The sequence below is a fragment of the Oenanthe melanoleuca genome, chromosome 5 (genome assembly GCF_029582105.1).
Source record: "Oenanthe melanoleuca isolate GR-GAL-2019-014 chromosome 5, OMel1.0, whole genome shotgun sequence".
NCBI classification, from domain to species: Eukaryota; Metazoa; Chordata; class Aves; order Passeriformes; family Muscicapidae; genus Oenanthe; species Oenanthe melanoleuca.
In genome coordinates, this window is record NC_079339.1 from 45,931,277 (window position 1) to 46,003,365 (window position 72,089).

The 72,089-nt window shown below is 42.4% G+C and overlaps 1 protein-coding gene across 2 annotated transcripts; it reads right to left on the bottom strand.

Annotated features, from left to right (window-relative positions):
* Positions 1–1,480: 1,480 nt before the first annotated feature.
* PRIMA1 (proline rich membrane anchor 1) lies at positions 1,481–49,037 on the bottom strand. 2 transcript variants are annotated; one of them, XM_056493290.1, is made up of 5 exons: positions 48,776–49,037; positions 42,541–42,691; positions 22,493–22,622; positions 8,213–8,426; positions 5,816–5,903 (listed from the first exon to the last, which is right to left on the bottom strand). In XM_056493290.1, exons 1-4 carry the CDS (start codon positions 48,866–48,868, stop codon positions 8,411–8,413), a joined length of 390 nt encoding a protein of 129 aa, XP_056349265.1. In that variant the 5' UTR covers positions 48,869–49,037; the 3' UTR covers positions 5,816–5,903; positions 8,213–8,410. The 2 variants fall into 2 exon arrangements, with proteins under 2 accessions (XP_056349264.1, XP_056349265.1); XM_056493289.1 differs by lacking the exon at positions 8,213–8,426 and having other exon boundaries at positions 1,481–5,903; positions 48,776–49,033.
* Between the last annotated feature and the right edge of the window lie 23,052 nt (positions 49,038–72,089).

The following is a 72,089-nucleotide window of genomic DNA, read 5'->3' on the forward strand; positions in this document are numbered from 1 at the left end:
TGTTATCAGTAGAAACTGATCTCCATTTTGCTAGAGCCTCCCTTCAGGTAGTTGTAGAGATAAGGTAGGGATAAGGTTTTCCCTGAGCCTCTCTTTCCCCAAACTAAACATTCTTAGCTTCTTCAGCTGCTCCCTTATAAGACTTGTGCTTCAGACCCTTCATGTTCCTACCATGCTGGATGATTATTGTTGATCTATTTTATTTAAGTTTTTTTTCCAAACTGAGACCTAGAATAATTCCTAAGGTATCAGCAAAAGCTGTTAGGGAACAATATCTTGGGAACTAAAGACAACCAAAGTGCTTCCCTATTTAAATAAATCCTCCCATCCCATGGGAGGTGTTAGCTGGCAGTCACTGGGGAGTTTTCAGCCTCCTGCTCTGGCAGGAGGAGTGCAGGCTGTGGCAGCCCCATGGCTGTGTGCTCTTCACCTCTTCACCCTTCTGCTAAAGGCACAGCACCCAGTACCAGTGTGTCAGTGTTGATCTGCTGAAGGACTGCTCATGAACTGCTTTTGTTCTTGAGTGGAAGAGGAAGCTGAAACCCATCCAGGAAGTTAGAATATAAATGGTGAACATTACCTTTTGCACCAAAATAAATAAGGATATGTAGTATTATGTGAAAGATGAAGAAATAACTCTAAAACTAGACTTTGAAACTTCCAGCCCCTCAGCATAAGATAAACGGTTTCATGAGCTATTTGGGTTAGCCCCAAATAGAAGTTCAGATGACCACAGCTTAAGGCTGTGGGAAAACCCTGCAGTAGTGGTGATTAAAAAATCACCCCCAGAATCCTCCAGTTGCGGTATGTTGATAATTGCCAGAAAGTTCTCAGCTTCCCTTGTTATCATTGGTTCCTTTTTGCTGCAATAATTTTAATATTCCTAATTGCCTTTCTTTATTGGACCTCCTCCCTAACTCCGCCCTAATTCCGCCCCTCCTCCAAGTTTATAAATACCCCTGCCATGTCCTAACACCTGCTTTTGTCCATTTGCCTTTGTGCATGGATCAAGCCTCCCAACCATCTTTCCTGGTTCATTCAGTACAAACTGTTTGGCTTGCTGTTTCTTGTTTCCTAGTATTAAAAATTTTTAGTACCCAAACAATAGGGTCAGATTTTCTTTCTGCATAAAATCGACGAGTTCAGTGAAGTCTCCAGCCCTAATAGCACGGCTAGGAAGAAAAATCAGAGGCTGCAGTGAGCTTTGGAGGGCTGCAGGAATGCATGAGTGTAATCCCTTTGTTTATGCAGCACCAGCAGTGCACATATCAGGGAGAAGAGCTGCAGGATTAGGTGAGACAGAGCCAGGAGCTGCCCAGACACACACACAAGCAGCAGCCATGAACTTCTCCAAAATCACAACAGAAAGTGCTCAAGCAAATCTGGGAAATTTGGGTAATTAGAGAAGTGCCTGAAGAGGCACTGCAGCCATTCTCCCATTCAGTGCTCTCAGCTACATGACCAACAGAACACAACAAAGTTTTTACAAGTACATTTTTATTTAAAATAAAAATTAATTATGGTGCCTTTTTAAAATAGGGTACTGCACAATCTGTATATGCAACACAGTTTTTGGTACAGAACATACTTATTGAGCAATATCCTTAAATACTAAATATACATTAATGGCTTGTTTGAGAAACATGACAACATTAATTCTGATATTTTTTTCTCTTTAGTCATTTAACCACCGATACAGATTTCCTAAAACAATATTCGTTTTCATCTGTACATGTGGTACACAGTCAAGAAGGCAGATCTTAGAATATTTACATTCATGCATTGATTTAAACACACTATTTTGCAGTTTAAAATAATATATTTTTGTTTGTACAGGTGCAGGGAGTATTGTAAATACATATCTACCACAGGCCTGATTCTCCATTGCTTGGCAGCATCTACGGTCATGACCTGGTTGGAGCAGGGTGCCCACACTTTCCCCACGTGCTGTGACCATATGGCATGCAAGACTGGACAATTAGGTCTCTGTATAGATATATATCAATATATCTATATTTTATACTTCGTAGAACTTTCCCCTTTCTTTCCATGTCTGTTTTTGCAGCATCTGTCCAAGGCAGAAATGATTCCCTGGGCACACTGCTGTGTCAGGTGAGGGACAGAAGGGCAGCAGGGTGGGGCTGCAGCTCTGCCTTCCTGTCTTGTGAGGAACGAGCAAACTCCACACTTCACAGCTCAGGCCCTTAAGGAGCATTCCCTGCTAGTGGTGATCCTTGAGAAGAGGTTTGGAGCTGCTGCTCTCCCTCAGACTGAGGGCAGCAGTCTGCTGAGTTTGTCTGGTGGTGGTCAGAGCACAGCAAGTACCTTCTGTGTAGGGACTGGCCACCTTCACATCTGCCATCTGGGCATCTGGCTGTTTTGTGAATGGAGCTAGGCAGGTTCCTTTCTACCCCTGATATTTCAGTGGCTAAAAAGGAACTCAAAATGCTTGTAAAGCTGCATTTTGGGTTGCCAGTTCCCCAGATCCAGGATCACTGCTTAGTGAAGTGCTTATGTATCTGACCTCTTCCTTTCCCTTTGTATTTAATTATAGAACAATAAGGAAGCACAGAAGCCTCTCTTATATAAGCTTTGCAAGTAGTCTGTAGAGTATTAAACACAACCTTAAACCCCATCAGCAAGCCCCAGAAATCACTCCTCAGTGATATCCCCTGTCTAGCCTCCCTTTTCTGAAGAGAAAACCTGGTTCCAATATACTTTTCCGAGGTCCTTTCTCAAGATCACTTTGGTGCAATGTAGTCAACCATACCTGGGCAGGAATCTAAAGGCAAAACTACCCCATGCAAGACTTCCCACCTGTCCCTGCCATGCTGAGATGTGAGGGCTGAGGGCAAAGGCTCTGGGCAAGCAGAAGAGCAGCTCTCAGCCTGCCTGCTGCTGCTTTTCTGTGGCCAATGCTTTATAAAAGCAGGTGAGGAATGTCTGCTCAAGAACTATAATGGTAATTATGTGCCCGATGCATTTATCAGCATGTTGCATATAAGGATAGTGTATATCCACCTAGCAAAGAAGCCACATGTATTTCTCTCAAAATACTGCCACAGAGCTGGTACCTACTTTTATCTTGATTATACTGATGGGTAAACTGAGGCACAGAGCAGCAAATTTACTTGCTAGTAAACAGCAGATCAGTGGTAGAGTTGGAAATAGATCCTAGGTGGCATGTGATGTGTCTTGGAATGCCTGCCTCTTCAGTCTCCATGAAGTTTTTGAAGTTTATGTTCTTCTGAAGAGTCCTCATGGGGCCTGGGCAGGGTTTGCTTGTGGGTTGTGTCATGTACCAGGGTCTTCTCTAGAGAGGACATTTTAACACTGATATTACTGAAAATCAGACAATGGTTGGTGACCATCTCTTTTTACTCTTTTTTAGCAAACACCAGACATATTTTGATGGACATAATGACCTACAAATCCTGTTTGTGATTTTGACCTTACAGAACATGCCTTTAAAGCTGTATAAGGAAACAAATAAAATCAACAACCTTTAGCAGAAAGTGCTAATCCTGAGCCCATATTATGCTAACCTTGTCTGCATTCATACTTTATGCTTTCAGATAAACATGCAACCAGTCTCAAACTATGCCACATTTCCACATTTAGGCTGAAACAACTGGAATAAAAAAAGGCAAACATAGATAACTACACCAAAATAAATGTTATAGCTTAAAAATACTCTAGAAATATACTTGCAATATTTTTATTATAGTATTTAGGGGCTAAGTGCTTTAGGCAATCAACATTTGGGATACTAGACTCAAATCATAAATGGTGTCATTTTAATCCCACTTTGGATCTAAGAACATATCACTGTCTTGCACAAGCACACAACATGAATGTGGCTGGGAATGATCATACTCCTGGGCAAAGGGCTACTTGCCTCCTTTCACTTTTGTAATTGCATTCACTTCCCAAGAAAGTCTAGCTTTAAAAAATAATTTTATGCAGTTAGGCTTCTACATAATGATGACAGACTAAAAAGCTAAATTAATAACTACATAAATTTCTCAAGAGCAATATATAGCAGCATTTCATTTTATAATTGAAATAGTACTTATATACATACACCCTATTTTTCGATAGGTAATAGAAAACTACAGATGGGCCTGAGCTGTGACTGCTGATTTGGACATTTCAGAGCTTTTTTTTGGGAAGATCTGCAGAACATTGTCTTCTTCTACCATCATGCCAAACTCTGCATTTTAGGAATTGATTACCCACAGGGTGGTATGCACTCAGAATCAAGGTCTGATTTCTGCAGTTCAGGCACATCCTTATTTAAAACTGAAGTATTGGTGTGTTGCAGTACCGAGGGACAGCACAGCTGGGGGCAGCCAGGTCCTGGGGTGAGACTGCACTGGGAGTTACCCACAGACATGGAGACTGAGTGGTACCAAAGTTTTATGTCCAGACAAGAAGCCAGGGTGTAAATTGTCTTTGACTGCATCACGACGTTCAGCACAGAGGTGAATGGAGACGTACACGTGGAGATGTGACACAAAGGAAAGTTTCCAGGAGGTAGGGAAAGACCAGCATGTCAACTAGTCTCATCACCTTTACCCTAAGGGCTACTTACAGAGTCTGACCTGAGATCCACGTGAAATGAATTTGGGTAGATTCAGCTTTGCTTTAAATAGTCTGCAATCCATGTCATGGAAAGGATACTGAACTGTATGCTGAACTTGGCACCACCTTCAGACTCAGCTCAGGAGAGGCAGAGATCAAGGTAATGTGGGCACAACCAGCTAGCAGACTCCCAAAAGTGGTCCCACAAGCCAGACCTGCAATGTCCTCAGTGCATCAGTTCAGGAGACTCAACACTTTCAGGGAGCAACATTAGCCAGTGAATGAAGAGAATTTTAAAGGGCTGCTAGTCCTTTCAATACAATCCTGCCCAAACACTAACACCAAGATGTAAACAGGATCTTTCCTGTAGGAGTTTCCCTGCGGAATCAGTGTGGTGCAAACACAGAGAAACATGGAATTTCGAAAGGGAACATTTTTAAAGATAAAATAAAAGCGTGGTGCAAAAAAAGGAGGCTGATTATGAAATAATAATAATGTTTAAAGCACACCTTAATAACATCTCTTTCGGTAGCAATGCTAACTGCTAAAATCTTACATTTTGATTTCTTCTGCCTGAAAAGCCTTCAGCCATGAAAACTGCATAGTCACTAGACCACAGATAAATTTCCTGGGATAAGTCACAAGTTCAGGCCAATTTTGGTTGATTGCTTAACAGAAACCTCTGTTCCCTTTTTAATAACAAAATAGTAAGAATTAAAAGGATGAAGAATCAGCGTATGAATCCTCACAGGCTGGAGAAGCACATAGGTGACACCTCTCACCATTTAGAGGGAAGTGTCATCCCATTTAGAGGGAGACACCTCCCTCTGACCCATCTGTGAAAAACTGCTGCCACTCTGGCAGATCACCCTCTCCTCAGAAGATCCTACTTCAGAAGCTTTTTGTGGACACTCAATTCAAACTTAAAAGTAGGGGCAGAGAGGGAGAAGAAGCGGAAGGCATGGCGACATCGCTTTCACGGGATGCAGCATGCAGTGCTTATGCCTTTGTGAGGCCTTTTCTCTGGGCAGCCCAGGTGGGTGAGTCTATCCTTCATTGGAGTAGTAGCAAGCCTGGAGAGCAGCCTGGTTTTCTCTTCTGGGTCACTGAAATGAAGTCCTTGGCCACAGAGCTCCCTTTGTTCCTCATTTCACCCACCTTGCATACTCCGTGTGTGTGCTTTAAAGTTTGCCACCTCCTGCGCTCGGGGCTCTGGGGATTATACAACCGCATTGTTATCAACGGTTTTGTTGTTCTGGGAGGAGGTCATTGCATATTCCGACCGACTGGTTCCGTTCTCTTCTTTCCTCATTGGTTTCCTTGGGTCATCCCGGGTGCGGTGATGTATGGGCAGGCAGGGAGAGAAGAAAGAACAGAGATCAACATCTTTGTCAATACAGATCATCAAAAGGACATGGAAGGTACATGATAATACTGAACTTCTCCTGTCTATTTTCCCCTTTCTGAACACAGGCCAAAGCAGCAGCTAATTTTGTCAAGCATCACAGTCCACCTGGAAGGTAACAGGTCTGATCCTGAGGTGTCACGATGTGCTATTGGTGTCCCCATGTTAGTCTGTTAGTGATGCATGAGATGAAGGCTGCTGGAAGGAATGTCCTCCTCTGCCACCTCCATCTCTGGAGTACAGGCTGGGATGCTGGGCTGGGTGCTGGATTGGGCTCTGCCTTGGGGCAGCCATGACCTTTCTCCTCAAAGTGTCATATCTTTCCAGCTGGGATGATGACCAGCCGTGTCCACCAAGGACCCAACCCCCTCAGCAGTCATCAGGACACCACTGTGTTCAGTCACTAGGTGCGGACTCATGTGACCAGAGCAGACTTGTGGTGACTACCCCATACAATGTCCACAGCCAGAGGAGAAAAACTTATAAAACATGGTTCAGAACAGCTGAAAGTGGATACCCAAAATGTGTCAGAGGCTTTGTGCCCAAGGCATTTGTGTCTGTGTTCTTGGTGTCTGAGTTAGTGACTGAAACATGGTGACTGCTGACCAGACTTCCAGCACCATCACCTTCTTGTTTTGTTTAGTGGCCACTCAGATTATTTGGTAACATAGCCCAGGATCATGTGTTAATTGTGAGACAATTCAGGAAATTCTCAACAAGTGCAGAAAGCTATCAACCATCTGTACATCACAGAGCCAAATAATTTATTTAGGATTTTATAGTTACTCTGAAAAGGGAGATCTGAGTGTAAGTCCTGTAACAGACCATGTTCCATTTTGTAACTTCCCCCCACAACTTCCTGTCTCAAAAGTGGCTTGAGGTTTTAAACATAGTAGGAGGAAAAAAGCTTTTTTTTATCTGTTTTCCATACAGATATTTCAGATGAGTGTCTTGAGTTTAAGGTGTTGCTGAGGGCAAAAAGAGGACCAGATACAAGTATTGCAACAGTCAGTCTATGCTATTGTTCTTGTCAATGTTTAACAAAACAAACATCAATTGATAAAAAATGGTTAATGGTATTTAATTTCAGCAAAGTATTAATGAAAGATTTATGGAGAGTGATTACAGGTAGGTAAATTTGCTTTTAGTCTCAAAGAAAATACTTCTGATTGTGATATTTTGAGCCTCTCTACCTGGTAAGAGTTAAAGCCTGTTAATATTAGTCACGATTCCAGCTATTAGAGAATGGAAATGGGAGACTAGGAGTTAAGGATACACTAAGGGGATTGATGAACTGTTTTTCAGTGCTCAACATGCAGTGCCTGTCTGCATCTGACACGAGGTCGTGTGGGTCTTTCTTCTGTGCCACTGAAAGCACACATCCACCTCGCCACATCCCTGACAGGAGGAGTGGAGAATCTGATGGCACTGCTTATTGTTTTTTCAGGGCAGAAAAAATGCTGTGGCTGTCTAAACATCTCTGCTGATTTCAAAAATTATTTCCTTTTTCTTTTCTCCCAGTTCCAAACCTATCAATAGTTAAAAAATGAAGACATTTTGGCCACTTTTACTTGATGTTTTTCTCCTATTTACCCCTTCTTTCTTTGGTCTCCTATGTTTCTGCACCTCTTCAGTTCCATTTTCTTTCCCTGTCTAGACTTCCTTCTCTTTCTTTATGACAAAAAAGTCTTCCTCTCATTTTTGTTTACCATGTTAACTCCTTCTCTCTGTTTGTTTTCAAATGCACAACAGGCAGGGATTTGGGGTCAGACTTGCCCCAGTTACACCATTTAGATCACAGGCTTGGCACACTGCTATGCACTAGTCACTGTGATTAAATTAGCCCATGCATTTAAATATACAAGGTCATTTTGGCTTGTTGTGATTTTTCAAGTGCCCTCTTGCATTAGGGATTGGCTCTCTGTGTGCCACTAGCTTTGTGCCACTAACTCTTTTTACTCTAAGTTTTGTTGACTGTTGAGATCCAAGTATGCAAATTTTCTTCTTGCACACCAAGGGGAACTCTTTTGTCCTATTTTCTGCCTAATAAGCCAAATTGTGCATGATTTTCCAAAGTGTAATACTCCAAGCCCCCTTTCAGATGATAAGTTATGGACACATATTTATACACTTCCATTCCTGGGTTGCTCTTCATTGGTTAAAGGGATGTTTCAATTAGTGAGGGAATGAGTGGGGAACTATTCATATCTGTGACATACTCACTTGGTGGCAGGCGAAACAGGCTTTTCACTAATAAGTGGTTTGCATTGTTTTACAGTGTGATTTGCTATACATTGTTTAGCAAACAAATTGGGTCTTCATGCCAAACATCTGTGAATGAAACTCTGGCCATGCAACTCTGTACAGCTTAGCCTGAAATGATGCCTCAGAGTCCATAATGACCTCTCCACCATGCATGCATTAACTTGTGCGGGTCCTAAAATCAAGAAAGCATCAAACAGCTGTTTAATAGTATATTTCACACATCAGCTAAAATTTCACATGAGATTCTGATCACATTATATATCTTATTTACCAAAGAATTTCATTTTGGCTCCTCATATTGGCTTGTATCAATCCTCTGCAGAGTCCTGGGTAAAGGTCAATGTACTGATGCACATTTAAACACAATTTTTGCGTTCTACATTTAGAATTTTTTTAAATGGAAACATAGTTTTGGCCCTTTATCATGTCTAGTCACAAAATGTAGTTGGCATATTTGACAAAACCCTCCTTGCCAGCTTTGGCTGTTGTGTAAATTTGGTGTAGACCTACTGTTTGTAAGGCAATTATGTGACAGAGAACTAGGAGAGTGCTTCACCTTGTGTCCCATTCGTACACACTTCAGAAAATCTTTGTCTGTGACTCTGGCAAAATAAAGTAAACCTAGAACAGACTATTCATTTATCCATGACATTGGTGTTATGACTTAATAAAGCTTTGAGAAGAGTAAGATTGCTTTGACACGGGAACAGAAGTTTTGTCCAAAACAGAAAGCTGCAAGAGAGTTTAAAACTCCCAGTGCAATCCACATCTCATACACATCCAGGTGCTTCATGCTTGAAAGGAATGAGAGTTTAGAATAAAACCTGATTTCATAAGACAGCCTGAGTGTTACAAACCTGTTTCTCCTAACTACCTCCACAGCAATGTCTCTGTTGAGTGCCAGTGCATCAAGTCCAGCATCTGGGAAGGCTGGGTTCCAAGGAAATCCAATCAAGCTAGGAAGGGGTGACCTTGAGCTGGCAGCAGAGACATGATAGGATCTCAAATTCACCTCTTTCTGGGGTTCCCATACCCGACTCAGCACTGCTAGGAGACACCTGTCTCCACCTGGGGGTTTGCTGCCCTGGATTATTCTCTGGGGAAATACATATCCTATTTCTTTCCAAACAGAAAGAGAGGGTCATTCTTCTTTTCAGGTATAGTTAGAGGACAAAACACTGTTTTTTTGGTATGCATTGTTGGAGGGGATGACCAGTACTCAGAAGTTCAAAGTGAAATTTCCTTCTTTGCTGAGCAGTGGTACAAAACTGTAAATTGTAAAAGCCAACTGCAAAATTCTCTTTTTATATACATACATATATACATGAAAGATTGCACTGTATGAGTATCAGTATCAACTGACAGAGATTTTACCAAAGGTGAAAGCTATGAGGCAATTGTGAGTACAATTGTGTACTTTGCACAATTGTATCTGTGCCAATGCACAGGGTCCCTATGCCAAAATTCCCTTTGGTTTTCAGATCCTCTCAGGAAGGTGCTCTTAGTAGCATGTAAAGAGCTTGTCTGTCTCCTCACTGCTGTTTCACCCCTGAACAAAGTTCTCTGGGCAGCTCCATTTGGCAGCCCCACTTCTGTGCTGGGTTGAGTGTGTGCCTGGTGGCCCCTGGGGCAAAGTGGCTGAAGCAGAAGGCAAGCCAGAGAGCTGTTTCACTTATTATATGTGCAGTGATCTCAAAGCTCTTCTCCATAACGATATTTCATTAGCTATCAACACATAATAGATAATGATTTTCAATAAAATTGAGTCTCATACAACACACCCATTTGCATCATAGGATTGGTCTATCCTCAGGGGTCATACCCAGAAATACAGACAGAAATATCCAAGCTACCTATATACCATTAGAGATCAAGCTGCAGAGGCATCTTTCTGGGTTACAAAATGTTCAGTAAGAATCAGGGTAGGTATCTCTGTCGTGTACTTTCACTCAGCTTCCTCTCCAGGGCTAGGATGCCAGCCATACCTGTAGCAGCTGTGCTGAGAGCCCTGGGCTAGACTTCACTGCTGGAAGCCCAGACAAGATGATGTGTGGGCTGCAGTCACACTTCAAATGCATCCTTATTTAGCAGATAGGAATGGAAGAATAAATTTTGTCGTGTTATTCAGTTACTAGACCATCACTCTGCATAATCTGAATGTTTATAGGAACATAAAGAACATGAATGGAGGGGTGAATGACTTTCCATGAGAGAACTGGTGGGACAAGAGAAGTTGCTTTCTAAGAGGGGTTTGTGAACAGGACTCCTGCTAGTGCATTGACAACAGCAGCTTTCAGGGACAAAGCCATTAAATCTGTGTGTGGCCACACACAACCAGCCTTGCTGGCCAATCTGGTGCTATGGCTCACACCTAAAGGGCTCGTGTTGGAGGAGGACACTTCTCTGGTGAAAAGCTTCAGGATCATGGAAGAAGTCACATTCTGACTTCTGCCTTTCACTGTCTCATAGAGACAAGAAAAAAATCAGTCTGACTATATTTTATTAGACAATGTAAAGACAGAAGTCAAAGAAGAAACCCTAATGATGAAAATTCTCTGGAACCTTAGTTTTTCTCTATTAAATTAGCTAATGGCCATATGTGGACCATCTATCTGTCCAGAAAACAGGCAGTACACTATTCATTACTCGTAGGAAGAGGTTACTGGCTCTACTACCTCCCACATACAAAGCAAATGTTTTACAGTTATAATAAAAAGCAGCTCCATCTGGACAACTTTTAGCAATACACTCACTACTGCTCAGTGTTTATCACCCAAGGCTTTTACATGTATCGCCCATATTTCCATCTCTACTCAGGTAAGTTAGAGTCCAGCATCTAAAAGACCAACAAACTGTCTTGTCACAGTGTTTATTACTTTTTATCACAATATATAATTTTTTTTTTTTTACTTACTCTTCCAAACTAGAAAGTGTTACAGGTATCTTGGACAATATTACCTGCAGCATTTGAAAGGACAATGTATATTGAGTTATTTTCAATTTTAGACATTTGATGGAATTCTCCTTCCTCAAGCTGCATTGCCCCTTTGCTCCTTGTGAAAACAAATAAAAAGTCTCTTGTGAATCTGAAAAGGCCATTCTTTCCCTAGAGACCTTCAAGTACTTCAGTCTTAGCCAAACTGAATCCATGGTCAGATAATAAATAATATTTACAAGAGCAAGTAATCATACAATTTTTACCATCTTCAAACCTTTTCTGTCTGTCTTGTGTGGAGAGGGAGAGAAGATCTGTACAAGTGCTCTGCATAGTGCCAGGATGATTATGCAAAAGGAGAAAGTCTCTTTCACAGCTCTGGAAATCATGTTGCAGGATAGCTTGACATAACTCCAAGATTCCAATTGCCAAGGAGAGGTTCTTCTTCTCTGACTGTTCACATGAGTGTTTCAAAGCCTGTGAGCTAACTCAGCTCTGCCTCACAGCCAATTTTAGCTGACCACTTTCTGGAGTATGTTTAAGCAAGCCCTGCTGGCATGTGGGCAATTTCTGTTTGGGATGGTTCACACTCAAACTCTCTCTGTGCACGGACTGAGCCTTTGCTGAGTGTTTCCCTCATGGAAAAAACAATCCATATTGCTTGGCAGCCATTCATCAGCACTCAAGAGGTTCCCTGAGCTGCAGAGGGTGGGGGGCAGATCTCCCTCTGCACAAGTGCACCTCTCTCAGCCTGCTGAACTCACTCTGGGTATCTCTAAAGGGAGGATTTGGGCTGTTCAGATTGCAAGTAATTACAGTAGACTGCTGAGCCACATGTGAAATTTAAGAAGTGGAATTTAGTCTCCATTTATTTTCAGCAATGCAAAGTCAGAGTAATTCCACAGACTTTGTTGGATTTGAAGAGGATTGGTTCTGATGTTACACAGGAAGAAGATCTGTCCCTGGGAGACAAAGGTGATAGATGCAATCCCATTTCCTACTAAGTCTTCAATTAAGCTAACTTCAGAATTAGGCTCCTGCATGAAACCAATCTTAATGAAGAGACGCATAATTAATGAAGAGAACCTTTATTATTAGGATACTGGACAATTAACTGTCATAATTGATAAAAGTACTTTCAGTGACCCCTCACATAATAACCCACTCTTTGCATTCCCTCTAATGATCTTTAAAAGGTTTTATTGACTGGAGGGATATTAAAGTTGATATTATCTGTCATGTGTTCACAGTGTAGAATATACTGTCAATATGTTTTGATTATAAAAGGAGAAAAATGAATGGGACTAATGTAAAAAAAAAAAAAGAACTCATAATGCCAACTTTTCAGACTGGCAAAAAGCTACCAAACAAGATAAAAATAAATTAAAAATGCATTTAAAAAATACATTAAATGCATGAAATGAAGGCACTTTGAACAAAGCCAAAATATGTCTGGAGGATGGTCATAGCAATGGCCATGCCTGGCAGTGGACTGTGCCTTTTGGGGATGAGCTGGGCACACTCCTGCTCCTCAAAGGCCTGTCCTGCTGCAGAGCAGTGCAGGCAGCTAAGGCACAGCCATGGAGCTCAGCTCATGGTGCACCATGCTCTGCTCAGCATTGCAGAAACAGCCTGCCATTGGAAACATGTATGCTCCACCCAGAAAAATGGGACTATTCTCTGTTAGTTCTTTAAAATTCTCTAGACCTTCTGGACAGATTGAACAACTATTCAATGCTTGCTATCTTCAAAGTGATTAATAAACATTAGCTAGGAAAACTGGAGAAACATTAGAAGGAGAAGGTGTTCTTACAAAAAGATGTCCATATTGGAAGGGAAAGTGGAGGAGGAAAGAGGAACAGGAATTCCCTACCATGTCTGCAAAATGAATGGCTTTTAATGCCTGTGCTCTGGGTCAGGGTGGGCATCAGCACTAGAACAATGTGGGGTTGAAATAAGAAGGAACAAAGAGCAAGGGCTGCTCTTCCCTGCTCTCTTGCTCTCTCTCAAGGACAGTATGCCCCTCATCAGCCAAGTGATTGTAGAGGCATTTTAGCCAATGGACTTTTCCATCCACCAAATTATGGTACTTTGTGTCCAGATATTTTGCTGAATGCAGATAGCTACCTTGCCATTTAATCACTGGTGAACACTGACAAAAACTTGAATGATAGACTTGATCCATACAAAAGAACAAAGCTACTGCTATTTCACAGAATCATTTAAATGTAATTTCAAACTTTATTTAAATAATATGATTAATTTGTGTGCAGATGAACAAAAATTCTCAGCAGATTTTCTGTTACAGAAATGTCTTTGAAAGAAGAGTGTCTGCAACAAAAATAAATGCAAGGAGCTGAGAAGAAAATTAAAACTCGTAAAATTAACTGACCTTTGCAGCTATCTAGATCACTTTGCATTTGAGGCAATCTGTCTCTGCCTTCAACCAGACTGAGACCACTGATTTTTATGCAGCTGCTTCTGGCTTTCTTCACTCAGAATGAAGAATCTGCACAGCCAGACCCTGCTCTTTGCAGGATAAATGCAAACATAATGTCCATGGACTGTACAGGGTGGCCCCAGCTTTCCCATGCTCCAGGTGTGCAGTGGGGCAAGTCCATGAAGAGGCAGAGAAACCAGCAAGTCCTGCTCACCTTGATGTCTATGCAAAGATTTGGTTTCCTGCAGACAATTACAATTTAGACAATTGTAACTGGGGACAATTTCTGAGGAAGAATTTGAGTTTCGCCAGTCTCCATACTGGCTTCTCAGGGCTTAGAGCAAGCGAAGGGAAGAAACTACAGTTCCAGCTGCTTGGGAGTATTAACATTTTTCATAAGGTTTCATGCCACTGCCTCAAAAAGCAGACATCAAAGGCAGCACGATTTCTCCACGTGGGTCCTCTTTTCATGGCTCATTCAAGGACTGGAATGAGGAATGACCCTATTTTCCCACTCCCACCTCGCACACAGCTGGGATCAGACCCTTTACATGCACCTGTTTACACACACATAACCCTCTGTTAGTGCCCCACTCCATCACCTGGCACTAGCCTGGGGAATGGGTACTGCGATGCTCATCCCCACTAATGCTGGCTAATTAGCCAACAGCTCTCCAGGATGGACAAACCAGCATCATTCTCCAGCCCAGCCTCAGCAGAGGGGGTGGCCACGTGCTGATGGAGGGGCTCAGGAGTGAGGGCAAGGCAAGGGTGCTGTGGAGAGGGCCCACCCCACAGACAGCATCCCGTCCTCCCCAGCTGTGCCCACGCTGCCTCCCTGGCAAGGCTGGAGCAGGAGCTGTGTGCTGCTTAGCAACCTGCAGCACACTCAGCACCAGCCCCAAGCACAGGGCTGGCACAGAAGGAGCACAGAGGCAGCAGAAATCAGACTGTGCAGCCCCTCAAGCAGGGGCACACAGGCCCAGGGGGCTCGGGTGTGGCTGAGATAGATGTGCACCCCATGAGTGTCACACATAGCCAGGGGGGACCTGCCTGTGCCTTTTCCCTCTGGACAGTGCAGCTGTAGGCAGCAAACAGCAGAACAAGCTGAGGGAGTGTGAGATGTGATCTCCCTTCATCTGGGACCCTCAAAACCAGCTCAGCTCACCAGGAGCTGCAGTTGTTCAGCCAGTGGAGAAGTCAGGCTTTACTGCTTTTACTCAAAATGCACTGCAAATCCTTTGTGGAAAGCAAAAAAGGGCAATAAAGCCATCAAGGAGGTTTCCATGGGATTCTTTTTTGTGCAGAGGGAATTTCTGGGTGGTAAGGAGCTGGAGTACAGATCTACACCCCCATCCAACTAGCATGGGGACAATTTTCTGTGAGTCATAAAAATATTGACCCAGGGACTGCAGGCTGCTGCTGCTACTGGATTCTTGCAGGTCCTAAACTCAGTCCTAAGCTCAGACACTCCAGATAATCAAGATAGAAAGTTTTTCCAAATGTCTCTGCACACTGTGCTGGGTATGCCTCAGCCACAGCTGTGGCTTTTCACCCACAAGGTCAGCCACAGGCACCCTCACATTACCCTGTGAAAAGTATGACTGCCTAAAAGATTAAATTAATGCCTAAGAAAATTTTATTTCTTTGTGTTTAGGAAAAAATGTAATAAAAACATCATGGTGAACCTGGCACCTCTCCTATATGTTTCAAAGCTCTAGTACAAGTATTATATACAGGTATTAACTTTATACACTTATACATATTATATACAAGTATTAACTTGTATCTTCTATTTGTGTTGGGGTAAATCAGAAATGCTGCCATCACTATAATTAGAGAGAGTAAATGCATGAGCATTATATTCTGTCACAAGTGTGTAAAATCCACCCATGGCTGTCAGAGTTGCACTGAGGCAGAAACTCCCAACAATTCCTGTCTGTATGGGTAGACTCCTGCCCATCCGATGTGGCACCCTCATCTGCAGTAGAAAACAGAAAAAGTGGCAACTTTGTTTCTGGTCACACTGAAAAATTAATTTATCACAGGACAGACCATAAGAAATCTCTACAGATTTCTGTTGGCACCTTTGTCAATATATCACAAATTAGGAGTGAACAAGTGCAAAATGATCCATAAGAGAGTATTCTGTGAAACAGCTGGACACTTGTTTTAGGCTAAAGACTAAAGCCTCTTGGAGGCTTTCTGTGTTCCTGGCTATGAGGAACAGTGGGGCATTTATGACCACAAACTTTCTCCCTAGCAGAATTTATGAGTTTGCCTAACTTAGAAGAGACAGAGAAATCCTGCCCTACAACAGTTACAAAAACATGTAGTACTTATAAAAATCTCAGACTGACAGCACTGGAGAGCAGATCCTTCTGCTTTTCTGACCAACACACTCTGCAAAGACAACAGCAAGACAAACTGTTCTGCACAGCAGTGCCCATGTGGCATTCCAAGTAAAAGGCTATTTTATCCTTCACTCATCAGCCCTTGAACTGAGCCTAACAAATGGTTGCAATACTTTTACTATTCTACCTAAAAAATGACACTAATCCTTCTTCATCTTTATACATCCAAAAAACATCAGGCAGCACACACAATTAGTCCCCTGCCCAAAATCCCCACTGATGCCACTGAATCAGCAGAATAAATACAGCAGAGCTCTGGTATCTCCACTGGCCTTGGGTCAAGCTGTAAAACTCTTCAACAGTCTTGTCTCATAAACACTACCCTCAACACTGTTGCTCTGCCAACATCCAGACTTCAATACTGTTTGGTAAAACAACTGATTGTCCTGGTATTAGCACTCAATTTTCACCAAGCAGGGCTACATTCAGTTTAGTAAATAGTAATAAATTTGAAAGAACACAAGAAAACCAATAAAAACTCCCTATCCATGGAGACATTCAAAACCCAGCAGGACACAGACATAAACAAGCTGCTCTAGCTGACTCTGTTAGGGCAAAAGTTTGGATTAGATGCTTTCAAGCTGTCCCTGCCAACCTCAATCATTCCTGATTCTACAAATTCATTACTTGTTGATTAAAAAATGGGATGTCTCACAGAAAGATTGGTTGTTCAGGGTATTTAAATTGTCTTTAATAGATCATCTGCAGCCTCATTCCAAGGATGGGAGTCAATTCACCTCTGGGAGATGATCAGGCATAGAGGGTAAGCCACCCAGGGGGATGTTGGGCTTCTGGGCACTATCCAGGAGACCTGGATAGCAGTGTTCAGTGGTAGATACTAATCCTGTTGTTGATAACATCAACATTCAGACAGTGGAATCAGGCCACAATGCAAAGATCTTTTCCCTACTTTTCCAAAATATTAAAGTCTGCCTTTTTCTCAGCTGCTCTCAGTAACATTCCCAGGGTCTTTCTATGAAGACTATTCCCCTTTGAATAGCACTTCTTAGGGATTGATCCCTTTTGCAGAGCTGAACTGACATCAATGAATTGAATCAAAGGCATAGAGATCTGCCCCCACAGACCTTCCTTTTCCCTTTGGGTGTCTCCCACTCAAACAGTATTTCTAAACCTATCTTTCCCACCAACTGTCTCACTCCATCTTCAGAGTAATTACTGTCTTTCCCTTCACCTGCTTGGAATTAAGGCACCGTTTCAGTACAGACTCCTCTAATGTGTCAGGGAGAATAGGAGAGATTAATAATTTCAATTCACCTTGACCATCTGCCATCAGTCATGCTGAGAATTGCTCTTCAAAGCAATCAAGTACATTTAGGATTCTGCCTTCTCTGCTCAGGCTAAACAGCACTGTTTTGCTGCAATTAATACTGATTTTGGACTAGATCATTCTTAGCCTCAGTGGCTCATAGGAGATGACCGTGTAGAGGACTACATAGTTCTTGCTCTTTGGGGGAGTGAGTGGTACAAAATTGGCTGGGGAAAAAGTGCAGGATTATGGCCTTTTTAGTGGGACACCCTCACCACAGCCCACCATGCCAGTTCTTGGCCTCCTTAAGAAAGTCTCAGTGTCTTCTCCTTGCAAATACCTTGTTAAACAAAGCCAAATTTCAGAACCTTGCTCCCACTTCTGAAACTAGACTTTGCAGCATACAGGGGTCATAAATCATACATGAATGCTAAGCACCCTAAAAATACCTGAGCAATGAATTTTAAGACAGTTTAAATATGACCTGTCATTTTATTTCAGTACAATATTTTCTTCCATTTAATTATTATTTGAAGGTGAACTCAGCACCTATTTAAGGAAGTGCCTATGCAGGCATTTATGGTACCTTTCTCTCAGGCTATGAGACACTTATAAAACAGTGGCTTCACAAAGTTAGAACAGTGAATAAAAGGTATATCATATAAAACCTGGCTATCATCAGCCCACTTTCCCTGCTGATTTAGCAGGAGAGCTCTTTGGCAGAAAACCCTGTGGCACATCTGAGAACAGACAGATCCATCCTACCTGAAATCCAGCAGAACCAAGGAGCCACATCACCAGGCACAGCAACCTGCCCATGGGTCACCTCAGACTGCAGGGATGTCCCAGAGATACTGAGCATGTATTTTTCACATGTTTGAAAACCATCTGAAACACTCCCTGCCAGGCTGAATATCACTTGTCATAAAGAGCAGGATGCTCAGCTTTGCTTTCCCCTTCGAGGTTTGAAAGATGGCTCTGTTATCTTAATTTTATACAGGGAGCCAGGGATTTATTTTTCCCTTTTATGTAAATATCTTACTCTCCTCACAGACACTGACTCACCAGTGAGCTGCAGAAATAGGATTACACACTGCATGTCCCACTCTCCCCATCTCAGTTGCTTATTTACCAAACAACCCTTGTTAATCCTCTTTACTCTGTTACTTCCCTCTAGTCTTAGTGTCTTACTATTATTCAGGTACTTGCAGATGTTAAGAAAAGCTTAAGAGACAGTCACCTCCAGAGCTGATTAAAATAAATTGAATTCCACTGATTTTTTTGGAATCTGCATTGATTTACACCAGATGAAGGTTTGTTAGAGCTGCTGGCATTCTTGGTGCACTTGCCCAAACCCAAAAATCACATAAAACTGAAATGATCTGTTTTTCTCCACTCTATCTTAGTTTTTGAATTGTCTTTAGACCTCCTGCTTTTACTTCTTGATTACAGTCTTTTGGGGAAAGAGTGAGAATGGCAGGTTTTTACAGACAAAGACATGGTAGAGAATTACTTGGAAGTATTCTAGATATTGAAGCTGTTATTCATCTGCTCTTTCTATGTGTTACAGAAATCACTGGTTGTGAGCTCACTTTTTTATCCATGAAATGTATGGAAAAGTTCCACTGCTTACACTGAGGCTGAGCCCCAGACAGTGATTAAGCCTGTCCTAGTAATCTACAAACATCAGTGATGGTGCTGACTATTACTAATTCTTTTCTGTTGTGCTATGGAAAAGATTCTTACAAGAAAACCTACATTTTTTTTAAAAAAGTGGAAATACTGCTCTAATACCAAGACCATAGAAAATAGCTATTTCTCCAAACTGAGGCTGCTTCCATCATGTAATCATGCTGCAGCACAACACAATATCACAAGTGGTCTCCTCTGGTGCTTGATCTATGCAGCAGCACACATCTGCACCTGGTGTGCCAGTCATGTAGTGTCCAATGCTACACACAAAGGAAATTTAGAAGTTGCTTGAAGCACCTTTTAAATATTACTCCATATATATCTTCCCAAAAGTTCAACCCATCTGATTATTAAAGCTGATGGATGCAACTTGGTGAACGCTCCCTCATGGACCAGAGAGGTCAAGTCCATGCACTGGAATGGATTTCAGCATTTCTTATGACCATTTCATATTGGAAGAACCTGAGTATTTCCAGGAGAGAGGCAGGATTGGAGGCAGTAGTGTAGTTGCTTGGTTCTGGTAGTTCTTATATACAAAGAAGTGCCAATCCACTAGCTTGCATTTTATTACAAATAGCTTTAGTGACTAAAATTGGTGATACATTGAAGTTTTAGCTTTTACAAGGGAGAACAAACTACCCCAGAAGACACAGCTTATATATAGATTGAATAAAAACACAGTTGAGTTATGATACCTCGAGGTCACCACCACTCTTCCTGCTACAGAAAAGCAGACATAAGAGAGTTTGACTGGGTCTGGCCCTTTGAAACCAGTAAATAAGATTTCAACTTCAGCACAATAGGATTTTTCTTTTTCTTTTTACTTCAAATTTGATTTTAATGAAAGTGAAGGATTAATATAACAGATCCAGACTCAATGCAAATAAATCCCTGCCTGCACTTTCCTACTAAAGCATTTAACCCTTGTTACACCCTACAAGCAGATGACTGCTCCTAGTTCACTCTTTAGCACCTCTTCAGTGGAGGTAGGAGAGAGATTTGTCAGAGATGCTGCAGTGACAGAAGTCCCAGCTCCAGGAGATGTGCAGGAAGGAGGGCCCAGGAGGAGGAGGAGTGCAGAGGAGAGCTGGTGGGGATAAGAGCATGAGAAAGAACAGGGCAGAGCATGGTTATGGAACCCAAAGCTGGGAACACACTGGAGGAACTCCTGGCTTCAGCATCACCCAGATTAATCCCCTTTCTCTTTCTCTAGTCACTTCTACCTTCCAGCAAAAAACTGAGTGAAGGATTTCTCACATTAGCTAAAGCAAATTCAGCTCAATAATATGTGATAACGCTGTGTTGAAGCCAGAGATGCTTTTCTTGTGAAGTGTCTGATCTTATTTCCCAGCATTTATTGATAGATATCTTTTACAGTGGATCAAGAAACCTGAACTACTGGGGAATGCTGCCAGGCCCTTCAGGGCATTCTTTTTAGCAGAACTGTTTTAGGAAGGACTCATTGATGAAAAGAAATGCTCTAGTTACCCTGTAAAATTATAATTAATACGATTTTCTTTCATAGCTGTCCATTCCACATCTGAGCAGTTTCCAGCTTAGCATTTGTCAGCAGTGTGAATGTCAAAAATAAGAAGATCTAAGAGGAATTTTCACTCTTCTTTGAGCCTAATGCCTGTTCAAGCAGCTAACTTGTAGGTTGATATTCATGCTGTTGACAAATAATGGGTGTCTTCATCAAGTATCAGTATTATTTTGCACTGAAACAAAGCATGAAACTGTGTGTGATTTCTCCAAATCTTTTTTTGCAAAGCAGCTCTAAATTTTTCTCTTTAAATTTAATTTCTGTTCCTCCCATCTATTGCTCCCATCTACCAGCATCACAGCAGATTTGAAAAGCAATTCCTTGTGAGGCACAAGTTGCCCTGGAGAGTTACTGCTCTCATACAAATATTTTTTAGCCTTCACACAAATCATTCACAATTTGGCAGTAGGCAGACAAATACAAATGAGCAGCAATGGTAGAACAGCAACTACAAGTGTAAGGCTTTGCACTGTGCTACCAATTCAATTAGCTGCCAATCTCAATCCTCCAAAGATAAATTTTCAAAGTGCAGTTGCTAGAGTGAAAGCTTTCCAGCTCCCCCAAAATAATAAACATTCATTTTAGCTAAATTAGAATACCAAAAACACTTACATAAATTTAGTAAGAACTAAAATAGAGACTTTCTCTTCTTGCTGGAAATCTCCCTTTCTGATGCTCTTTCAAATCCTGGATAAATTTTTCAACAGTCACAAAACATGTCCAATGCTCCATCATTGTGATATCCCCACTGAGGCTCAACAAAATCCTTGCAGTCACACTGCATGCACATAACACTTTTCATGAAAAGTATTTTCATTCATTTTTCTTTTTCCCTCACTCCAAAATATTATCACTCAGAAATCATGAAGTTGAAAAAAACACCTTGTCATTCAATCCAAGCTGAGATTCAGATGTCACTGCAGTGTCTCATGAGAGCTGTGGATGGGAATCCTGCATTCTCTGCTGCAGGCTGGGTCACCTGGATGTACAAATAGCTCCCAGGCAAGACCCTCACAGCATAAAACAGTGACACCATGGACACTCAGCTGTGGGGTGTTGTCAGAGCCATACTAAAAACAGTGGAGGAGAAATGAACCTTCATCCACCCAGCCTACAATTCCCACAGATTACTTTCTCTTCTAAATCAACCCTTTGGACTTGAATTTGGAACCTTAAAATGGAAATGTTAAAGTTTTGACCTTTTTCATCAGAAATATGTAATTTTATTTAAGTGAAGAACTAATTTTTTCTGTGTAACTGAAGTCAATACTCCTAACTACTCAAGACCTAGGCAAGTGCAGCTATTGCAAAGACAGTGGGCTGAAAGGGCTACTACTCACTGTTGTACACAGGCTTCACAGAGGCTTTTACATTAAAAGAGAAAGAGTTTGAATTTCGTCTGTAGGTTATAATTTTGAAGCAAGAATAAATTAGAAGTATGGTCTCCAAATGAAAAACTACACATATTACCATTGACTCTGAGTTATAAGAGTTTGCATTAATTTGAAATGTTAAATTACTAATGGACCTGGGCCAAGAATCTCACATCCCACATGTAAATTTTGAACATTGCCAGAGGCAGTGCTCAAATACAAGTAGTACAGCATTTCCTCCCTCTACAGCTGGCCAAGCCAAAGCTCTCCATGTTCACCAGCAACCTGCAGCAATCTGACTTTGGGCAAGTTCTTATTAATCTGGACAATGTAGCTCTGCCCTGTTTCTAGTTTTTCTCTTCCTTGTGCCCATGACTGTTTTGAACTAAACCCTTTTTACACATGCAGGATATGGTACATGAAGCGACTTTCCAATGAAAACACACATTGGCTACAGGATGCATTTTGCCTTTTGGATGCCTTTAAACTAAACAAGATGCCATGAGACAAGTCTTGGGTCAGCCTCTGTGGGGCTGCATTGCCCTGAGCACAGTAAAAGCATCTGGAGTCTTACCTTTTTATGGCTTTGTAGCAAATGATGACAACTACAAAGAGGAACACTAGTGTGGTGCAGCATACTGCAATGATAATAACCAGGCCTGGCCACCAGGTCTCTTCAGTGGGACAAAAGGTAGACTTGGGAGCTGTAAAAAGAGAGTGGAAAAACACATTAATTCTCCCAAATCAAAAGGGTGTTATCAGATATGCTTCAGTCACTCAGGCAGTAGCACTACACCAGGGTCACAGATACATGCAAAGATGTTATTTCATGTTCAGGACTCATTTCTTTCTTTTCCCCAAGCAATTAATTTCTCTTATTGGTACTAAATATTTCTTGTCACAGTCCTGAGATGACCAGATTCTCTGTGTCAGTCCTGTCTACAGCCTGGTACTCAGCACAAAGGAGAAAGGCTCAGCTCTGCTACCCGTGGGAAACATCTTCCTCTGCATTTGCCATCTCCAGCTGCATCAGATTTAATTTTAGAGAGGGATGTTGTGCTGATAAGAGCACGTTTTCAAACCCCATTAGGGGAGGTTTGTTGGGAGCTGAAGCAGTGCCTACCAATCTGTAGCTAATATTACTGTAACCTTGGAGTGAGGAGGGGGGAATTTATTTTAAAAGAATATGAGTTCTATTACATTTACTAATTGCTTTTAGAGTATTATAGTTGACAAGCTTATTTTCCATTACACTACCTTTGAATTCTAAGGCAAATAGTCCAGACATGTTAAAATTAAGAGAAGTTAACTTGTGGAAATATAAACTATTATTATTTCATTTATCTTATTACATTTAGGGCCAGAATTGTCTATTTAAGTACCACTCAAAGCAAGAAAGATTTTGTCTCTGGTGACATTTAGTTACAATATTTTCTTCAGGGCTATGCTCCTTTTCCCATGCTTTGAGGGGACACATTTCCTGAAGGATGGTGAGTGACAGCCAATGCCATAAGCAGTACCAGTGTATTGCAGAGGGAAGTGAGAGCCTTAACACAGCCTGTGCAAACACAGAAATTCCATGAGAATTTTGGTCACCTTAAGTGACATTTAATAATGAATCAGTTGATGGGACTGTCTATATCTGCATTCTCAGCTAAGTAGGTGAGAGAAAGAAATATAGCAAAAGGCTCTTTTATGAGTCTCATTGTTTAATTTGATATTCTGAATGTCCAGTTACACACATCACAAATAGCTGAACAAGTTAAAATATGTCATCAGCCCAGTATCATTTATTGTGATCTGACATCTCCTCTGTCTCCTGTGTTTGATTAGGAAAAGACATGCACATACCCTTAGATTAACACTCAATAGATTAAATAATGAATTGCACAATTACTGAGAAAATTTCAGTATATATTTCAGAATCAAATTGTGCCCTTTCCCTTGAGTAAAGAAACAACAAGGCACACACTGCTGTCCCTCTCAGAGGTGTATCTGGGAGTGGAGGACACCCCTGGGTGCCTCAAGTCCCTTTGTCACCCCCTGGGCACTGAGAGCTGAGGGCTGGCCAGCCTGGCCACAGCACCCACCACCTCTCATGTCAGCAGCTTCAGCTGCTCAGAGCACGACTGCTTCTTGGTTTGACTCATTCCTGGCTGCTCTTCACTGCTCTCAAAATCAGCTGAATGGAGAAAATGGAAAATCTGCTTTTTCGGCTAAACCTTGAAGTGTCGCTCTGCACGTTGAACACACTGCTGAGTGGAAAGCAGCAGGAAAGTGATGATATTTTAAAGATGATAAGCAGGTTGAGCTAAGTAATCACAGCCTGACATACTGACAGAAATTCTGCAAAAGTAATGAAGATCTCATTCAACCAACAAAATATTAAAATAAATAAATGATGCTAAACAGCAAAGATTTAGGAAGACATCTTGTCATACCAGATATTTTCTGAGGAGATTACTAGTTGATACATAGATGTAGTAGTGCTAGTGTGATAACTTTACACAGGAATATGACATCCAACTTAATTCCACGTGATTCTGGGGTTATGAAACTATAAAGCTACACACAGAGTAAGTGTGGCACACATAAATTGAGTTAAAAGCCAGAGAACCAGTATGCCTCGAAATCTAACTATAAATGGAAAGTCACTGCTGGAAGAATGTGGTTTTTAACAGTGACCTCCCTCTTCCCCCTCAAAATAGGGTGATGAATACTGACACAGTTTGTAAATGACTCTGGAATGTACAAATGGAGACAAACATATTTAGATTAGAAATAGGGTAATTATAATCATTAAGGATAATTAGTCATTGCCATAGCCTATCATTTCTGGTTGAGTATTTAAAGGAAAAACTTAAAGGTAGACTTTTTATTTTTACTTTAAGAGGTCTAAATTCAGCTAAAGAGATTGGACTCAGAATAAGAATTGAATAAGTAAAGAAAATGCTCTGACTTTGGAAAGTCCACATAAGTACAATGCCTTTTATTTCTTGGCCTTAAAATTTATGAAGTACAAATGTTGGTTAGATTTACTTTCAGAGGGCCTTCCCTATTCCCAGGGGCACCAGGCCTAAATAAATGCAATGAACAAATAAACCCATTTCAGGCCTGTAGTGGGTAAATGGATCCAACTAATTCAAAAACAAATTAATGAAAAACTGCTTTCAGATCAAACTGTTCAGCATCACAAAAATCTTACACCTGCTTTTTTGACTAAGTTTGTTTTGAAGGCTCAGCATAAAGACACAGCTCTGACTCTAATGTTAGAAGGTATCTGTACACAGCTGGCTCTAGCCAGAAATGTGCATACCAGAAAAGATTAGCTCAGCTATTGAGGGTTTCCCTCAATGTCTAGGCACAAAAATAGAGGTTCTATAATTGGAAAAAATGTTTCCATAAAATTCCCAAGAAGTTATCTGATTTTTAAAAAAATCAAATCTCAGTGGTCATTCTCAAAATTGCTCTGAGCTTCCAACAAAAAACTGTGATGAAGCTGTTTTACTCTTCTGGTTTAAGCATTAAATAGTTTTGTGTATGTTGTAAAAGCAATGCCTGTACTGCCTGGGACAGAATCTAGAAACAGGACTTGGAATTCTTGGATACTCCATCAGGTTATCTTTAGTGGTCATGGCTGTAGTTTATAAAGCTCATAATTTCAACATCCAGTGCTTCCATAATTTATTTTGATTAGTGTTATTACTTTCCCTTACCATAGGGGTTTTAGGCTAGCTGCTCTTTGCGTGGGGGTGCTGGGACACTAACAAGTAACACACCACGTGTGTCAGGAGGCAGAAGGTGCTCTCAGAGGGGCCACGCTGAGCTGGTGCCCCCAGGCAGCTCTGAGTGATGCTGAGGGAGGGAGCTGCACCAGGGCACCCTTCCCACTGCCAGCCCCACAGCAAACAGCAAAGAAAAGCAAAACAGAGCAAAACAACCCAGAACAAAACAAAACCAAACACAGGGCTGAGCTGGAAAATAGCTAAGGGAGGCAGTGACCCGTGGTCCACATGTAATCCCAGGGGAGGTGTCTCCAGTGGGCTCTGTCAGTTCACTGACTGAGACCAAGCAGCTGCTGAGTGCCCACTGATGTGATGGGGAAGGGTGACAGTGACCCCCATCACCTCCCTACAGCAACTTCATGCCAGAAAAGGAAGAGCACTTTCAAGATAAATCAAAACTGATTATTGTTTTTCTTTTGCTTTTATTCCTGTTCTTGCAGAAAGGTCAAGAGTGCTATCGTAATCATCCTTATGAGACATCTGCCTGTTTTTAATACTGTATACTCACAACAGGCTAAACCCTGCCATCTCTATGCCTGCAGCACTTCTCTTGCTATTGTAGGGCTGCCTGAATCAGCCATGCACTTTTAATTAGCATGCTAGGAAGCAGGATAGGATTTTATTTTGAAGGCAGGCTCGTATTCTAAGGGCCTCAAGTGTTTTATCAGTCTTGGTTGGAAATTAAAAGGAAGGGAAGATACAGGCAGTGCATCTTTTCAGCAATCTCTATGTATGTCACACATTCTAGAGACCTGTTAATCTGCTGGCTAAAGCAGCATTTGGGTCCTAGTCTCATCTTCACTCTTATTTATTATTTGATATTCATGTAAGTTGCATGTTGACATCTCCAGTTGCAAGACAGAGAAGGCACTAGATCCTGCAGTCATTATCACACTGGGATGTAGGGACAAGCCCAGAAAACATAGAGAAGTTTAAATCTGATTTCAAATGTCAAGGTATATGAAAAAAAAATCCCAGGACACTCCAGGACAATCCAAACTCCCAGTTAAATGTGGAGAAGGATTTTGAATGTGTCTTCACATCAAGGTATCTCATACAAGCTCCTGTGGAATAGAGGAGTTCAGTGAATCCCCTGAATAATATGAAATAATTTGGGTTCTGTGAGGGAAAACCCTACAGAAGAAGTTGCACAAACACCAAGGCTCAGACATTTACTCCAGGCATTGCTCTGTGTAAATCATGAGAAACAAGGAGAGCATCCATCACATGCTCTTATCTTTTTTGAGAAAGCTGATTTCAGTCCTGAGCCTGAGGCCTCTTGTCTACTTTTGCATAAGGCCCTTCACTCCCCCCAGCAGTGTAGATTCACCCTAAAGTGAGTGCTGATTAATGTAATGCTGATTAATTTCATTGTATGGTAGGATGAAACCTTAGGCAGCTAATAAAAAAGGTCCAGGGGCTCAAGTGATGTAAACTAGCAGAAGTCCACCCAGCTGTGAGGCTGATGCAAGCTGAGGACCCTGTCCCAGCATCTGCACGATGATGCTCAGAAGAGAAATGTAGCTGAAGGTCAGGATCTCAGTCTCCAGAGCCCTGGAGGCTGTGGGCTCTGGGAACAAGATTGGTTACCTAACCCAGGGCCATGGGCAGAGATCTGTGAGTCAGTGTCAGCTGAAGCATCCCCTCTGTTTGCTGTATTTCATCATGCAGGGACTGCTACAGATGTGTTTGGATAACGCATGTGGTAGGAACGTGCTGCTGTACCAGGACTGATGACAGTCACAGGCAGCCAGCATGGGAAAAACAAATCCTTTCAAAGAGCCTGCCAGTGGAGTTTGTGGTGCTGCTAGACTTGATACAAATATAGATCTTCAGCTGTTATTCTAAAAGGCATTTTGAGAACAGGCAAAGTATGTACACCCTTCCACACTCTTGGATTTAAGTGGAAAATTTCCTGGGAGGATGGGGGAGAGGAGGCTGCCCAGGAAAGGCTGGCCTTGGTGTCTGCTCCAGGGGCAGAAAGCCATGACTGCAGACATGACCTGCATCCTCACGGTGCCCCAGGCTGTGCTTGGCCAGAGGGAACCCTGAGCTCACCTTCCATGGCAGCCACAGCTGCCTGCAGAAAGCAGCCCTGGGGCAGGTGATCAGGGACACACAGGCTTGCAAAGGAAGGACTGGCATTTTCCAGATTGATGGAGAAGTGGCTTGTCTAGCCCTGTTAGGTTTCCCCATGCTGTGTTTGGTTTTTTTTTTGACTCCCTTACAGATTTCTGTCCTTCCTGTTGCCTGCAAGCTCAGGGCCATTTCCAGAGTGCCATGAGCCGGTTGGGAAAGCAGCCAGGCAATAGCAGTGTGCTGGGCAGAAAGCCTGTCCTGATTTATGGCCTCCCTGGAGTAGCTAGGTTAAATAACACTGGTAGGAATCAGCTATTCCTGTAGCAGATGATACTTCTGTTTATCTCACTTTGTTGCAGACAAGTTTATATGGTGCAGCTGCTCCGTGCATATGTTCCTACTACACTTCTAAGGGGGATGCTGCAATCACTACGCAGCGGGAACTTCTGCTAAAATAAAAACATGTGTGGGAATGATGCTGGAGAAATTCCCTCCCCCGCAGCTCTTACACTGTAGACACTGTTATTCTACACTCTCAGTTGCCTCATCTTGGTTTTCTCCTCCTTTCTAAAAACACTTCTCTTCTGAAACAAGAAACACACTCAGTTTTGTGCTTAGTTTGGAGACTGGAGGGTGCAGGTGAAGGGAAGAGGTAGCTCTGCAGGAATTTTCTGAAGGTCACAGGCACTAGAAGAGTGCTCCTTGCAAGAAACAGAACTGGAACTGCAGGTGAAAAAACCTGAGCATGGACAGTCAGTAAGGAAGAGAGCAGCTGGGTGGGGGAGGTTAAGTGTGATGCTCAAGATCTAAGCTTTAGGAATTATTGAACCTGCACATATGTAGGTTTGGGTGTAGCAGTGGATTTCACTAAAGCTCCATGCTACTGTGCTTTCTTGGTAGGTGTCATGCAGCTGCTTTTCCTTGGCAGATTTGGGATTCTTATAGAAAATGAACATATTGTTAGGACAAAAATAAAATAATAGTAATAGGTAAAAATATTGGTTGGCCAGACATAAGTAAAGCACATTGTGGGGAAGCGGCTGGTGCAAAGTCACTGCACCTCAGTGAGAAAGCCAGGAAAACAAAATGTCTTTTGACTCCTGGCCAGACCTCCCCTCTGGATCATGTTTCCTCTTCTTTGGGAGTAAACACAAACCAGAGATTTGGCTAAAACTACATTACAGGGGTGGAAACAGCAAACTCCCTTTTTGACTTCCCAAGCAGGTGCCAGATTTCTGCCCCAATCCAGCACAGTGACACCCTGCCCAGCAGCTCAGTGCAGCCAAGCCCTATGGTCAGAAACATGGCAGGATCCCACAGGATGCCTGGAATGACAATAAACTTGTGAGATAACCTGTCTTGGTTTTGTACAATTGCAGAGGAAAACTAGGGAACAGCTGAGGTTCTGCATACATATGGAAATACGCTGATGCATAGAGCAGAGCAGCCAAGGGATTGTCAAACAGAGCAGGAAGGGAAAGTCTGTGCTCCAAATAATTGACAGGCTGAGGGCCAGACCTGCCTGCCTTAATCCTGTTAGGTTGTTGGTGATGGGACCCACCAGAACTGAGGTACCCCTCAAACAGGGGCAAAACATGCTTTCATCTGCTGAGGTCTTTTGGAGGAGAGCAGGGTTAGAGAGCACAGAGGGAGAATCTGTTCTCTAAAGTATGATCTGGAGAAGCAATAGCATTTATAGACCTTGTGGGAAAAAGGCTTTTAAGGAGATTACATCATAGCTAGCTTCTATGTTAATACTCAGCTCTGGCATTTATCTTTACAATGCATGCTCACATCAGCCACTGTCCTCTGATCTGACTTTGCCCCGTGTTTTTCTAACCAGCAGTCTTCCCATGAGACACTGCTTTTCACTCACCATCTGATTCTCTCTCAACATAAAGGACTGAATTGTTTTTACCCCGATTAAATCACTTGCTCTCTGTCCCCAGCAAATGAGAGCTGAAGCCTGAGCCTTGCAAGGCAACCTCCTCCTTGCAGCAACACAAGCATTTGGGTGAGCCTCATGGGCATCATCACATTGCCTGCTCTCCTCAGCCTGGGTCACTGCCAGGCTGGCAGCACAAGGACAGTCCCAGGACACCCCAGGTAGTTCTGAGTGCTGCCTCTCCATGGGAGCCACTGCTCAGAGAGCCCTGCCAGGCTCGGTGTCCTGTTCTCTGAAAGGCAGGAGACAATTGCATTACTGGGTATCTGGTGCCTCTAACACACTGGGCACAAGTGCCAAAGCATTTGGTGTTAAATTAGCACCATGGCATTTATTTTAGAAGGCAACCTGGTTTCCAGAGGCTCTTAGCACTCTGAGAACCAGGATGCTTTAAGTAGGGTATGAGGATATAGAGCCTTTAGTTCAATCTTCTGAGTTTCACTACACAGGCTTTAACCTCTGTGTACTTAGGCAGCATGTCACTGCAGAAGACAAATTCCCCTTTGTGGGGGATTTGGTCCCCTTTGTGAGGATGTGTGTTCAAGACTCAGTTCTTCTCCTTGCCTGCTGGGTGATTTTGGGACCATTTCTTGTTTCTCCTTCTCCAGGATGGAAACAGTAGCTCCACCTTTCTAAATGGTTGCAAGGTGTAGGGATAAAACATGCAACATCAGGCTGCATGTCAGCACTGGTGCTATTTCTTCCCTAATTCTTTAATAGAACAGACAGGCCCACTTATAAGTATAAATCTATATTTCTACAAGAACTAGCTGTAATTACCTGACCTTCCTGCCAACTACCAATTCAAGGAAACACAGCAGCAAGGCCACAGTCTGTGACAGAAGAGCAGAGCACAGCTCTGACCTGGAGACAGTAATTCTCAGTTCTTTTGAACAGAGGCACCACTGAGAGACAGAGATGTGCCAGCACAGTACCATCCACTTCATTGCACAAACACACAGTCTAACTCTTCAGTGGCAAGTGATGTGCACAGGCCTGTTATGAGCACTTGCAATTCTTCAGAGGGGAAATATCAGTGCTGAACATAATCTGCTTGTCCTGCCAAACTGTGTGAGCTCATCATGCTACAGTGATGAAAGTGAAAAAGCATCCAGGAAAAAAGAGGCCTGAAAACACAGGACCTTCATGCTAAGTCTGCCATTTCAGCACTCTTGGGCTTATTTCCATTAACAAGCACACATACACATGCACACAGACATGCAAACAGATATCTGGGGTTGTTTAGCCTGGAGAAAAGGAAGCTCAGGAGAGATCTTACTCTCTACAACTGCCTGAGAGGAGCTGTAGCCAGCTGAAGGTCAGTCTCTTCTCTCAGGCAAGCCAAAATAGATGAACCAGGCGAGGTTTAGGTTGGACATTAGGAAGAACTTCTTTACAAAAAGTGTGATTTGGCATCAGAATGGACTGCCCAGGGAGGTGGTGGAGTCACCATCCCTGGAGGTGTTTGAAGAAAGACTGGATGTGGCTCTTAGTGCCATGGTCTGGTTGACATGGTGGTGTTTGGTCACAGGTTGGACTTGATGATCTCAGGGATCTTTTCCAGCCTGAATAATTCTGTGACTCTGTGAATAACTTCAATACTGGCAGGAAGAAGTTTGCTTCTGGGAATCAGATATGTGGAGATTTCTTCAGGCTGCCAGGGAAAAGGACTATCTTTGCTTGCAGGCTTATGGCACTATGCCCTGAGCCATTTGACATCAAACAAAAGTAGGAACCAGTGAAAGAAATAAATGTCTGCTTCCAAACTGGAACTCATTAGGTACAGGACATGCATTTTCCCACCTCAGTCCCATAGCCAATATCACCTCCCAGTGTCACTGGAGTAAAATAGGTATAAAAAGAAATTAATCTTCTGGACAGTTTCTCTCCCAGTCAACATGTCTTGCTTTCAGGCTATTTTAGGGCAGAAGATGGGCTCATCATCAGTACCAGAAATTTCTGGGAGAGATAGGCTGCTTTGTGGGGCAGTGCAGCTGCAGAGGGCAATTCATTGGCAGGCAGCTGCCAAAGAGCAAAGACATTAAGTGGGAAACTTGCCTCATCCTCCCTTACGACCTGCTGGCCACCACTCAACCTCAGATCAACAGTGAGGAAGTGATTAGTAAACAGCACACAGAAAACATCTGTCCACTCCAAAATAAGGTGGAGTAGGTGATGGCTTGGGACACTTGCTGAGAGCTAAATGGTTCGGAGAGCTCATTCAGCATTTATCTGCATTTTTAGGTGATAAAAGCTCTTAAAAACTAGCCCTTGCTTCCACTGTACCTCAGGTACCCTTGGATGATATCCATGCCCCAGAAGGTGCCATGAAGGCAGGTTCTGGTGAGCCTGTCAAGGTCCTGTGGTAGTGGCAGTTGTATGGACACTGTAAGCACAGACAGTCATAGCCTGGCCAGGCTGCTAATTCCCTTTTCTGCTGATACACTCTCCTTTAGCAGGGTTTTGCTGGAGCTGTATCATCGTTGGCAGAGGAGTAATAAGAGAAGCCATAGGGCTGTTTTTTATTGTGGGTTCATGTCCTGCCTCTCAGGCTGCCTCCTTTCATTAGTTACTGCATGGTGATGGTGTGGCTGTAGGTGCTGCATCTCACCCCTGGCACAGTCCTCATTGTGTGATGGAACAGCCTCCTACTCCATGGGACAGGACACAGCTGGTCAATTCTATAACAATCACCATTACTTTTCAGCCTAATAATAATAATAATAATAATAATAATAATAATAATAATAGTAATAATAATCTCCAGTGCTTGACAGCCACTGGTCTCAAACACAAAGTTTAGAGAGATGAAGACATATCTCTGTTTCAGATATGATAACTCTGATTTGTAATTGACTCTTTTGAGATCTTCCAGCACATTGGTGGCAGAGGGGGAAGCAGCTCCCTGGACATTTTTTCCACCATTCCTTGGCAAGTGGGCAAAATGTCTCCTTTGTGGGAGTCACAGTATGTCACCCTTGAGCCCTCTGAAAGCTTATCAGTCTTTCAGCTCTCACAGTGAAAAGAGCTTCCAAAGAGGGATGACACAGGCTGAAATTCAAACAGCTGAAACGTGATTTCAGGAGCCCACACTTTTACAGTGATGGCCAGACTTTCACCAGCAAATGATTAATGAGATACCTCAGGGCTGGCAGATTCAATCCCACAGAAAGATGACAGATTTTCTAGGAATAATGTTTTATATACAAATTGAATTAAAGTCCAGATTTGCACAACTTCTTAGAGTTCCATAGTATTCACTCGAGTGGTGCGATCAGTCACAACCTGAATCAGTCACAAAGTGAATAAAATTCTGTGCTACTGCTATTAAGACATTATCTTGTAGATCCTTAACAGCTTTTTTAAGAGCTGAAGAGCCTCTAGGTAATAGCAAAGATTAGACAAACCTCATGTCTTAGTGCTGACACTTTCTCAAAATTAGTGCCTTCAGGAAAGTCTAAGACAAAACCAACTGCAGACTGAATATCCTAAAACAGATTGTGGAAGACTTGGAAATACTCTGCCTATTTTTCTAATGTGTTAATAGGACAGTTTCTAAGGTACTTGTTTGTGTCCATCTCTGAAAAATAAATGGTTTGCCTAATGGACACCCCACTATATGCAGAGAGTGACTATACTCTAGGTTGGTAAGTGAAGGTGGCTCTAAAGAGTTCACTTTACAAAGAAAGCCATATTGCAAGTGGTATGTTTTAGGGAACAACTGGCTGAGTGTGGTTTATTCCTTGTATCACTTCAACAACTCAGTTTTTGCTGGAATTAAGGGCTATAGTGATCACTTAAAATGTCCCTGAAGGGATCAATTAATAATTCCCATACCTACTGCTCTTAAGTTCCTTTTCCAAATTGTATTCAGATTCAACTTAAGTGAAATTAAATTGATGACCCACCCAGAGTGAGATGGAACTGAAATGTGAAAGGCCTTCCAAAACAAGTGTAAATTTAATTCTAACATAAGTAAAATTAAATTTTATCGGGTAATAATTTTTCATGCAGTGTCCATAAAATACAGAACACTTAAAAAGGCAATTACATCACATTAACAGATCAAGGCATTTCACCATGCCAAGTGCCCTTATAAGAAGTCCTCAGTATATTTGGAACTCCCAGAAAGCTCAAAGACAAGGCACAGGTTTCTTTACAGTCACAAATGCAAGCAAATTGGTTACAGGTTGCTGTCTGCACTGCCCCCAGGCTTTACACAGACCATGACTCCCTACTGAACCTACAGCAGTGGTCAGCCCCCGTGTCCAGTGATGCCTTGAGAAGCTGAGGCAGAGCACCTGCACCTTGCCAAATTGAAACAAGGGTTAAACCAAACCCTCCCTGTGCTCCACTGGGGGTCATTTCCTTTGATAATGGCTACAAAATAAAAATATGCATCACTTCCAGAAGGAAAGGAAAATGTCCAGGGATGATTCAAGAGAATCTGCTCCATTGGTAAAAGTCCAGTTTAATAGCAGCATTTATCAAAGAACAGATCTTTGTCTAAAATTATTTCTAACCAATGAATTGATGAAATATCAGCTCCATTTAAAAGATACTTCAAAAATATAAAAGAACTCATACAGCCATTAGGGTTCCACAGTTTGCTGCTATATTTATGTAGTTACTATGCAATATGATTTACTACTGGAAGGGCTAAATTAACTTGCATAATTAACGACAGATTTTGGAAGCAGCAGCGTCAGTTATTAGCCAATATTCATAGTATATTAAGGGACACTGGTACTCACTTTGGGATAACATCCCAAATTTCCAGACTACTGCTTCCTTGACCTGCTACATAACTTAAATATTAACTTTAAGTTGCAATTACACAAGCAGAGCAACACCTTTATATCGTGTTCATAGCTATACAATGTACAAATCCCTTACAAGAACATATTTCTGTAGGTCTGCTTTTCTGAGGTCAGCTGCTTAGCCCTTCCTGCTGGAACAGCTTGTGCCAATTAAGCATTTACTTCTGACTTGTCAAGATGAGGCACAACTCCTTCTGCCAGGAGCAGGTGAACCTACAATTACTTGTAAATCAGCAGCCTCTGACTCATCAGTAACTTCACTGAAGATTTGTTATCTTCTTAATCAGTGAAATGGTAGGCATGTACAAATGGACTGCCATCCACAGAAGGAATTAATGTCTTCAGCTTAGCCAACTCCTTCTGCTTAAAAAAAAAAAAAATCAAGATGTTGGAGTATACATGTCAGAGATTGTTCTATTTCAGAACCAGTTCCTCTTTAAAATTAGACAATGCTTTTAATCTATAGACAACAGATCTCCCACGGATTCCTGCACTGCAAAATCTGGCCTGAGGCTCATACTTTTAAATACTTCAAAATGCATTTTCAAGAGAGAGGATTTTTCCATTATATCAGTTTTTTACTGTATGAAAAATTCAAAACAAATATGCTCCCCTCCCAGAGCAGGGGAGATATTCATTACTTGCCTAAATAACAATTAGACTTGACAAAATACTTCAGAATTTATTGTGATGCAAAACTCTGAAATGGGAAAGCACTGAAAGCTGTGATTGACCATCTAGTCTTACCAGTGTTTCAAACAGAAAGACAGCAATTTTAGGACTACTCAATATGAGGAGATGTTATGTGAAAGAGTGACAGAAGAATCCTATCATGAAAGTCTTAGTATGAACCTTTCCAGTCTTACCTGCTTTCTAGTCACTAATCCTGCTCTTCAGACTTCATATAACACCTCAGATGCTCAAACTATTTCAAATTTTGTATTTGATTGTTGCGTAAGAAATCTCCTCACCATAAGTGATTTTCTCATTTTGACTAAGAGGTCAGGACTTGTAACTTTCATACCTACACCAGAAATAACTGTGTTAAATGGAAAAAAAAAATAGCAGGATTTGGAAGTTTTTATGACTTTGGTGACAAAATCAAAGTGTCTGTGATTTGAGGCAGAAAATCCAATTGCTGCATTTCTGATTTAGATGGGTGAATTCTGTCTAATCCAGTCTTGGATGCTTAATGATTTGGTTCACTGTGGTAGGAGTGAAGGTACTGTGAAAATAATATGATGGGCACCTGGACTAGACTCTACTTCTGCTGTCATCCATGGCTGCAGGCTGCAGGGCTGGAGTTCAGTTTAGATTTGAAAACCTCTGAATCCTACAGACAGTTCTGAGAGTCACATTCTTGCAGTACACTGCAGCGTATGTGGGAGATGACAAGAATCGAATTTTGGTTTTGCTTTGTAAATTATGAACAATGCTCTCTCACAAGACTGCAATTCACAGTGTGACAGCTGTGTTACCAAAAGTGGAAGGGCTTCCCTGTTTCAGCATTCTGTTTGCATTTAAAAAAAGTCACTGTCTAGACCAGACTTGCTCTCGCAGTAGCAGTCACTACTGTAAATGTCTCCACCAGAGACAATGTGTCCCCTGCCATTTTGGGGCTACTGTAGTTCTCTGCTGTGCAGCTTTTGTAGTCACTATGTTGTATGCAGGATGGAGGGAGATGTCTTCCCCATATTATAAAACAAACTCAGCCCTGCCTGTGTGCTAATGATTCCTTTGGGCATAATTTGGGAGAAATCCACCCAAGATTCCTCAAATATGTCCAAATATCTCAAAACTACTCTGAACAAGTCTTTCAGGCAGAAGGGCAGCAGGTGAAGGCTTTTTTTTTTGAGACACCTTGTGTCCTCCAGGAAGACTTCAATTAATTTTGTAATCACAGCTTCCCCCCAACTCCTGGGGGTTAATCAGACCTCTGCCAAGGACAAAAGTTCTTTAGGCACTGAGCAGGCAAATACATCAGCATCCAAGTACAAGAAATGTAGTGGTGAGCATCAGGACCATGCTCAGCTTTCCTGCTGGAATAGTGACATGAAGACAATATTCAGCATAAGATTCAAACTCGTTCTTTGAATCCACACTGGATCACCTGTGCATTGTACAATCAGGATTTAGGACCTAGAAAATCCTAAGGAAAACATTATTATTATTCTTTTATGTCCTAGAGCCATATAATGTTGATTTCAAGTTCTTGCTGTGAAAGGCCATTTTAACAATTAGCAAGACAAATCTGAAAACTTCAGTTACCTGAAAACCTACACTAAGTTTAAGAAGTCCCAGACTATTCCTGTTCTTCGGATTCCTGCCTAATGTACACACATTGTGACAGTCCAGAGCTGAGTGGCATTCCTCAGGGATGGCATTAGGACTGGTGCTGTTTAACATCTGTGTCAGCAATATGGACAGTGGGATGGAGCACATCCTCAGCAAGGCTCCTGATGACACCAAGATGTGCCATGCAGTCGGAGTGCTGGAGGGAATGGATGTCACCCAGAGGGGGCAGGTGCCACTCAGAGGGAAGGGAGCCATCCAGAGGGACCTTGACAGGCCTGAGCAGTGGCTTGTGGAAACCTTGTAAAGTAACAAGGTCCTGCACCCATGTCAGGGCCATCCTGAGTACAAACAAAATCTGTGAAGGGTAGATTAAGAGCAGCCCTGAGGGTGCTGGTGGGCAAGAAGTTTGACACGACCTGGCAATGTGTGCTCACAGCCCAGAAAGCCAAGGGTGTCCTGGGTGCATCAACACAAGTGTGACCAGCAGCTCAAAGGAGAGGATTCTCCCCTCTACTCAACTCCCATGAGAGCCCATCTGCAGAACCATGGTCAACTCTGGGCCCAGTATAAGGAGGACATGGACTCACTCCTCCTGGAGTGAGTGCAGAGGGGCACAAAGATGGTTGGAGGGCTGGAGCATCTCTTCTGTGAGACAGGCTGAGAGACCTTCTAGCACCATGCAGTACTTGAAGGGAGCTTATGAGAAAGCTGGAGAGGGACATTTTACAAGGGCATGTATGGCTAAGGACAAGGGGTAATGGATTTAAACTGGAAGAACATACATTTAGATTGGATGTTAGGAAGAAATTTTTACTATGTGGGTGGTGAGGCACTGGAACAGGTTGTCCAGAGAAACTGTGGATTCCCCATCCCTGGAAGTGTTCAAGGTCAGTTTGGATGGGGCTTTGAAGAACCTGGTCTAGGGGAAGCTATCACCACCCATGGCATGAGGGTAAAACTAGAAGATCTTTACAGTCCCTTTTAACCTGAACCATTCCATGAATCTATGATCTGTCCCAAAAGATCTGAATGTCCTTAGCTTTCCTACTTGCACTGAAGTGACCCTGCATGCTTTCTGAAATTAAGCTGTGCATCTGAGCTTATATAGCTGCCAAAAGGTTTCACCCTTCTGGTAGCTGGTCATTTTTATTTTGGCATTTCCACCAGTCCAAATAATTAGTTAATTAGATGCTCTGTCTCCAGAGATAAAGATTTCACTCTGAAAAACAAAATGATACAATTACTGCATGGAGATTAGAGTCCTCTGCAGTGATGTCATTCACTTTGGCTTTGCACTGACATGATTGTGCTTGATCTCAGCTGACAGCTCAGAGCAAACTTCCACTAAGGTCAGGAGCTGTAAAGACTTCACTGTGTACCTGTGTGCAAGCATCCAGACATCAGAGACTGGTCATGTATCCTGACTCAGTTAAACTTCCTCCTCTAAATTTTGACTGAAGCAATGTTTGACTGAACACTTCCTTCATGGCAATACCATGGACTCCTCACCCAGTATGGGAGAAGGGCAGAGCAAGGACAGCAAATGTTGCTCATCAAGTGAGGAGTACATGCAAGAACATTCTTTCTCTTCCTTGTACCATTTTAAAGAAGTCTCTTCTGAATTATTTTTTTATAAGACCTTACACAGGTTCAAACCGATACTGACTACAGTGTATATCTAGTTCTAACCCCTTTCCCCTTTCCTGTTTTGAAAGCCTGGCTTTTACTTCCAGACAAAATCCCTTATTCTTTGCAATGCCCCTGGAGAAATCTGCCTGCTCACAGAGTATTTAGGGGTTGACAACAGCAGTTTTTCAGATTTTTAAGGGTCAACATCATTTGAACTAGCTTAATCTCACGAGTCCGTGAAGCCGGGCTAGAAATGCTGTCTAAACAAGTATTCCATCCACCTTGTCTTAGTCTTGGATGAAATCCAGAGGCAAGGAGGAAAGCAGATGGAGAGAAAAAGACACAGTTAATTAAAGGCAAGGTTCTGAGCATCTCTATGGCCTTCAGGTCATTACAGACATATCTAGGGAGCACACTCAATTTCATTGAAAGTTCCTCCTTCCTTTGCTGTCAGCATCTAAGTTTAGTTGCCCTTAGGCCCCTTAGAGCCTCGTGAGCTTTCCCTTCACTTCATCAATGAGTGGTTTTCTAGGCATGGGTTAAAGAGCAGGCTGCTGCTTGCATTAGGGGAGCTACTCTGGAAACATCATGTGCCAAACTGTCTGGAGGAGCTGCCGTGGGCAAAGGGACCATGGCTCCTGACAGTCCTCACCACCACACAGTCCCCACCATCCTGGTTACTTCTAACATGGGCTGGAGTCCCTCTCCTCAGAGCCCTGGTAAAGTACATATCCATATCAAATCAGACAGCAGTGTCTCACTGGGATGAAAAACTGCATCTGAAATGAAGCTCAGGAAAGTCAAAACTGAAATAGTCCATGTGTCCCTCTTTGCAGAAGAAGGTAAGGGTGAAGCAGCAATACTGAGAGAGCCAGCATGCACAGGGAGCAGCATGGCTGATGGCAGCTTTCATTCAGATCCTGCAAGGCAGAGGGATTCCAGGAGGAGGCACAGGTTATGCTGCCATGGTGGAATTGGCTGCAGAGCACAGGCAGGAGAGGCAGGGGCTGGATGCATGTGGCACCATAAACACAGGTGGGTCCATGTGAAGGAGTGAGAAATGTGGGGAAAGGAGACCTGAGGTCATCCCTGAAGGAGGACAAAAGCAGTCTATTAAATTTCCCATATTCATATATTTTCATTCATTTATTCAGTGCCTCCTCAGATGTGCTGAAACACTCCCCACACATTCTTGATGTAAATACACAACTGTAACAGGGAGGTGTCTCCTAAAACAAGGAAAGCTGGTGCTCCTAACACTGCTTGTGATTTTAGACTGCCTGCTAAGCTGTGTGATTCTATTCATTTTCTGCAGAGGGAATTTGGTTATTTCCCCTCAGAGTAAACACATTTGCCAGCTATTATATGTGAATTCCAGGATTCTCTGCATTTAATAGATTTTGTATAAATCTATCTGCAGGAAGCAGAGCTAAAGATTTGTTGCTGGATCAACCTGTCAATATTGAAGTGTCTAAAGAGACACTAAATGTACTATAATTGTTCCTAAAAGTCCTCAAGCACAATAAAAGCCTTCCAGGGAGTGATTCAGCTGCTCACAAACAGTTATGCAGTGCCATCCCATACAATCAGGTAGGATTTGTAAAATCAGGTGGGACTAATAGAGAAGACACATCAGAGGGGTCTTTGATTTTCCACAACAGCAGCTGGAGGCCGTGTCAAGGATCACAAGATGCTTCATATAGCAGATAACTGAACTGCCAGTGTCTGTAGTGACTGGGATTTTTGCATCTGTTGGCTTTAATCACCCAGCCCAAACCATGGTAGCTGCTTTAGAGTTGATCTAAATCTCCAGCAACATTCAGCTTGATCTCAGTGAGAGCTTTTAAGGACAGAGCCTAGCAAACTGCAGCCTTCTGTGGCTCACAAAGCTCTGAAATCAATTCCAATATCTTTATGTAGTACCTCATGGCACAGACACTGTACCTTATACAGGTAAAAATCTTGCAGCTCCTGGACTGCTGCTTTTTTGCAGATGTCTTTCCAGTACTAAACTTTATTCACTTAGAAAGTGCAAAGTGCAAGTCTAGCATCAACCACTTCACAATAGCTTTTGGCTCTTTACTTCCCTCTCCTCTGAATGCCATTTAAAAGCAGTGTCTATAACATCAATATTTAACCACGAGGCTTGTTCTTTCTCCCAAGGAAGGGGATTGCTGTACACATGGACTAAATCACATTGCCTAGGCAGCTGATGATAATGAAAGCATCATTCAAGATGAGACACTTGATTGCTACTCTAAAGCTTACCAGTGAAAGAAATGTGTAATCCCTTTTTTTTCATTGTATTTGAAATGAAGTCACTTGCTTAAATATTAGTCATCTGGATTTATATGGCTCATTTTTAGAACTGTGTTAGCACCTGGCAATCCAGCCTGAGAAAGCATCAGGCTATCCCAGTGACAGACCCATTTGATTTCTTGTTCTTCTTTCTGCAATGTGTGACAGACTTCTTTTTTTTCTGACAAGATTTACTTCCCACTTGACAGGGGACAAGCCCATGCACTCAGAGCAGCTGCCTGGTGGAGAGGAAGCAGCCTGGCAGTGGTGCTCCCTTCCCAGTGCAGCTGGTCAGCAGGGCTGGTCCCTGTGCCAACACTGCCACATCTCATCCCCCTCAGGCCAACAGGGTACCCCAGGCACAAGAAAAGAGTGAGAAAGTACTTTATTTTCTGGCTGTGATACAAAGACAAGGTAATTTTCCATATTACTGCCCATTACATTTTCCTGAATATTGAAAGAGATTTTTCCTGGTATAAAAACTATCCCTCTCTGCTTTCCCAGCTGTCTTTCTACTTCCTTTCCCAAGTGTTTCACTGTTGGTTTTTCTCTTCCTTTGCCTTAATTTTCTGCAGTGTAGCACAAGTACAAAGCATGCTCCTGGCAGAAAAGACACTGAAAAATCCTGCCTGTCCTCTGCCTGACTAAAAGCTATGCAGAAGCTTTCTCCATGTCTTCTGCACATCTGGAGATGGTGCTGATAAAGAGCCAGACGATGATACCTAATGATTTATTTTTCCTTGGGGGAACTGCTGAGGATACTGGATACACTTTGCAACACTGCTCCCATGAGAGTTTATATAAGCAAGGAGAAGAATTAACAGGCAACCTTATAGGGAGAGACAAATTTATGAAAGTGCATAAGCATTAAGGAGATTTTCTGGAATACCAAACACCCAGGACCCAGTCTGTGTCCCTGAACCCAGTGGTGCATATAGAACTGGGAAGGTCTCTCCCACTGTGCAGGGACCATGGGGACAGATATCACTCCCCAGAAATTATCTGTATGTCAGGGATCACAGGAACACTGATGTGGAAAGCAGCTGCAGAGCCAGCCAGCAGGAACTGAAGGCACCAGGTGTGCTGGGCATGGGGCTGTGGCTGGAAATAAGGAGGGGCTTGGATGCACTGGGTAAGGCTTGGGAGCACTGATTTGTATGGAGAGAAAGAGATGAGTCTTAGCTGTATGTGCATTAGTGGGAAAACTGCTCACTTGCCATTGACTCCTGACATGCCTCCTATTTTTGTAACAGTTGTAAGCAATTTAAAACCAGTGAGCCTGACTCACTACTATGGTAAACTGTAGTGCTCCAGTGTCTTGACAACAGTCAAACATACTGAATGGTCTAGACAGAGTGTTTGGATTTTTGTCTGCTTATAAATTAATTTGCCTTGGAGCACTCAGACCTTCAAGCTGCACACCTGACAAAGAATGGGGTCATGGAACTCAGGGGGCAGCACAGCATTATGCCTCTGTAGGAAAGCATTTCCCAGGGCTTGGGGATTAGGGAACCATTTAAATCCAGGGAATCATATGTAACACAATGAAAGGAGGGATTTTCTCTGGCTTTCCTCCAAAAGCCAAGCATTATTCATTGATCAGAAGACAGATCTCCATCTCTGCTGAGAGCATTTCTTCTTGCATTTGCTAAGTGGAAGATGACAGATGAGCTAGCTGTGCCCTTTCCCAAATCCTTTCTCCTGTTTGTCCAGGTGTCCCCATCACTTTGCCCTCCTTCAGCACAGCACAACTGCACCAGTAGCTACTTACTTGGCACCTCTAGCAACCTCGGGGGCGGTGGAGGTGGAGGAGGTGGTGGTAACAGTGGAGGTGGCCTGCACTGGCAAATTTCCTGGCAGCTCTCTGTAAATTTCTCTGCTACAGGCTTGGAGCATGACTTCTGGGGCTCACCCTGAGTGATCTGTGAAGAAACAAGTCATTGCATGAGCAGAACAGTGAAAACTGACAAATGCCTTTTTTAGACTTGGGTACCTGAGTGGCACCTCAGACTTATAGTGAGAACTGAGCTAGAGCTCCTAAGATGTCCCTTCCCTACATGATCCCCATTTTTAATATTGTTTTCTTATTTAACACGGTATCTTGAAGACCTCTTTCCCTCTGTCAAGTTTGGTGGAGATTGGCCAGCTGGTTTCTGAGTTATTATGGGGTAAGGAGAAGGCAGGCAGTGGCAGACAATATGATTGCATAAGCCTTTTTCCCTAGGAAAGCCATCTAGCAGCATGCATTATTCACAGGGTCATTGCTGCAAGCCAAAGAGAGCTAATAAAAATTACAAGACAGTTAGGGTCAGGATTATGTTCGTTTTCCTTATGGCAGAACTGAAAGCCAGAGGACATCCCTCCTCTGCTTTGCCAGCCTCACTTGGAGTTCAGAGAGCATTTCACAGGGCGTTTCACTTCCTGCCAAGAGGAGAGGCTGCTGATTTTAATCATCTGTGGACCACAGCAATAACATGGTTTAAATGGAAATGCCACATTGTAGCCTCCTGTGAGATGCAGTGTTGGCTAATAATAAAAGTGAAGATGAGGCACTGCAGAACCCAAGCATGAGCACTGGCCATGGTGATTTAGCCAGCACTGGTATGTGATATATTCAGTAGCTTGATCTAGTCACAACCAGGACTACTTATTAACAACTTATTTTTCTTATCATAGTAGTATTTACATAACTAGGGATTCAAGGAATATCCAGCATAATTCAGTAAAATATAATGCTACAAAATGGAGTCAGTCCCCAATGAAAAGGAAATTTGCTGAGCATCACAGAAGCTTCTGAGAGGTGTTAACTTCAGAGGGTCTCTAAGCCAGCTCTTTTTGAATGACTTATACAGGATATAATTTCAAAGAGACAAAGCAAAGCCTAAAAGATTAATAAGCATGTTATCTAACAAGCACTTTGAATTTAAGTATTAGGAGACCACCTGGGACAGGCTTGTGTCCTGCTAGAGCTAAAGTTATGCTAGTATATTGCCTTGTACAGTTTGGTCTCAGATGGGTTATTGTCCTAATAGTTTTGGCCTAAATCATCTTCTTTAATTAGCTTTTTTCCACAACATTCTGGTCATTACAAAGAAGATGTCTCATGCCAGGCTTTCTGATCTGCTTTAGGCAGCTTCTCCTGCCTCTCTGGCAGGGTCACCCAGGGTTGCCTTCTCCCCACTCCCCTGTCCTGGCCAAGTTTTCTTCCCTTCCCCTGCCCTCTCTGGGCACACAGTCTGTCTCCTCTCCCCTTTCCAGCCTGGCCCCAGCACAGCCAGCGTGCCTCTGCCACTGCCCACAGCTGGGCACCAAGGGGGCTGCACTGCCCTGCAGGAAAGCTGTAAACAGTCATTTCATGTATTTCTGGCCCAAAAGAGAGCCGTGGCTAATTAAAACAACATCAGTGCACAAAGGACGTGTTCACATGCGTAGGAGGTTTCTAAATGCAGAAAGACGCATTTCTCTGGCCTCAGGGAAGTGGAGGTAGGGCTTTGTTGATTAAATATATAGGGAGGGAGGAAAGAATAGAAAAGGCTACGTGTAGCTAAGTTGGAAGGACAGCTCAGCACAGCATAAGGCAGAAGGCTCAGTTCTTTAAACAGCTTGTCTAAATCTATTACCAAACATAGGGAAAAACAAATTCAGCACAAGTGCTTTCCAACTTTCTCCTTCACCATCAGGTAACAGTAAGAGGATGGTTAAAGACCATCCCAGACAGCTTCCAGGAACTTACACAAACTCTCTGAACACTCTAATGAATCAAAGAGACTTGGCTCTGTAATCCCTCATGACTAGTAATAAATCTGTCTGCTAAGAAGGTTTGTTTGTTTTTAAAGTAAGTGATCCCAGGCAGCAGAGAATCCTCCACGCTGCTTCAGCTGTTCCAGCCCTGCTCACACCAGGGGCTGGGGCTCCAGGCACGCTCCCAGGAAGAGAGAAGCATCCTTCCCGTGCAGTGTGGGGCAGAGCTGGCCCTCCCTGCCCAACAGGTGCGACCAGGTTTCCTGTGCTGGCACAAGGACACAGGGCAGCACTGTCCACTGGGTCAGCAGCTGGCCAGGAGGCAGCTATCAACTCCCAGCTGTAGCTGCTGTCCCCTGCCTGGGCCCTTGGCTGTTGAACCCTGAGAGCTCAGTACTCTTGAAGGCAGTGTGATGGGAGAGGATGGACACAGGGAAGAATAACATTGAGCAGACTTGGAGCCAGCTTCGTTTGCAGAGCAGAAGCAGCTTTGCATACATAAGTCTGAAGACAGTGCTGGTATGGCAAAGCTACATTGACTTATTGCTCTAACTTAATATCCTCCAGAACCAAAGGCTTTCTCTGTCTTTTTTTAGAGCTATTGACTTCTTTTAAATCCCTGGAGGCTCTCCTACCTTAGGCTGGTAATAGAGTGTCTTCAGAAAATAGTGGATAATTTTGTCAATTACTTTGCAGACAAGATTAACCCTATCATGGCCAGCTACTTGCTGCTCCTGCTCCTGTCTACTTTAAAAATATTTTTTAGTGGAAAAAAAAAAAAAAAAAAAAAAAGGAAAATTTGCTTAGTTTCTCAGCACTTTAGCTTGAAACTCTATAAAAATTTCCCATTATCATTTTTAAATAGTCAGGAAAGAACCGACATTTAAAGAGCATGGGCTTTATCACCTATTTGTTTCTCTTCTCCTGTCACTGGGTGAAATGTGTGGTTGTTAGAAGATAGAAGTAGAAACATAAATATTACCTTGACATGTTTGTCTTAAAGGCTTAGTTTTAAAAACAAAGATATTTTAAGTTGGTTGAAATCTGCCAGGAAAAGGAAAGACCCAAATCGAGGTTGAGGGCCTCAGGGAGGAAAGAAATAGTCAAGGACTGCAGCAAGAGGATAGAATAGTAACAGTAATATAAAGCAGCAGATAACAGTAGCAAGATAGAATCAGGGGAAAAAAGGAAAGCATTTGGCTCCTTTTCAAGGAAAAAAAATCCCCCTGATGATGTCTATTAGTCTTCTTACTAAAGAAATGAAGGCTATTGCTTGTGTCTTCTAAAGGTAAGCAGAAAATATCACTAGAAAATATGCTTTAAGGGAACAATCTTGGTCTGGCAGGAGATGATGAAATAACACTCCATTGTTTCTTTCTTACTGTCTGCAATCCAAGGTAAACTGCCTTTACCACATGTGGCAGGAAAAGGATTTTGAAAGAGCCACACCTTTCTATGGCCAGGTCACCTAAATGGATCTGGCCTCAAACTTTCCTGGTTATTTGTTCTGGCAGACTCTTCCATGGCCCCAGAATGGCTTTGGAAGACCCCTGCAGGTAAGGTGTAACTGGAAACCCACCAGGCTGCCAGGCAGTTTGTGGCACAGAGGTTTCCTTGCCAAGGGATCACTTTGGAGGCAGATGCACAGGGCTTGCTCCCTAACTCTTGGCTGGAGGTGCCATCAACATGTTTTCTTCACCTGTCTGAAACGTGGTTGCTTGTTGGGCACGAGGCTTTCTAAACACATGAGCTGTTGGCCAGTCTAGACATATCCTACCTGGACTTCAAGCTGATGCATTTTTTTCCCTGCTCTGAAAATACATAGAATTAACTTTATGGATTTTGTGCATTTGACATGAACATCTTTTGCAAAAAGGACAAATGTTTCAAAATACTTATGGAAATTAAAATCTGATCCACAAATGTTCAGGGAAGAACAAACAGAAAGTGGTAACTGGTGGCTTCCTTTTGTAGTCTCTGTTGAAGTTTGTGCCTGTGGAATACTTCTCTTTAATCCAAGATTTCTTTTAGAAAAAGTGATCCTAGTCCTGCTTTGCATACAGTGGAAGAATAAGTCTGCATGTGGTCAGAACTGTTTAGAATTTCAGTAGAGTCCCATGGGGTTGCAGCAGTCCACAAGCACGTTCTACTGAGTGGGATGAGAAAAGAGGATTAGTACAGTCCCTAGAGGGTGGCCTTCTTGTGACTTTTTTAATCAGGTAAAAGGAGGAAAGCTTTAACAGAGAAGTGCAGTTGACTGAAGGCACAGAGACCTCTAAAAGCCTGCTGATGTGGCAAGGGCTTTGTCTCTTGGAAGCAGTCTACAGAGATGAGATGAGATCTCAACACCACTGCATAAATCCCAGGACAGTTCTTCCCAATTCACATCAGTTAATCCAGATCCATGTTTACAAAACCAGAAAAAATGTGTGCCTGCTATTTATCATGGCCCTTTCTGCTCTTTTTTAAATTATGTCAAAAGCCTCTGACAGAATCATCCCTTCCCTCTTGTCACAGAACTGGCTACCACGCTAATAAGAAAAGATTGTGGGTTTTGTTTTGGTTTTGTTTTTAGTAAGATAAATGCTTCTCCTCTGATTAGCATCTGACTGATTCTCTTAAGTGTCTCAAGGCAGGGCCTAAGGAGGGAATGGCGAGGTGGGAGGGAAGGCTATGCCACACAAAGTCATTGTGGGGACAAACGAGTGAGGAGGGGCTGGGGGATGTGAGAAAACATGACTGCTCTATAGATGGAACAGGGGCAGGGGAGCGAGGATGCAACATTGCAGAATTAGTCAAGGAGAGAATGGCTTGTGAGACTGGAGATAGGAGCAAGGATTATGACTCAACGTGGGGAAGGGAATCATGGGAGAGCTTCAACGAGGAAGGAGTTCCAGTCACAGGAAGGATGGAAGGCTGGCATGCCAGGGAGCGTTCCATACCTTCCCTTACCTTTGGAATCTGCTGATGGGAGCCCTAGATAAAGCCTAGTTTTGGAAAAACTGGAAAAAATCTTAAGTATGAGCAGGCTTATTGTTTGCTCTTCCACAGAACAGCAAGCAACACAAGTACAGCTGATGAATGGGACATTCATCCAAATTCCAAATTATTGCAAGGAAAAGCTAGTAGGCTGCTTGGCTTTTGTATTTCTCAGAGCCTGTTTCAATTTTTATAAATGTAATTGTTTTTGAAAGGTTGTTTTAGACCATGTGAGTAGTTTGCCAGAAAGATGTTTATCCAAGGTTTTTTTCTCTGCTCAACTGACTGATAGGAGAGAGGTTGAAGGAGGCATCTCTTTTCACCCAACTGTGCTTCCCTAAAAATTCAGTTATAGTTTAACTTAAGATTAGCTACCTAAATACTTGAGGAGGACAGCAGGAAAGCAGCGCCGGCAGAAATTTTTATGACAGGACATTGGTTTAAAGGTTGTTTTTGTTGTATTTCTGTTCATTTTAATCCATAAGGAGCACAATTCCTCTTTGTCATTCACGGCAAGAGACAAGATGCTAAAACAAACAACATCCCTCTTTAATCTCTTGGGAGTCACTAAGTTTAGATCAGGGAGTAAAAGATGTGGAGTCTCCACTTTGTTTTTCCAAGAAAGAAACTGTAATTGGTCTGTTCTTGAACGGCACTCGGCTGGCTCATCAATCACTTCTCTGAAGACATATATTATAAATAAACTTTAAAATATCGAAGTGACGCATTTGAGCTGAGCTCTGCTGCTGTTCTGATTCTCCAAACTGGATGGGCGCTCTCCCTCACTGTATACCAATCTCTCCCAGTCTCTCTTGCTGGCCACCCACATTCCAATCAAGGTCACAAAACATCTCAGCGTCGGAGTTGGCAAAAGCTGATTCAGCCCTTTACCCAGAAAACCCTCAATTCAATTCGCAATCAGTAACGAGAGCCCACGGCAAGGCACGACCGCCGGGGCTCCGCTCCGCCGCTGCCTCTCTCCGCGCATCTCGCCACCAACAGCAAAATGCGCCTCCCAGCCCTGCGACCGCCGGCGCGCCGAAGAAAGTCAACTCCATCCTGCCGGGACCGAGCGCTCTCGGGCCGAGCTCCGCGCTCCGGGGCTGTGCCCGTCCCGCACACCCAGCAAGGGGAGCCCTCTCCGGGGACAGCAGCAGCTCTCCCGGCTTTGGGGCCGCTGCGCGACCCCCGCCCCGCCCCGGCCTCCTCCCCGCAGTGCCGGGGGTGCGGGGGGCTCTGCCCGCGGCCCCTCTTCTCCCGCCCCGGCCCCGCCGCCCCCGCCCTACCTGGAGGGACCCCCAGAGCGGGTGGAGGGCACAGTGCAGCAGCAGCGAGGGCCAGCAGCAGCGGAGCAGCCCCAGCAGCTGCCGGAGCAGCATCCCTCCTGGGCGGGCGGGGGTGCGCGCTCCGGGCGACCTGGGGAGGGAGCAGAGCGAGCCGGCAGCACAGGCGTTGGCTCGCACCCATCCCCGGAGCGCGACTGTCCCAACTTTAATTCTGGAGGGGAGGGAGGGAAGGCGGGAGGGAAGGAGGGGGGGAGGGAGGCAGGGAGATGGGCGGGTGGGGAGGGGAAAGAGTGGTCGGGAAAACCCAGAGCCCTGCAAGTCCCGGCTCCTCGGCAGGGAGACGCGCCTCCACCCCCGCCCTGCCCGCCTCCCTCCCCGCCCGCCCCGCCGGCTTCCCCTCCCCGGGATGCTCCGGCTGTCGCCGCCGGCAGCCTCTCCGTGCCGGGGGCTTCCCGGCCGGCGCTCGCCGCCGAGCTCGGGGTCCCGCACACACGGGAGGGCAGCGGGCGGCGGGAAAAGTTTGGAACCAGGGGCGGAAAAAAGAGGCAGGGCAAGGACCGAGGCCGGGGCTGGAGCCGGAGGGGAGAGGCGGGCAGAGCGGCGCGGCCGCGCAGCCCGGGCATTGCATCTCCCACCAGCCCGCCGCCGCTGCTGCAGTGATTTTTCAAGCCCATCGAGGCAGTCCCTTCCGCGCACGGCTCCCCTCGTCTCTCCCTCCCCGCCCGGGCTCCTCCCGGCGGCAGCTGCCCTCCGCTGAGCTCCGGTGGGCGGCTCGGGACCTGCGGGAGCGGCACCTGCGGGAGCGGAGACCGGGATCTGTAGGAGCGGGACGAGCGGGAGCGGGGAGCGGGACCTGCAAGAGCGGGATTTGCAGGAGCGGGACCTACGGGACCTACGGGACCTGCGGGAGCGGGATTTGCAGGAGCGGGACCTACGGGACCTGCGGGAGCGGGATTTGCGGGAGCGGGACCTACGGGACCTGCGGGAGCGGGGAGCGGGATTTGCGGGAGCGGGACCTACGGGACCTGCGGGGAGCGGGATTTGCGGGAGCGGGACCTGCGGGAGCGGGGAGCGCCGCGCCCGCCCCGCGCCTCCCGCAGCCCGGAGCGGCACCGACCCCAAGGAGAAGAGCGGGATGAACCGGCACCCCCGTCCTAGAATAGCCGAATTGCGGCCAGGAGGTTTTGGGGTTGGTGGTTGTCGGTGTTCACCCCTTCTCTCATGAGTGGTGCAAGGGCTTGTCCTGTGACAGGCGGGACATGGGGCTGGGTCGTCCCGGTGTCTCTAGGATGTAATAGGGAAGACGCTTCATGGCATTTGTGATTCTATGTTCTAACAAAACATGCGGAAATATGTAATAGTGCATGAGGGGAAACGGGTAGACCACCACCCAATATCAAGGCACCACAGTCTGGCTTCCCCCCTGGAAGGAAACAGTAGAAAATCAAGGATGAAGATGGTTTTTCTTCTAGTGAAGCACTAAAAGAAAAACAGCTGTTTTTTGAAAGGTGGCTATTGCTGAAAGTTGGGCCGTGTAGGTATCAAGATGACCATAACATTTGTTGTTGGTTCCATGACACAGAGATCCTGTAAGCACATGGGTTAAACAAAATACTAGCTCCAATGTTTACATTTCATATCGAGAGATGAATGAGTTTGAGGATATTGACCTTAGTTTTTCTTTGTATTTCATGCGCTCACTGAGCCAAGTTTAATCACCAGTTTCATAAAAATCTGCTCAGAGAAGCAGGAATGGAAATACATTAACCTCTGAACTGATACACAGCTAAAATTCTTTTTTCATACTACTGTTACATTCATTTCATGTCCATTCATTTCAGCCCCGACAGGCACTGTTTTAAATGTCAGGACTATCAGGCCCAGCAGCATTTTACAAATGAGAACAGTGCACTGGAATTTAATGGTGTTACACCTGAGTTGAGGTAGAGTAGTTGAACCTAGGCATCTATTTGTAAATCCCTGACTTATGGTTTTATAAGAGCAGAATTCAGAGAGGCAGAGACATGATCTTGGGTATGGCAGTAATTGTATGGCAAAGATATTTTCTGTAATGATGCTGAAAAAGATGGCGTCCTTTTCTGTAAGCCTACTGTGTAATACACAGAGCTTAATATATTGTGCTCATTCAATTATAGTTTTAGTGAGCTGGAGTCACAAGAGGCAGCAAAGCTTTTCAGGCTTTCTGGTGATTTCCTGAAGGTATTTCAGCACTTGGTCACAGTACAGAATATAATAAATTGCACCATCTGTATACATAGTTCTTGGTTCCTGACAGAATGAGAGATAAGGCTTTAGGCATTGTATGCCAAAAAAATACAACACAGATTTATTTTCTTTCAGTATTTACAATGCCTTAATGTCTGAAGAACTGTGGATTTTCCTGCCATTAGCAATTGCCAAGTAGCTGTCTCAAAGTGCAGTTCCTGTGGTTCAAAGACAACCCAGGGAACTGAGAGACAGAGCCAAACTCAACCCACAGTCGCACGGAAGCAAGCGCAATCAGGGATATTGTTCTGACACAAACAAGAGCAGAGTTTGGCCCAGGTAATCAGCATCTTTTCTGTCTCACACTGGTAATTGACAGCTCCCTTGGGAAAATGATTGGGCTGCAAATACATTAAATCCAGCCTCTGGACCCAGTCATATGGTCCACACAGAAGCCTATTTCCCATCAGTCTGAATGGCTGAAGAAAGGGCTGAATGTGTGCCCTGTTCTTGTCCACATGACACCAGTACTTTTCATTACTTACTTTAGTTTCTCTGTAGTTTCTGTGGAGAGAAAATAGGAGTCCAGGAATTTTTTCAACTTACAAGGGAGATAAATGACATAATGCTTGCAGGACTGTAGGCCCTGAATCAATGACAGGCTTGGAATAGGTTTTGCTTAATAACACATTAAGTATTTTTTAGCACCAGGACGAGTATGTGGAAGAACATGATGATTTATCTGCAGCAGTCACACTACTAAAGTGTGGAGAAGGATAATGGCTAGGGCCACCATCCTGGAACCAGAAACAGGATTTCCTGGGCTGTAGTCCCATTATTACCAACTTCCTCTGCTACATTTGGCATGTCTTTAAAATTGCCTATACCAGAATCCCTACCTGTCAAAACAGCACAATGTGATCCAGCTACCTGAAATTCTTACTGTGTTTGGTGGGAAATGCAGTAACAAGATCCTGTCCTCCAAAAAGTTTAGCTCATCACAGAAACATGGAAGAGTACCCGATCCTTTGCTGGTGTGAGCAACAAAGGTCTGTGCTCTGGTTCAGTGCTCTGGAGATGAAAAGTGATTTAGAAGTGTTACAGCTCAAAATAATAGCTTAAACTATTTTAAAATGGTCTTTTATTTTCAGAAAAAGACTGCACAAACAGTATCATTCAAGTAGTTTCTTGAAAAATTTTAGTCAAATATTAATACTCAATGGAATGATGACCATTTCTCTTTTTCCTTCTCATCTTTGGTTTGATTACCAAGGAAGAATATTTATCTTGTTTGCTTCATTTTTTTTGTTTTTTAACAATTGCTGATAATCAGAGGAATTATGATTAACACTCCAATGCAGCAACTACTCTGGAAACATTAGTAAGGCTTGCAACAGTGATTAGCAACACTGATTAGCTGTACAAACAAATATTATTGTATTCCTTTAATCTAAGTAGCCATAATGGTTATAATGGACTTTAAGAGGCTATTTATTTTCTAGGTATTGATGAAGTTTAGGACATAAACTCAAGTGTTCAGAGAGCACAGGAGAAGGTTCTCTTCGATGTTGACTTGTCAAAACTTTGTTAAAACCAATAGATATTTGCCAGTCTTACTTTAGGCAAGTTTTGTCTCTGTGCCTTCAGAGACTTCAGAGGGGTTTTAACCGAAGCCAGTAGCAGAGGAAGCAAAGGCAATCTCTTCTCAGGCTGGTCAGTCAGGACTAGAAAGAATCCACTTAAGCTTTTTTTACTAATTTTTGGATGCAAGTCAATGAACTCCAGAAGAGTGTCCAATCTGGCGAAATGATAAAAAACATACACAGAAAACATTTCAGCACTGACTTTTTGAAGTTTTCTTTAGCCTGGCATGGTTTGTCTCAGATTGATTTTTGGGTTTGAGTGTAGAAAAACATCAGCAAGCAGGTAAATGTACAGCATCACTTTTTCTTACACTGAAAATATTTTTGTTGCTATTTTTAAGGTATTTCTATTACTCCATATATCTAAAGCAGTGCTTTCAACATGTGGAAAGAAAATTTACTGGTTTTGGACTTAAAGTTTCTACATGTTTTTAGATGATCATAAATCAATAAAGGTCACAGCAGCAGAAACACTGGAGGAAATTTCATTTCTTCAAATACCATAATCTCTTCCCAGGGAGCAGAGAGAATTCTTCTTGATAATCCCAATTATTTAATAAAACTGAGGACCATACAAGTACCAAATTTGATTTTTGGAAGATTCGATTATTCAATTGTTCAATATTTCCAACTCTTGGGAAAAGATTCCCAACTTTGAGCATATCTAGAATACATTTGTATAACAAATGATTCTTTGATTTTTGTGATACTCAAGTTTTGGAAATGAGTTTTAAGTGTCATAAGTATCTGAATTTCAATAATGCTCCTAAAGTTTTCCCTCAGACAAATGCAGGCTATTGCACTGCATCTGGAAAACAATGGCAGAATGCTTCTTCTTCCTTGCCATAGGTCAAGAATACTGTATTCAATGTGTCTCCATGTCAGGTTAGGTGGGAAGTGAATAAGACCAACATGGAAAGTTGTATGTAATCTTTAGCTCATGTTCCCTCACCTGAAATTACAGGACACAGTAGATTTTTATTCAAAAAAGCCAAAGTAGCTGTGGCTATACATCATACATGCCTGTTCTTGTATTTTCCGTTTTCTGGCTCTGAGATGCTGCTTTCAGTGATAAACAGGCCTCCTGCTTACTCACTTGCAGTAGTTTCTCACATTTTGTTCTCTTCACAAATGGATTTACTCAGCAGTATCCCTGCTCTTTGTTTATAAATATAAAGGTAAAATATGTGGGATTAGTTATTAAACTGTTCAGAAAAATCCTAGATGTAAGGAAGAGATTATATGCCCCAAATATGTAATTTTTAAGCTTTATCAATTGTCCACACAACACATTACTTCTTACATATATTACATTTTCAATCCCTTGTGACTGTTTAATGCTATCTCTACATGCTGAGTGAACTGCAGGTTGCAGCAATCACTTAAGTGTTATATCACTTTTTCACTCATTATACATTGCTGCTCAGGTCTCAAAGATTAAATACTTGCTATTTAAATGTGTAAAAGATGGTATGAAAGCATTGCTTTCACATTTACTCTTGGACTCTGTTTGCCTAGGTCTTATGGAAATGGATGGATGGCAAAGACAGGGCTGAGTAAATGTATGAGAGCCTAAGTAGTTCCAGATGAAAGGCAAGGATGGAGAATCACTGCTTCTAAAACAAAATTATCAGTATGGCTTCTTTTTTTTAACTCGCCCTTCAAGGAGAAACCTGAACATATTTGGTCTGACAGAGCTAATTTTGGTTGTCAGTTTAATCAATCCCAAGCATCAGAATGCTCCCTAAAACTACAAAAGTTTCTATGCCTAGCAAAAATATGTGACTAAAACTACTGTGTGGAGATATGTATATTTGACAATATTTCATTAAAAAATGCATGAAAAATGATCAGTTTCACCGAACATTGTTTTCTCTTGCTTTCCCCTCTCTGTCACTTTTTACCTATTGAAACCTAGTCTCAAAAATTAGGAACCAGATTTTAGAAAGCTGTTAGTCTGCAGATCTCAGGTGTGGGCTGTCCAGCCTGTCTTTGTGACTGCAAGCACACAGACCATCTGGGTTCATGTCTGGGCTCCAAGCTGTGGGGATGCTGGGAGGAAATCACAAAATTAATTATTATAAGAAAATACTGGTAGAAACATACCCCAATTTAATTTTTGTTTTTCTTCACTTACTTCTTCACAAAGCCATTCTATTGTTTCTTTCAGAACACATTCAACAAATGTGGCATACACTGTGGTGAGGTGGATGAGATAATCTGTGCCGCTGACAAATATGTGACATTTATTAATGGCAGGGAAAGAAATATGAGGTTGTGCTGATGTCTAACACAGAATTTTGGTGAATATTTTACATCAGCTAAGGTTAAGGGTTAAGAGCCAGACTCTGAGCAGGTCAGATTATAATGGATCCATCTGTCTCATAACAAGAGCTATTGATTGGTTTTAAGTCCCAGCTAGTGAGGGACGATCACAAAGGCAGCACCAGCTCACCACGGACCTGCACTGCAGTCACATAGCACACGGGGAAACTGGGGACAGTTTCTTTCAGGGGTCTGGATGCTGAGCACCAAACACTGCTCTGGGACAAAAACTGGCAGATCCCAGTGGCATTACTGGTAGCAGGTCCCAGTTCTAGCAGCAAGTCTTTTTGGTATTTAACACAGGCCTTTGTTTTATATACTAATTCAGAACTGCCCAACACATTTGTAATCTCCTGTCAGTTAGCTGTGGTTCTGTTTGCAAATGGAAGGGAAAATCCAGTAATTTTTTAGTGGTTTCTAGACTTCTACAGCTTGTTAAATCTTTCTAAATCTTTTGTATTACCTGTGTCTGAAGTCACCTTGAGGTACACCAATCCAGTTGGCCACTGCTGTAATTTCTTAGATCCTGTTTGGTCTGTAATATCTAACAAAAGAGAATAAAGATATCTAAAGTGGTGCCTACGCTTTCTGGTATGCAGAAGATATCCTGGGATCTGCCTGCTGACAGTAGGTGGTAGGTTAATGTTCAGTAAGATATTGCTGGAATTTTGTTAGATTAGCTGGGAGCGTTGCTCCTTGTAGCTTGGACTGGCTGTCAAAGGGCCACACACAGACTGCCTGACACACCATGTTGCCTTCCCTGTACAGGAGACAGCCAAATACATGGGTGTTATAGCACTGACAACTGCACTAATCCTTGGCCTTTGAAGAACATAGATTAATGCTGCCATGAAATTTCATAAATCTACATCATAAAATATTTCAAACATTGAGGTATGGCAAAGCATTTCACATCTCTTGGCAGCAACCACGTGTTCCTAAAGCAGTCCTGTCAGGTTGTGCCTGCAGGTGTCTGGTGTCCCCTCTAGGTATTTTCTAGGGTCAGAAGGCATTTTTCTGGCAGCAGCGCTCTCTGCAGGGATAGACCTGGAGATGTACACAGTGCAAAGAATTTTCTCAGCTAGACATAAGGGAAAGGCAGCAATATGTTTAGGCAACAATTCTAAGAAAAAAGGTGTGAGCTCAGAAATATTTTACCTTGAGCCTATACTATGGATGCTTTGATGAAATCAGAGATAATACTGCTAGTAACTTCTTTTATGTCACAAGTTGTCACTGTAATGCCAAATTGCTTCCCTGGCAGAATCTTATGCAAAATGTGGGGATGTCTCTTACTAAGGCCACCAACATCAGCTGGCATATATCAGCAGCTTCAACACACCTTTTTTTCTCTGAATCAGCAAGTGGATTTAGATCTTACTGCATTCTAAAAAAAAAATCTCTTATTAGTAAAATCCCAGTTATTATCTTTATGTTTCTAAGATTATAGTGCTCTGTCTTTTTGGAAACATTCAAATCCTTGGTCTGTTCCTTTTCCTTCTTCATCTTAGCAAATACATGTACTAGGAAGAGGAAGAAAACGCTCAGTAGGGCCTGGCAGTCCATAGTTCCTCCAGCTGAAGCACTTACACCTTGGAGTAGTATTTACCTTGCAGTCTTTGTCTCCCCAAACAGTGAGAGAGCACTCAGGAGGTCCCAGGAACACAGTGATTTAGGTTTCATCTTCATGGCTCCTCACAACAGTGCCCACAGTCTGTTCCACACAGCCTAAGGTGTGCTCTCTTACTTTAAATTTCCATTCTGCTCAGCATTCTGAAAACAGATGAAGGAACATGCTAAAAAATCCCAGTGCTTTCTTTATTGTGATGAGTGATGAGCCACGTCATGGTTTTGCTGGTACTAAGAATTCTTGGCAAGTGAGAAAATTTTGGGGATATTATTGTATTTGTAATGTATTTTCCTGCTGCTTATTTGCAACGTATTTGCTTGCTACTTACATGAAGGCACTGTGGTATAATCAGACAGAAGAAAGAGGTTAGATATACTTTTAATTGCTCTATCACTGGATATTTTAAAGCATATTAGAAATGCATCTGTAAGGATCAACAGACCCTGAACCCCTTTGAGGACTAGAGGATGTATCAGATTCATCTTTGTCAGCCCTTCCTTTTCCCTGAGACCATCAAGTATTAGTCTGGTGTGTTGGAAATCCCTGGGAGCCACTAGTGGCTGATTTGAAAAGAAATGTACCTAGAACCATCCTGCAAGACTGACATCATCATGCATTCATTTCAGTGCCTCCTAAGTGTTTTGAGATCCTCTGATGAAAGTCATTACATAAATGCACAGCATTGTATTCTTAAATGTTTAAATAATGACAGATTTTGAATACGTATTTTTTGTGACTCAGTCATGAATTACAACAATTTGCATACAGTATTTTCCTGCATTCAGCATACCCTCCTTCTCATTTAATCCTTCTGACTTGTGCTGCTGTAGTGACTTTAAACCTGAATTACAGAATGAATTATGGAGTGCCTTGCTGTTAACGTGGCAATGAGTAATCTTGCTGTACCTATAGGCAGGAATAATTGGCAATTTTTTGTAATGAGCAAGGAGAAAACATGTAATCAAAGAAAACATTTCTCTTTTTATGAAAAGGTGCATCCATTTTACTTTCTTTGTATCCAAAGTGGGTACAAAGTGGCTGTCTAATGTGAATTTTATTTTCTTTTGTTTATTGCTGCAGTGCCAAGGGATAAGCCAATATTAGCCTTCACTTAATAAAGCCCTGGTCAAATGCTGAGAAATAGGCAGGGATGCTCCAGTGCACTTATGGACTTAAAGAGAAGAACAGTGAGAAGGTATAAAATGCAAACATTAAAGGAAACTGAGAAGCAATACTCTGTCTTTGAAATAAGTTTGTTTGCAAAGGGTAGCTTAATATTTCTTGGGAACCTCCTGCTATTTATCCAAGGACCTCCTTAGCTGCCCTTTTCTGGTTTCCTCTATAAAAATTGTCCTGGTGGTAGCAGCAGTCTGGCTGTGTCCCAGCTGTGGGAGAGGAGCTGAAATGCCTGTGTGTACCCATGCCTGTAGAGCACTGTCCAGTGAGCTGGAAATCCACAGTCCAGCTCCACACACTTATTCTGGAGATCTAGAAATGTAATTCTGCCGTTGTGTACTGGATATTGCAGGCAGAAACCCATTGTCATTGTTGTCTTCTGGAAGGATCAGAGTTAGGAATTCCCTGGGCCTGCCATGCTGCTTTCAATCACAATCCCCCACTGTCCTTTTGAATGTTTTTGCAATGTCTCCTCCCACCAGGAAAGGAATTCAGATCCCGAAGATGGTATATCCTCTGACTCCTTCAGTTATGGAGGATTTTAACTGTTACTGTTTCTTGCCTGAGGGATTAAATGTTTACCCTTGAGATAAAGAATTGTCTCACAACAAAGCTGTTTTACCAGATACTGGTTTGCCCCTTTCCTCTCCTGCACTTGAATGTATTTTCATAATGCTCATTTTTGCTGTGATAATCCAGCATCTGCTGACAGTCTTGCACAGAGATATTTAGAACAGCTAAGGACTGATTAGGGTCCCAGAGCAAACAGGCTGGGTCTCTTTTTACCATTTCCCCCTCCTTTTTCCTTCTACAGGTTAACCTGGTGCTGATCTCCCCTTCTTCCCTGCCCTGTGCAGCTGAGGTGCAGCTCCAGAGTCCCAGGGCATTTACTCCTCACCCCCTTGGAGGGGATGGCAGCACTGTTCAGGGCATGCATTAGTCCTTTTCTCCTTGAATTTGTGATGCTGGAGCAGGATTAGCTCTCAGCTAGTAGAGGTCTTGCACCTCCATCTTTCAAAATATGCTTCAGTCACCAGGCTTCTCCCCAGGCACTGCAGATCAGCAGTTATTGGATCCCATTTTGGTGTTTGAATCTGGAAGCTGAGCTTGCCCCCTCCATTTTTGAAAATAAGTCACCACACAGATGCAGAAAGAGAATAATTGCACCAGAAAGATTTTGCTGGAATTACTTGGGGTAAGCTGACAAACTCTGTGGGTGCATTTTCACACTCAGGCTTCAGTGGGGTCCTCTGTGTGCAGTGAACCACCTGCATGCCTCCAGGCATTTTGACTCTGCTAACATCTTCTGTCTCTCACAATTCAAACTCTTTTCTGTAACTAGCTCAAGTGCAAGGAGACACTAATTCTCTCCTCTCTTTACAACAAGTTTTAGTTAGAAGAAAGTAAAATTTTAGCTCTGACTTGCTTAAAGCAGAGAGTTCTAGTGAGCACTGTCAGACCCTACTGGCATCTACAGGGTGGGAAAATCCATCAGCATTGGGCACACTGCATATTTTAATTTTGGAAAGGGAGAGAGTTTGTGTTCAAAAGCTTTCTCCAATGTCAATCATCTGCTTTCAAGAATATTCCTCTTTGTGCTATTACCAGTCTGGACTGGGGGTGAAGTGTAGCCCTTTTCAGTGATCCATTCATGCTTCCTTTTTATTTGCTTAAATCACTCGTCCATCTTGTCCATCAACGTTTCTTCGCTTACCACAAAGATAATAAATTCCTGTGCCCATAAACACTTTGGTCCATAGCTTCTCTAACATAAATATGCTTATTAACTTTTCTATGGGATGTCTTCCATGAGGAAGATGGCATATGTGCACACTGGAAGGAAGATAAGAGTCTGAGGTAATTGGATTAGCTGTAATAGAAAAATGGGTGAGCTGCAGAGATGGAATTCACCCAGGACTAATTTGGAGCACTGAACATCAGAGTGCTGCAAATCTGATAGCAAATGATGCTTGTTTAGATTGCAGATCAGGAGGCTTTGCAAGTGTATGTGTAACAATGAATCTGTGTATCATCTATAGGATACAGCATCCATGCACCTACAGATCCCTGTATACAGCATTCTTTGATGAGAGGGTGCCCTGATGAATATGTTTATTCAGGCTAAGAAAACTATAGGAATTTCACTATATTTCAGAATCCAGAAATAACTGTCCTTATATTCTGAAATAGCTATGTATACTTCTTTCCTTCATTTCCTCACCTTTATCTTTCAAATATGGAACAACTCCAGCTCCCTCAATTGGCATCAGCTGGAGGCACTGTTTGTAGGGAATCCTGTATGTTTAGTTATGGGGGAGGTTCTATGGAGCTGGCTCAAAAAGAACAGCATAGGCTTTTAACCCAAGAAAGATAATTTAGAAACAATTTTTTTAGAAGTGTTCAGTAATTCTTTCAGAAGACTGGCTGCAAAAAGACAGAGCCAGGATAACTCACACGTTGGGTACACACACCCATGACTCAGACACATCACCTGGACTATGGGAAGTTGCTCGGTTCTCTTGACCCATGAGGACCCATGGTACCTTGTGTTAAAATTTAAAGACTCTGCTACATTCTGCATTCTGCACTTCTGCTCTCCAGTTACTCAACTCCTGTTGACAAAAGATTCAGCTTACCTACTGATCTCCTTCCTGGAGCAGGGGTAATTATTCCTCACAGTGTCTCCAGGACCTGCATGTGGCTCTCAGAGACCTGAAGATTCACGTTCCCTGTTGTCACAGGTGCCCCAAGAGCCAGTTCTCTGGGGCCTCTTGACAGCTGGTCTCAGCCAACACTGCTAAAATGTCTGCCTAGGACTGTGCTGCCAGGGATGGGGCTTTGTTTCCAACCCCTCTGTACCCTGTTTCACTTTCATTTGATTCATAGTTGTCTCTGATAGTTGAGATTAATGTGGATTTTATTTTACAAGCGAGCATGGTGTTAATTTTAAGAGTATTTATTGCTCCAGCCACATAGAGGAGATAAATCACCTTAGAAAGAAAATGTCCTCTTGCATGCAGTCAGCTCAGTAAGTTTGTCTAAACTCATAAAAAGTTGCTATTTAATATATGCCTGAGGTTAAGTCCTGTGAAACTATGACTGAGCAGTACAACAGTAGTAAGCAGTACACAGGACAAGCAGTGCTTTCTTCCACCTTTCAGAAGTACTCAACCCTTACTTCTTTCCACAGGCTCTCAATCTTCTACTCAGTGCTCAGTGGAGATAAATAGAACATACCCACAGGTCTTTCTTGAATGGAATAAATTAATTTATATAGTTATTTACATAGCTATGTAACAGTGTATTTTAATGTAATATAATGTAATGTATTTTTAATGTGATACAGAAATGTGTTATTAAAAAAACCTACTCACCTGCAAATGGCTCTCCACATAAAGGAGCAAGATCTCCAAAGAAAACTGATGATTTTGAGCAGCAAAGTTGAGTTGCTCAGCCTAAGACGACATCAGCTTTGCTGAGACTTTTGGGATATAACTTAAGCAGGTGATATGCCCACTCACTAAAACATTTTTCTAAGTATCATTCATGCCTTCTATTTTAGACCAGATCAGTACTGATCTGACTGCTTACATTTCCAGATAATCTTCCTCCCAAGTATATATGAACCTATTTTTCTACTTCAACATCACCTGCGAGGTAGCTTGGTACATATTGACTTCTCAGCCTGGCCAGAACTGGCCATTTTGAGATAGGTTTGTAGTAAAAACTTGATTTTATTCTGCACAACCAACCTGTGTATCCCTCATGCTTGTGTTGCAGTCAGTTTTGGTGTCTATTTAGAAGAATCAGAAACAAATATGTCTTGTTATCTTGTTTAATAAATGTAGTGAGAGACCCAGTTCAGGGTCATCCAGGGTGGCAATGACATCCACTACCTGTATGTTCATGAATTACATTGCTTTTGCACTTTGCAGTCCATGCTGATTTTGGAAGACTTTCATAGAGAGAATAGTTGGAATAGTTGCTGTTACTGCCTACATAACATCCAAGAGCCCCATGGTGCTGTTTCTATGCTTATAATGCTATGTAAACACAAACTTTCAAATTTAACAGATCATTTCTGTTTGTCAGCAGTTTACAATGGAAGCCAAATGATTTTATTTATAAAACTTGTCATGTCCCCAGCCCTGGGTATTGAACTACTGGAGAAAAACTGGTGTTTGTTTTCATTCATTCATTCATTCAACAGCTTTTGTTAACATCCCAAAATGTCATGTTTGATTTTGCTTTCAGCTTCTTACAGAAAATCTGCCTGTTCTAAGGAGACCTGTTGGATAAAATTTAATAACCATTCGATGAAGGGGTTGTTTTACTGTGATTTAGTAAAGCAGAGCAGGCTTCTTCTGCAGCTCAGAAGAATAAGAACCAATCCCCTACTTGTTCCAGCTCTGTGCCCATTCATATGTCTGGATATTTATGAATAACATAACTCACAAATGAGAGAATACTCTAACCTTATTTGCTCAGTACACATGCATTTTAGATCTGTGTAACTTTATCATCTTTGTGCTCAGCAGAACAACTGGAGGAGCTTGATAGTGTAGCAGATAGGAAAATAGATGGAGTGCATTGATAACTGTCACAAATCCAAACCTGTAATGTGGTCAGAGTGAAAAACAGGAGAGAAGGGCCCCCTCCTAAAATAAAACAAAGCAGAAAACAGAACAAGTGTGAACTGAAGTGATAAATTACAGAGGACTTCATGCGGAGAAATCAAATAAATCTCTAAATATTTTTAGCACACTCACTTTTCTTTCAATAGCTCACCAGGAGGTTCAGTGGTCTCACCTGGCATCCCATGAATCCTGCACTGATTGGTGAGCATGCAGGAATGGAGCAGCACTGGCATCTGGGTTAATCACGGCTTCTAGGAAATTGTGAAAATGGCACAGGAGAGACTCCACAAATGGCAAGCTGAGGTTCTGCTGCAAATAAAGGCTTTGTTTTCACAGCAGGTGGTCAGTAAATCTAGCACTGCTATGGATCATAGCTATAAGTCAGGTTTCAGATTTTCCCAACTGCAAGAAGCATCTGTCTTATTTGGAGTCTGAACACAAACAATCTCTGCTGCAAGTGCAAGACGTAGTTTCTCCTGCTTTTGGGTTGCTTACTTTCATTTGTGTCTTTTACTTGGTCTCTTCTTTGAATCCTAATATTTCAGAAGACTATTTTTGATCAATATAATCCTTATGCAGTGCCAACTGATTTCCTTATTTTGAACTTTTAAAAATCTCTTTCATAAGCAATTCCCAATATAAATGTTCCTTTTAGTCTTATGCACTTCTTGGATTTTTCCTCAGGGATGGAATGTTATTTTTCTTTTTAATTCTCTCTAAACTGCTGACACTAATGCTCTCCATAAAACTTGTTGTAGGCCCTGCTCTGTATCTTGTCTATATTTGGGATTAAGGAGAATTTATTATCATGTGGTCTTAAAGCAGCTTTTTTGAAGTCTTGAGTACACTCTCCTGTCAGGTGAGTGCTTATTACATATTATAGGAAAAAAAATGGTTTCAAAAATAGATCTGAGAGTGTGAAAAATCTGAAGGCTTGAGATGAACTGTTAGGAGAAACAAGACTGGGAGGAATTTGCAAGAAGAGAAAAATCTTAGTTCCCATGAAGGATGCTCAGTGGATGGTGCTCTTTATTCTGAATGGAAGCATCTGTGGCCCAAGAGGTGACCCAGTGGGGCTAAACACCATGATAGCCCAGGACACCTGAGCTCACTTCCCACCAAAACACAAGATTTGGAACCTGGAAGTTTGATTCCACTCAAGGGAACTGGGAACATTCACAGCAGAAACCAGTGCCCCATTCAGAGAGCTCAGTGCATAGACACACACATACTACATATATAAATATGCACGATCTTTTGGGAGACACATCAAGCTGAAAATCCACTCTTTGAACCAGGCGCTTTCCAGACACCCCAAACAGACACCTAAATATGGAAACAGCCTAAAACAAATCTGTTTTGAAGGGGTTAGTTTGGCATTTCCACTGCTTTTGGAAGAGGCACGTAAACTCATAAAGAAATATTTCATGCCTTACACTTAAAGTGATTTCAAAGGCAGTCACTCACTGAAGAAAAGAAAAAGAAACTACATTTCCTCTTGAAGGTCTCTAAAACACACAAGTAAAACAAAATCCTTTGTGAAGGGGAAATCTCAGAGGTTAAATATGCAGGTTGTGGAGAAAAATGATTTTTATTGCAAAAAGAAAGGTTATTTTGAATGTTGTCCTCCTAAAACCGGTATTCCTCACCACAAGCATGGTAACTGTTCCGAATTTATAACCCTGATAGTTTTAACTAGAGCAAAATATATATAAATGGATCAATTTTTAGTATGTTTAAACTGCAAATTTGACAGAGATAAATCCTTCAATTAATCACTGGCTTCTTGTTTGAAGTTACCATAATTTAATTAGATTTGACTTCAAAAAACCACTTTAGCATGACTTAATGGTATAAATCATGAGTTGTTAAAATTGTTCACTGAAAACCCATTATTTAAAGGGGTATTTTAAATGTAAACAAGTGTAAACAAGCTGTATATTTGATGGGTTACACATTTTATTCCCAGCAGACCATTTCACCCTGGGGACTATCACTAACTTGTCAGAGTGATATAGTGTATGAACAGGAGCATCAAAATTGGTGGTTGCAAGGCAGAACTTATGTGATCTTGGGAAAGACATTTCACTTCTGCATTGTTTTTTCACCTGTAAAACAGAGAGCAGGGGAAAAGTAATGCAGCTCTCCTGGAGTCTGCAGGAGATGTTTAATGTCTGTAAAACACTTGAGGGTTGTGAATGGAAAAGGTGTTAGAGAAGTGCTGCAACTTCAATTACTTCAAATTATTTTTTTTCAAGCAGGGGTCAGAATCTCAGATTTGGCTTTTTAAGAGATTGTAAATCTGCCCTGAAGGTCTGTTAGTAGGAATTCGTACACACTGTAAAGTACCTTTCTATTTATATCTGCTGCAGTTTGCATCCTACAGAAACACCCAGCTTCATTTTTCACTAGAAAGTTAATAAAGACATATGATAGAGGTAAAGAATTAAAACTTTTTAAGAAAACCAGCATTTCTCCATTTTTGCATAAACAACCTCCCAGTGTATCCATCATACTGGCAGCTCTAACCAGCACTGTAGCTGGTTTGTTCTTGTGGCATTAAAAGCTGAAAATCACTTGTTTCCATTGCTATTTCTTATCTCCTTAAACTAGTAATTGGCACTAATGACTTTATCACCTGCCTTTATAGCTGACTTGGATGCGTGCAGGTGAACCTATAAAAGCATTAAACATTTTCAATGTGTCACTCTTCCTAGTCTTGTAGGTTCCAGCAGTAATTTCCTTTCCTTACTCTCCCATCAGCAAAATTTCCACCTTAATTGTTCTGCATCTCAGGAAGTCCCACCTGGGGGAAGGGCCCAGGAAGGCCAAGGGGTATCTAAAGTTGAACACAAGGCAAGCACACCTTGATCCTACCTCTTCTTGGCCTTTTTATCAGTTGAACACTGCTGGAACCTGGGAGTTGGCAGCTGTATTTGTTCTTTTCTGTCTTCCTTCTTTTTCTAGTTCCATCTTCTTAGAATTTTTTGAGTAATTTAAAATCAAACTAGCTTAGAGCTTGTGAAGGTAATGCTTTAAGAAGTGTTTTATGCTTATTGTTTTAAACCTTTGGCCAAACGTCTCTGATTGTCTGAGGTTTCCAGTAAAGTTTTTTGAGTCATTTTCTGTTTTGAGCTCTTGAGAACATCTTGTAAGTATTTCTCCCATGCATCTAACTCAGAGTATGTGAACAACTGTAAGTCCTTCTAAAAGTCTCATTCTGTGAGTTTTTCAGGGTCTTACAACATGACATAGAGCACTGCACGCTGAATCTTTGTCCTTCCTCTGGTTCCCCCTTGTTATGGCTACTGGGGATCTGGAGACCTCCTGCAGTGTCCTGTACAGTCCAGGATATTGCCTGGTCAAGAAATATTTGTACTCCCTATAGACAAGAAAATTATAATACATATTCCCCTCCAAAGAAAACCTATTGATAGCCTAGTATTTAAAAAATTTTTTTTCTGTGCTTGCTTAGTGCTGGCTGTTGTAAGACCCAGACTGGTAGGTCATAAGCTTTGAGTCTGACATCTCTTTTTTTCTTGTAGTCATTAAAAGCCTTTCAGGAAGGCAAATTTAGTAGCAAGACATCATTGAAACATAGGCTAACTCCCATTGCGTAATGGTAACCCCTGTCTCTGGGAGTTATTAGCCAGGGTGACAGGCTATGCACTTATTTATCCTTCCAGTGGCAGTGAGATCAGAGAACAAAGGTCCCTTGGGGACTGCTCCATCTCATTCCTAACTGGGGTATTTAATAGTTTCTACCCAGGCCTTTTAAGGTTGATTGTGAACTCTGTCCTATTAGCTAGAAACCACTGTTCAGCAAAGTGACAGCCAAATCTTTTAGAATATTGTTATTTTTTTGTAAACTAGCCTAAGGCTTTTGGGTGAGAAAAAGGGAGAAATAACTGCTCAGTACTGGGAGAGACTCAATTGGGAAGGACAATTTAGAATTCATCCCTATCTATTAAAGTGGAATAATTTCTATATTGTATATTCAGGAGAATAAGGAAAAATTAGATTTGTACTTACAGAAAGAAATGTCCTTTCTTCTTTAATTGGTTCATACTTGGAGAACATCTGTCAGCACATTCTGTGACTGTATTTCAGTCTAATCCACCATTCAGGTGTTTCAACCTAAAAACACTTTAGTGATCAAATTCTCTCAAATTCTCTCTCTGTAGTATGTGTTTCCAGGGGACTCCCTCCCTCTGGCACTAAAGCTCACCAGGCACACCTTGTAATCTCAGAGTTCAAAGCCTTCACCTATTCAGTGCATTGCCACAATCTAAGAAGAGTTATGTTTTTACAAGACTCTGATTTTTTTCTTGCCAATGGTGCTGGCTTCTTGTTCCAGTATGGAATATACGATGGAAGACCAAATTGAGAGGCTCTAAGTCCTCAGAAGTCCTCCAAACATTACCTACTTGATGCTGTTCAACAAATAGATAAGACTGAAAGTTCAATATAAACAAGACTTTTACTCACATGATTTACTGAAGCATGATTTACAAAGGTACAAGAAAACAATGAAAGAAGCTTGGCCTTATCTCTGCTGCTTTTTGGTGAGTAAAGCTTGAAAAATATCTATTTCCATCATCTGTCATTGTCACAGTCACATAACAAGCATGTGCAGACTATCTCATTTATCAGTCTACTTTTGCTGGTTGTCTTCTTGATAGCTCCCATAAAAGCATTGTAAAGGCCAAGGTGCCAGTCTGTGAGGTGCTTTGGGCTGGTTGGTATTTCCACCAGATATTCTCTGGAGGACAGAGGGCACATAAAGATAATGGATAGAAGGAACTGCTTTAGGTGAGAGGAAAAAATTTACAGACCTCCTCCACAGTACATTTAAGGTGTGGTTTGAAAGTACAGTAAGTCAGAGCTATCCTAGCCAGCACGGCACATTCCTTCTTCTGACATACATTCTATCACAGCAGTAACATCTAACAAATCACCTTCATTCCTATTTTTATTGTATTGCCTTTATTTGCCATTGTGCCAGATTTGGTAGTGTCCCTGAAACAGCAGGTCAGGATATAGATGTCTGACAAAGCAGAGTGGTCATGGGGAAAGATCTGGTTATTAATTTTGAAGAAGAATGTGTGCTCATGGCAATAATAACGAAACAAGAGGATGGTCTTAGGTAAAGAGGACATATAGAGGGACAAACCTTGACGTGTTAAGCATGTAACCTGCATACACATCAGCAAGAGTTTTCTAATTAACTTCAAGGGGAAGTGGATTAGTTGTGAGACTAGAAGGTGATGATTTAAGAACCTTTACCTTTATTATATATCTGCTGCTGTATGAGAGAACACACAGACCAATCATCTTTATGTATATCCTCCTACCCTACTTCATACATCACCTCTTACCCATCAAACGCTCCAGAGACACTGTGCTCTTGCAGCTTTGTGGAAAAGAATGAGACAACTGGTACCCAAGCAAACTGTCCTGAAATATGTTCTTCCATTAAAAAAAAAAAAAAAAAGTATTCTCTTGCCTTGTTCAGCTCCTGTCTATAAATCTTCTTTCCTTGGCAGGGTTATTAAGAACAACTGGCTGAAGCAGCACTGTTGTTAGCTGAGATTCTTTCTGTCCTATGAACCTGTCAGCCAAGTTAGAGAAGTAAGTATAGAGAATCAATAGTCTTTTTGGCAAGGAAAAAGAGCTAACATTGATTCTTCCAACTCTGGCAGGTGCCTTTCATACTGTGCCCTTCGATGTGTGATCAAGGCCTGTCTATGGCCCCACTGCAACCTTATAGGGTGCTCAGCACAGGAGGAAGGAGAGTCCTACAGAGCCATATCTTCCCTAACTTCCACAGGTTAAGGAATATGGGAGTTTGACAGATCTTCAGATCTTCAAAGGGATATATGGGATTGGACTCCTCTTACTCTTTCCTGTCTGACCATCTGGCAGTGTTCTGAGTGCCCTCAGTGGACTTCTGGAGAAGTCTTCTGTCATAATTTAATATATTTGACTAGATAATGAGATATGGTCCAGAAACCACCATTAAATTGATAACTGTAGACTACAGTCCCAGGCTATGTTACAGGCTAACAAAAGCTTGAACTTGCATATAAGCCAGGTTACTGAGATTTAACACAGGCACAAACAGAGAGGTTGTCTACCTACATTATGATAGTAACACCAGGCAGAGTATTGATATAGTTCCCTCTTTGCCCCCAATGACTTTCCTGTCATTGCTCCTTAAAAACAGTACATAATATCATGTTTGGCTGATGTTGCTTTGCAGATCTTTTGGGTCCTTACTTTTTCTCAACTCAACTGTTTTTTGAAATGTGCACCTCTGCAAGAGCCCAGTCAGACATGGGTAGAGGTTTTACTTTGCAATGATTATTCTAAATCCTAAATGCCATCTAGTAAAACAATCACTCATAATTTTACTTCATTAAGTATTCTTTGTTAGTTCATTAACCTTGGCATTGTCAGCATGTTGCCACAATCAAATACAATTTATTCCATGTTGTGCAATGAGAGCTGAGGGCAGATCTCACACTGGGCTGTCATCTAATGGACCTGAAGCACCTGCTAAATGTAACACTGCACTGTGCTCAGTATAGGCATCTAGCAAGAGGAGAGGATGTATGTGCTGGAGATGATTTGGTATACATCCAGGTAATGGGCACACCCAGCCCTTTAACCACAGTTTCATCAAATACATGACAAACTTTCTGAAGCCCAGACTGGTTTCCCTCTTGAGCTACAGCTACACTAGAATTCCCACAGGACAGTTTCAATTTTGCTTACTTGAATGCTGTTCTCAGAGGAGAGAGAACTGACATAGAGGCTTTGCTCAACATCTGCAGTACTTTTCAAACTGCAGATAATCAGTGGATAATGCAAAATGATATAATTTGCATCAGAAAGATAACTGAAAAGGCTCTTACACATATTAGTGGGCATAATTTAGCCTTTTGATGTAAGAACAACAAAAGAATATTAAGGGCAAATTCTGCTTTGTGTAATATGTGCTGATATAACAGCTGAAGCCAATGACATCCTGCAGATTTTTGCCACCTTTTTTCATGTTGACTTGCCTGTGGCCAGCTCCCAAAGGTCCCTGTATAGCAAAAAATGTGATGCAAAAAGCCTCAGGCCCAGCTGCTTGGGAAGGATAACTTCCTCAGCTCAGGGAGTCAAAAAGACATGCTAAAGCCAAGCACCTTCACTAGTGCTGCAAAGGGAAGGAAAGGGATAAAAAGCACCCTGAGAAACTTCTTTTCAATCTTGTTATAAGTAAGAATAATTGAATAGTGCAAAGTGTCATGAGCAATTTGTCTCTATGTGACAGACAACAGACCTGTTTTTGAAGGTGATGATTACACTGACTTCCCAGCAGCAGCTCAATCAAATCTGTGGTTATATGGTTTCCTTCCAAAGTAGAGAACACAGCAGTGCTGCTGTTATTTGATAATGATTTTGTGGGTATGTATTTAACACATGCTTTCTACTTGGGCTCTCCTTCAGTGGTTGTGTCAGTCCAGACTCCTTGAGCGGGACCACCCCATCTCAGCCAGGCATGCCAGCTTGCTTCAGTCCTGACTTTCTGCCTGGTTTAGACAAAGCAAATACAATATTCCACAGTATTTAGGCCATGTCAGTAGTTTTTGGAGTCATCATTTCCAGTGTTGTCTATGCTCAGGAGATAACATGTTAAGAGGAAAGTGCTACAGAATAATAAAACTTAGCACTTTGAGCTCTGTAAATTGTGGATTTGATTTACTTTCCAGACCTTCCCCACAGCCTGTATTCCTAGAGATCACTCCGTTTTCCACCAGCTATTAGTCTTTACAGATAGAAGATTAATTCTCTTTAAAAATGTGGAAAAAAACCCCAACAGTGTTAAGATGGTAGATTTTACAGGTGAATAGGACTCTTATGGGAATCAACAAGCCTTTCTGTTAACTAAGATACCCTTTTCCAGAACTTCAGGTTTTTATCCAACCTCTTAATGTCATTTTATTATTGCATCTGAATCAAAACACTCTGCTAAGTACCTATTTGACATCTATTTCTTGACTTCAATTTGGAGTCTGTCCAGAGCTGTCCTTAGGATATCTCCTCAGAGTATTCTTTACTTTTTATTTGCATCAGTTAATATTCCAAACTGCCTATCAGCTATCAAACTTTCAACTAGATGAAAATAATGATATTTTATTGCTAGTGATTTCCCCATTTGAGCCTATAAACCAGCAATTAGTGTTTTGATGACAAAATAAGGCAGGTATTTCTCATTGCAAATAATGGACATAGGTTGGACTTCACCTGCTTACTCAGATTATTGCTGAGTTACACTTGAATACATGAAATCAAAACCCCAATGTTCTGACACCAGAGATTGACATAACTTCTGTGGAGTCAGTAGATCTGTCTGCAAGTGTAATTTAAGTGAACAAAGTGGCTCCTCCTGGTCTTGTTGAACTAAATGGGAAAAAACCACTAAATCAACAGGATCATGATCCGGTCACCTGTGGAGTTTCTGTTTACAGAGAGACCAGGACATGAGGCAGCTGAGGTTGTAGTTGGTATTTCAGTGAATAATTAATAGCTGTTTCTGAGCTGGGTATTCTATTATTTATCAAAAAACACCACTTCATCAAATCTAAGGAGTATATTAAAAACCTCTTGAGAAAGCCTGCACCTTGCAGAGTGTAATGAGAACAAATACCTGAACCCTGAGTTTTTCAGAGACAAAGCTCCCAGCTGGATGGAAGGCTGTTTAACTTTGTTCACATTGGCAGTGGCCTTGGGAAACAGGTATTACCTAGAAAGGTTACTGCTGTTGGTTTTGTTGAAATATCTCAGAGAAGGAGAAATAAGATTGGGGGTGGGGGGGACATGGAAGAGACACAGGGCAAACATTTACCCAAGTTTTAGGGCATGTTACCACCTAGGCAGCACCAGTTGGGCTGGCTCAGGTTGTTGTAGTAAAGTTTTGGCAGCTCCATTACACCAGCAGAGAGCAGGAGAAAAAGGACATACTCCCTCCAGGCTTGTAATCTCTGTCCTTGGTGTGGAGACCCCTTGCTTGGGCAGAGTTTGTGGCAAGGCATTGCTCTGCTGATTGACTTGACAGGCTGTGCTCTCTGTAATGCTTTACAGGCCTCCTGGTCCCTGGGAGAAAATAACTTGCTCTTTAGATTTAGGGATATTCATACTTATTATGTTCCCCCCAGCCCTGATAGCTCTCTCTGACTTCAAACATAGCAAGGTGGAATGCTCCCTTCTGCCTCCTGGATCAATGAATTGCGTGCCAGTGGACAGGCAACTGGTGCTCTGGGAAAAGGGTCAGTGGGTGCACACTGCCTCATGCAGAAGGGTCTCTTGCCTATCTCTTTCCAGCTGTAGTGTCACAGGCTCAAGGCCTTAATAAAGTCATTGTCATCTGCTGAAGGTCTTAATTTAGTCACTGACTTTTGGAAAACCAGTATACATAGAGAGGAGCTGGGTAAGGTCCATCCAGAGCCCTCTGATGTGGTGTTTGCAGTGTCACCACAAGCATACTGGAAGCAAGCTTGCAAACACACATATCTGTGGGTGCATGGGAGAGCTCCCTCAGGCCCTGGTGTGAGCTGAGCATCCTGACCCTGGGCTCTGCCCCTTGCTCCATTCAGCCCACCTCCCTGCCCAGGCCCAGGACAGCCAGC

What these genes read in the sequence shown, in the direction of transcription:
- PRIMA1 (XM_056493289.1), bottom strand. Translation starts at nt 48,868, where the DNA reads ATGCTGCTCCGGCAGCTGCTGGGGCTGCTCCGCTGCTGCTGGCCCTCG. An exon ending in CGCTCTGGGGGTCCCTCCAG is followed by an intron (nt 42,692 to 48,775) that starts GTAGGGCGGGGG and finishes GTTTCTTCACAG; the next exon opens with ATCACTCAGGGTGAGCCCCA. An exon ending in GAGGTTGCTAGAGGTGCCAA is followed by an intron (nt 22,623 to 42,540) that starts GTAAGTAGCTAC and finishes CTCTTTTTACAG; the next exon opens with CTCCCAAGTCTACCTTTTGT.